Source organism: Pristiophorus japonicus, chromosome 1, assembly GCF_044704955.1.
Source record: "Pristiophorus japonicus isolate sPriJap1 chromosome 1, sPriJap1.hap1, whole genome shotgun sequence".
Classification (NCBI taxonomy): Eukaryota; Metazoa; Chordata; class Chondrichthyes; family Pristiophoridae; genus Pristiophorus; species Pristiophorus japonicus.
In genome coordinates, this window is record NC_091977.1 from 486029458 (window position 1) to 486101546 (window position 72089).

The window sequence follows — 72089 nt, forward strand, 5'->3', positions numbered from 1 at the left end:
TATACCCTGTACACTCAATGTACAGTTACATAAGACCACTGGATGTATCTTCACACTGTATATACTATACCTATACCACCAGAGGGTGCAACTGGTGGAGACTTAGGGGTCACCTGTACACTGCAGACAACCAAGTATAAAAGGGAGCTCGCCATACTGTACTCTCATTCAGGAGCTGCAATAAATGGACTAAGGTCACAACAGTTCCAGTGCAATACCTTACCTCGTGGAGTCATTACTAGAGTGCTTAAAGACACAATAATGCCCACATCCCAGCAACGAGAAAAAATATATAAATGCATGGACCTGTTGAGCCAAATGGCCTGTTTCTGTGCTGTAAATACTATGTAACTCCTTTCCTTTCGCCCTCAACGTTCCTTTAAGAGCTGCACATAGTGTGCGAGTGCATTCACATCACAGCACTTTCACACTGTTTGCCTGCGCTATCCGACAATTAAAGTAACATTGGTGACTTTTAAGTGATTGTATTTGCACAATTTTGCTCAGGGGCAGTTGTTCTTGTGTTGCTCACAAATTTGCACCCTACAAACTGCTTCCCTTTGACATTTTCTGGCATACTAATGGCTCCAAGTAATTCATCGTGCGCGAAATGCTTTTAGATGCTTGGAAATATGATGAGGTGCTATACTTAGCACAATTCTGCCTTTCAGAAGGAATTGTGCAATATGTATAGACACTGAGACACAAATTTGAGCAACCTGTTACTCTATCGCCCTCTTGTGTTTGAAATCACTAACAACAGTTACATGTATTTCAGTGAGAAAGTAGCCAGTCCACACACAACATTAATACTCAAAGATTTACGTCTTCACTGAAGTTGGGGATTGTCCTGATCAGAAAGGGCATTTTATTTTCATCTGTCGCCCTTGTCAAGAATTTTGACAAGAAAGTGAAGTGGGATAACGTGGAGTTCAGTCCTGTCAAGGCGTTCTTTATAGTGAATGGAATGTAGCAGATCCGATTGAAGCATTAAGTTAACATTACACTATCAAAGGGGAATGCAGTGAGGTTATAATTATTCCTGCAGTAATCAGACTTTTCCCAGAGCAGGTGTGGTGGGGGAAGTTGCTGAACATCACCAAATACAAAGGGCCAGAGATTGCGTAGCACCCTGTTTGGGGTGATAACTTTGCAGGGAGCGTAAAAGTATCGCTGGGCAAAAAAGATTTGCAACTGAAGGGAACCTCCGCTTTAGCGCTCCAAGGGGGAAGTGGAGCATTAAATCACGCACTACCACTTCCCTTAGAGCACCAAAGGGAGTGAGAAGGTTGGTATTGGCAGAGCACTGAGCAATGTTCAATGCAGTGCTGCTGTCTTTACAAGTGCAGGGCTGAGCAATTGCGGGGAAAAGGAAATCAGGAGGCACCAGAATGGGGAGTTAAATAAATGTTGCCCGACCTGACCACCACTGCCTTTAATTAACACTCCCCAAGCGGCCAGCTGAGGTGACAACGCCTCCTGCAGCTGCTGTTGTTGATGCCCGGCGATGCTGCAGGGGGCGGTGGTAATGGGGCGCTGCGCACTGGTTGACATCATGACGGCCTATAAAGGCCTGAGAGTCAGAGGAGGCAGCCATAGGAGCAGGAGTTCGAGCAGTCGAGCAGCCTATAAAGGCCCGAGAATCGGAGGAGGCTAGCTGGTGCAGGGGCAGGGGCAGAAGGTAAACAAAGAAGTAAGAAGAAATCGAAGTGGGACATCACAGCCAAGCGGGTAAGTAATTGGCTGGTTGGTGAGTATTTGATCTTTTATTTTTCTTAGCAGTAAGAAACCTTTGGCATTGTTACAAATTAAGTTAATCTAAGGGTTAAGTCATGGCAGGGGAGCCCAGACCCATGTCATGCTCCTCCTGTGCTATGTGGGAAATCAGGGACACTACCAGTGTCCCTGACTACTATGTGTGCGGGAAGTGTATCCAGCTGCAGTACCTGACAGAACGCATTGCGGCACTGGAGCTGCAGAGGGATTCACTCTGGAGCATCCGCGATGCTGAGGATGTCGTGAATACACGTTTAGTGAGTTGGTCACACCGCAGGTAAATGTTGCACAGGCAGATAGGGAATGGGTGACCATCAGGAAGAGCAAGGGAAGGCAGGGGTCCCCTGCGCTCACCTCCCTCCAAAACAGATACACCGTTTTGGGTACTGTTGAGGGAGATGGCTCATCAGGGGAAGGCAGCAGCAGCCAAGTCCATGGCATCAGGGGTGGCTCTGCTGCACAGGAGGGCAGGAAAAAGAGTGGGAGAGCTATAGTGATAGAGGATTCTATTGTAAGGGGAATAGTTAGGCGTTTCTGCGGCTGCCAGCGAGACTCCAGGATGGTATGTTGCCTCCCTGGTGCAAGGGTCAAGGATGTCTCGGAGCGGCTGCAGCGCATTCTGGAGGGGGAGGGTGAACATCCAGCTGTCGTGGTGCATATAGGTACCAACGATATAGGTAAAAAATGGGATGAGATCCTACAAGCTGAATTTAGGGAGCTAGGAGTTAAATTAAAAAATAGGACCTCAAAGGTAGTAATCTCAGGATTTCTACCAGTGTCACGTGCTAGTCAGAGCAGGAATTGCAGGATAGCTCAGATGAATACGTGGCTTGAGGAATGGTGCAAGGGGGAGGGATTCAAATTCCTGCGACATTGGAACTGATTCTGGGAGAGGTGGGACCAGTACAAACCGGACGGTCTGCACCTGGGCAGGACCGGAACCGATGTCCTAGGCGGAGTGTTTGCTAGTGCTGTTGGGGAGGGTTTAAACTAATATGGCAGGGGGATGGGAATCAATGCAGGGAGGCAGAGGGAAGTAAAAAGGGGACAGAAGCAAAAGGTAGCAAGGAGAAAAACAAGAGTGTAGAGCAGAGAAATCAAGGGCAAAAATCAAAAAGGGCTACATTACAACATAATTCTAAAAGCACAAGGAGTGTTAAAAAAACAAGCCTGAAGGCACTGAGTCTCAATGTGAAGAGCATTCAAAATAAGGTGGATGAATTAGCTGCACAGATAGCTGTTATGATGTAATTGGGATTACGGAGCCATGGCTCCAGGGTAACCAAGGCTGGGAACTCAACATCCAGGGGTATTCAATATTGAGGAAGGATAGACAGGAAGGAAGAGGTGGGGTAGCGTTACTGGTTAAAGAGGAGATTAACGCAATGGTAAGGAAGGACATTAGCGTGGATGATGTGGAATCTATATGGGTCGAGCTACAAAACACCAAAGGGCAGACAACGTTAGTGGGAGTTGTTTACAGACCACCAAACAGTAGTAGGGAGGTTGGGGACGACATCAAACAGGAAATTAGGGACGCGTACAATAAGGGTACAGCAGTTATCATGGGTGACTTTAATCTACATATTGATTGGGCTAAACAAACTGGTAGCAATACTGTGGAGGAGGAGTTCCTGGAGTATATAAGGGATGGTTTTCTGGACCAATATGTCGAGGAACCAACTAGAGAGCAGGCCATCCTAGACTGGGTCTTGTGTAACGAGAGAGGATTAATTAGCAATCTGGTCACGCAAGGCACCTTGGGAAAGAGTGACCATAATATGGTAGAATTCTTCATTAAGATGGAGAGTGACACAGTTAATTCAGAGACTAGGGTCCTGAACTTAAAGAAAGGAAACTTTGACGGTATGAGAGGTGAATTGGCTAGGATAGACTGGCGAATGATACTTAAAGGGTTGACGGTGGATAGGCAATGGCAGACATTTAAATATTACATGGATGAACTACAAAATTTGTACATCCCTGTGTGACAAAAGAATAAAAAAGGGAAGGTGGCTTAGCTGTGGCAAACAAGGGAAATTAGGGAAAGTGTTAAATCCAAGGAAGAGGTATATAAATTAGCCAGAAAAAGCAGAAAACCTGAGGACTGGGAGAAATTTAGAATTCAGCAGAGGAGGACAAAGGGTTTAATTAGGAGGGGGAAAATAGAGTATGAGAGTAACCTTGCAGGGAACAAAAAAATTAATTGCAAAAGTTTCTATAGATATGTGAAGAGAAAAAGATTAGTGAAGACTAATGTAGGTCCCTTGCAGTCAGAATCAGGTGAATTCATAATGGGGAACAAGGAAATGGCAGTCCAATTGAACAAGTACTTTGGTTCTGTCTTCACTAAGACACGAATAACCTCCCGAAAATACTAGGGGACCGAGAGTCTAGCGAGAAGGGGGAACTGAGGGAAATCCTTATTAGTCAGGAAAATGTGTTAGGGAAATTGAAGGGACTGAAGGCCGATAAATTCCCAGGGTCTGATAGTCTGCATCCCAGAGTACTTAAGGAAGTGGCCTAGAAATAATAGATGCATTGGTAATCATTTTCCAACATTCCATGGAATCTGGATCAGTTCCTATAGATTGGAGGGTAGCTAATGTAACCCCACAATTTAAAAAAGGAGGGAGAGAGAAAACAGGGAATTATAGACCGGTTAGCCTGACATCGGTGGTGGGGAAAATGCTGGAGTCAATTATTAAAGATGTAATATCAGTGATTTTAGAAAGCAGTGACAGGATCGGTCCAAGTCAGCATGGATTTATGAAAGGGAAATCATGCTTGACAAATCTAGAGTTTTTTGAGGAAGTAACTAGTAGAGTGGATAAGGGAGAACCAGTGGATGTGGTGTATTTGGACTTTCAAAAGTCTTTTGACAAGGTCTCACACAAGAGATTAGATTACAAAATTAAGGCACATGGTATTGGGGGTAATGTATTGACGTGGATAGAGAACTGGTTGGTAGACAGGAAGCAAAGAGTAGGAATAAACGGGTCATTTTCAGAATGGCAGGCAGTGACTAGTGGGGTGCCGCAGGGTTCATTGCTGGGACCGCAGCTACTTACAATATACATTAATGATTTAGACAAAGGAATTTAATGTAATATCTCCAAGTTTGCAGATGACACTTAGCTGGGTGGCAGTGCGAGCTGCGAGGAGGATGCTAAGAGGCTGCAGGGGGACTTGGACATGTTAGGTGAATGGGCAAATGCATGGCAGATGCGGTATAATGTGGATAAATGTGAGGTTATCCAATTTGGCGGCAAAAACAGGAAGGCAGATTATTATCTGATTGGTGACAGATTAGTAAAAGGGGAGATGCAACAAGACCTGTTACATCAGTCATTGAAGGTAGGCATGCAGGTACAGCAGGCAGTAAAGAAAGCAAATGGCATGCAGGCCTTCATAGCGAGGGGATTTGAGTATAGGAACAGGGAGGTCTTGCTGCAGTTGTACAGGGCCATGGTGAAACCACACCTTGAGTATTGTGTGCAGTTTTGGTCTCTTAATCTGAGGAAGGATGTGCTTGCTATTGAGGGAGTGCAGCGAAGGTTCACCAGGCTGATTCCCGGTATGGCAGGACTGACATATGAGGAAAGATTGGATCGGCTAAGCTTATACTCACTGGAACTTAGAAGAATGAGAGGGGATCTCATAGAAACGTATACAATTCTGACGTGACTGGACAGGTTAGATGCAGGAAGAATGTTCCCAAAGTTGGGGAAGTCCAGAACCAGGGGACACAGTCTAAGGATAAGGGGACCGCGATAAGGTGACATTTTTTCATCCAGAGAGTTGTGAACCTGTGGAATTATCTGCCACAGAAAGTTGTTGAGTCCAGTTCATTGGACATATTCAAAAGGGAGTTAGATGTGGCCCTTACGGCTAAAGGGATCAGGGGGTATGGAGGGAAGGCTGGGATGGGGTACTGAGGTGAATGATCAGCCATGATCATATTGAATGGCGGTGCAGGCTCGAAAGGCCGAATGGCCTGCTCCTGCACTTATTTTCTATGTTTCTATGTTTCTATGATCTCCGTAGCGCAAGAGAGCGAGGCAGCAAGTATCAGAAACATTTTCAGCTTAAATGGAAATAGGTTTGTGGAACAAGCTATCAGGGCAAACTGTCGAATTGTTCACTATTTGTGGATTCAACAGACAAATCAGTGCATTTTGGAGAGGGAAGGGTTCGAGGGTGTGCTGAAATGGCGGGTAGGTGGATTGATTTATGAATTGATGATTGTCTTTCTCAATCTCTCAGTGACCTTCGATACAGTTGACCATTCCACCCTCCTCCACTGGCTCTGTACCATACTCTGATCTCATGAGCCACTCTTGCTGCCACTGCAAACTGTCAGCTCATTTCCTTCAGTGGTTTCTCCGTCTTTCTTTGCATGGTCACCTCTTGCATGCCTTCAAGGCTTCATGTCTCCATCCTTTCATAGGCCATTCCTTGGCAAAGCATCGTGTCCACTTTTACGTGTATCCACTGACTCTCTGCTCCATTTCCCTACCAACATCCCTCATTGTATAACCATGCGATCTGATTATCTGCCTGACACCAGAAATTTCTTCAGCTCAGCAATGGTGAGACCGAAGCTATCCTGTTCGGTTCCCACCGGGAACCTTTCTGATTCCATCTCCATCTGATTGTTCACTCAGTCTGAACTCGCAACCTTTGGATCCTATTCAACCCTGAGCTCAGCATTCAGTCCCACATCTACTCCATTGCCATGACCATTCACTTCCCATTGTTGGAACATCAACTGCTAACACTACATCTCCTCCGCCATCTTTGTTAAAACCTCATCAACGCTTTCGTCACCTCATAGAATTACAGTGGCCAAGAGCGTGAACTGGGCAAAAGGATCAATCCCGGGGTACATCGTCAACATCTTCACCGAGGCATACGAAAGCATGGGCCTTACACTAAACATCCGTAAGACAAAGGTCCTCAAACAACCTGACCCCGCCACACAGCACTGCCCCCCGGTCATCAAAATGCATGGCACGGCCCTGGACAACGTGGACCACTTTCCATATCTTGGGGGCCTATAATCAACAAGAGCAGACATTGATGACGAGGTTCAACACCACCCTCAGTGCACCAGCGCAGCCTTCGGCCACCTGAGGAAAAGAGTGTTCGAAGATCAGGCCCTCAAATCTGGCACCAAGGTCTACAGGGCTGTAGTGATACCTGCCCTTTATGGCTCAGCGACGTGGACCATATACAGTAGACACCTCAAATCGCTGGAGGAATACCACCAGCGATGTCTCCGCAAGATCCTGCTAATCTCCTGGGAGGACAGACACACCAACGTTAGCATCCTCGATCAGGCCAACATCCCCAGCATCAAAGCACTGACCACACATGACCAGTTCCGTTGGGCGGGCCACATTGTTCGCATGCCTGACACAAGACTCCCAAAGCAAGCGAGCCCCAGGTGGGCAGAGAAAACGTTTCTTGGACACCCTCAAAGCCTCCTTGACAAAATGCAACATCCCCATCGACACCTGGGAGTCCCTGACCAAAGACCGTCCGAAGTGGAGGAAGAGCATCCGGGAGGGCGCTGAGCACCTCGAGTCTCGTTGCCGAGAGCATGCAGAAAGCAAGTGCATGCAGCGGAATGGAGCATGCGGCAAACCAATCTTCCCACCCACCCTTTCCTTCAACGACTGTCCGTCCCACCTGTGACAGAGACTGTAATTCCCGTATTGGACTGTACAGTCACCTGAGAACTCACTTTTAGAATGGAAGCAAATCTTCCTCGATTTTGAGGGACTGCCTATGATGATGGTGACATTGCAAAAGATCAATCCCAGGGTACATTGCAAAGGATCAATCCCAGGGTACATTGCAAAGGGTCAATCCCAGGGTACATTGGAAAGGGTCAATCCCAAGGTACATTGCAAAGGGTCAATCCCAGGGTACATTGCAAAGGGTCAATCCCAAGGTACATTGCAAAGGGTCAATCCTGGTATACATTGCAAAGGATCAATCCTGGGGTACATTGCAAAGGAGCCAACCCAGGTCTAAGTTCAAATAGGAGGTACGAGTTTTTCTTCCTGTTCTGCTTTTTAATTAATTTATTTTTATTTGATGAGACTCCCTGCTTCCCTTTGGATAAAAACACCACCCTTGAAATTCAGCTGTACAAAGATTATTAATTCCCTGGTCCACTATTTCATTAGACACTTAAAATAAACTGATTAATGACCATTAAAACAGCAGAGTACGGAGTTTCATATGAATGCGGCTGCATGTTAACCTTTGCATTGATGTAAATTTGAAGGGTACTGTGTAATGAATTAGCCAGTCTTACCACCTCCCCCGAACATGAACCTCACAGAGGAACGAGCTAACCAATGAAAAGTTAAAACAAGATTTTATTACTGTCATTATATCACAGACCAATAGAAACCTTAGAGAGACAAAAGGTAGTAACTCACACAGGGTTTCTTATTTAATAAGAACAATAGCTTCTTGGCTGTAATTATACAGCAATAGAAACCGGAGGCAGAGAGAGAGCGAGCAGTTCATAAACATTGAGAACGAAGTTCAATTGGTTTATAGTCGCTATCTGAACTCTTGAGATTAGATTATAGTAAAGGAGGACAACTATGACCATGTGTAGCTCATGTGATGCCTGTCGCACATGACAGTGTGCTTAGGTGTCAGCCGTGGCTCAGTTAATAGCACTCTTGCTTTTGAGTCAGAAGGTTGTAGGCTCAAGTCCCACTTCAGAAGTTTGAGCTGATCATCCAGGATGGCACTTCAGTGCAGTACTGAGGGAGTGCTGCACTGTCATAGGTGCCATCTGATCACATGGAACTATTTTGAAGAAGAGCAAGGCAGTTATCCCCAGTGTTGTTGCCAATATTTATCTCTCAACCAACATCACTAATACAGATTATCTGATCATTATTTCATTGCTGTTTGTGGGACCTTGGCTGCGTGCAAATTGGTTGCCATGTTTCTTACATTACAACACTTCAAAAGTACTTCATTGACTGTAAAGTACTTTGGGACATTCTGAGATCGTGAAAGGTGCTATATAAATGCAATTATTTATTTTCTTTTTGAAGAACCAGCCCAACACTTTGATGTCCCATCCCCCAACCCAATAGCCTAGTGGGTAAATATGCCAACTAATAAAGTCCTTAGCTATACAGGTCATATATTCTAGATTCAACCCTTGCGCAGTGTTGAGTTAGTATCAGAGGAGAAGGAAATGGGTAAAATATCATCTAGCTTGGGCACCGAGGGGAAATTGGATGGTCAGCAGTTTAGAGGGAATAGGGTCGAGAGATCAGGAGGTAGGTCTCATGTACAAGATGAGCTTGGAGAGGGTATGAGGGAAGATAGGAGAGAAACTAGAGAAAGATATGAGTTCAGGGCAAGGGCAGGGGAAACCTTGGAGAAGTTTGGCTTGACAGGCTAGGGGAAGGGAGGGAAGCAGCAGAGGGATCTGAATGGATGATTTCAATCAATTAGCTCCTTGTACTTGGTAATAAATAAGTTAAAAATTACCTCACTAACTGTTGCTGAGGCTGATCTCCACTGATAAACAGTAAATACTTGAGCGAGATTAGAAATAACACAGAATCCAATAAAAGTTTCGAATGATTAATCATTAACTCCATCAGCTGGATAAATATTGCGAGTTGTGCATTGATGATTTATCACAAAACGTTGACAGAGGAAGTCTTCCTGCACCTACGTTTAGGAATAGGATTGGAGGTTGTAGACTGAACGATTCATGGGACACAATGATCTCCATGCTATGTATGTTGTCTGTGGAGAATAGACAACATACACAGAACTGGGACCACCCTCCTTCAGTCACATTTAAAGGACACATCGACTGCTTCCCCTCCTCACCCTGTTCCTGCTGATCGTGATGGCCCGATCATGAATATTGCAGGCTGGACTGGTGAGACAGAGAAGAGAGTTGAATTTTCAAGGCAGGGAATTGTCTCGTGGCTGGTCATGTTCCACGCTGTAACTTCATTGGCAGTGCGAGGTTATGGGGCGGGACCAGCCATGAAGACATTCCAGGCTGTTTTTGGGAGGCAGGGAATGGCTGAGATGGTCAGACAGCTTCCTCGAGCCAGGGTGGGAATGGAAATTGCAAGATGCGACGGGCTGAGGCACGCTGGCGTGAAGCCCCATGATCTGCGGATGGCACATACTTGGGATGTGAGCAGCAGCGCCCAGGACAGCAAGCCTCAATTCCAGGAGACTCCCAGAAAATCCAGAAAGGTAGGTCTCATGGACAAGATGAGCTTGGAGAGGGTATGAGGGAAGATAGGAGAGAATGATCAAATTGTCAAGTTTGGTGAAAGTTGAGTAGGTAGAAAAATAAAGTTGGGTCTAAAGCTATTTCATGAACATGCTAACTGAATTTATTTCGAGCAGGAATTCTTGTATTTAATAACATTTAATCCTTGCTTATGTCATGTGGCGCAATTATTGTTTTGAATTGAAATCCTGCCCCACAAACTCAGAGTTCCCTCATTTGAACTCAAATCTCAAACAAAATAAAATTTTTCCAGAAAGTCTCTTTTTCCACTAAATTTTCTAGAATTTCTCCAGAGTTCGTTTTAAGAAGGGTCAATTAATCAGGTTATTACTTTCCTGTTGTGCCTTTCTGTAATACTCAGTTCATATCATTTACATTGAAGTTTTACACATTAAATTAATTTATAGACTTTAACCTCCACCATGTTAACTAGCCCCTTGAACACTCTGCACTCCACAGGGTCTCCCTTCCACCACTGGCGTAACTTCACTGGAAGTGCGGCGTTTCAGGCCCCAAGGTGACGAACAGGGGCCAGACAATGTGGATTGGCTGCAAGCCACGACAGCAAGGGCACTGCGCATCCGCGATGCGCGCATACAGTTTCTCCTGGGTGGCCACCAGCAGTGCTTGGGAGATCAATTGTCCATTCCGGGAGACTCCCGACCAAAGAGGGAGGACTGGCAACCTTAGATCACACCGTCCCATTGGTTCATGGTCTGAATTGTCAACGTGAGATTTGATAGTATTTTTGATAACCTTTGGGGCTCAGAGAATATTTATGCAGGCTTATTCCTACAGAGATTAAATGGTTGGGTAGAGTACTTGACAGGGTAGATTGCGCATGGGTTGTGGAAGGAACGGGCTTAATGAGTTAATGGGCAATTTCTCTTTCCTTGGTTCCTCACTTATCCCTAGACCAGGTCTGTAAATTTTTCTTATGGACATTTTTCAAATACTATGGAGTAGAGTTTCTGCTGTTTTTTTCGGTGAGATTGGTGTAGCCCATGCTAAAGATCACAGAATTTTAAGTGCAAAATACGTTCACTGCAAATCGAGTTTCCGCGATCTTTTGCGCTAGGCTAAAAAACATTGTGCTAGAAGTCAGCCCCGCCCACAAAACTGGCCACATCTCCAGGATAAATTCATTGGGAGTTTCCGCTAAATGAGCTCACTTGTGGGCCTTCGAGGAGGCTCTAAAAATTAGGCCTGTTTTTTTGGGCGCAAGGACACCAATAGGCACCAAAAGCTTTTTTTTTTGTGTTTTTTTTTCATTTACTAAGAAACTGACTACTGTGTTCCAATGTAACTAGGAAATGATTCTTATTTTTTTTTAAGTAATTGTCACTCATTTAAAATTGTTACTCATAGATGGTGGATTGACACTGTGATTAAAAACGCTTATTTTTTGTGATAAACCCATTTTCAACTGTATTAATCAAACTGCATCAAGTTACCACTCTGAAATACATCAAGGAATATTTTATAAAGCAAATCTTTTTAAAAATTAAGTTTTAAAACGCTGCCCAATTGCGCTGGTTCATGGCAGATTTTGCACTTGGCGATATGCAAATGAGTTTGAGTGGAAACTTGAGGCAAAAAAACACTTAGAAACATAGAAACATAGAAAATAGGTGTAGGAGTAGACCATTCGGCCCTTCAAGCCTGCACCACCATTCAATATGATCATGGCTGATCAGGCACTTCAGTACCCCATGCCTGCTTTCTCACCATACCCATTGATACCTTTAGCTGTAAGGGCCACATCTAACTCCCTTTTGAATACATCTAACGAACTGACCTCAACATCTTTCTGTGGTAGCGAATTCCACAGGCTCACAATTCTCTGAGTGAAGAAGTTTCTCCTCACCTTGGTCCTAAATGGCTTACCCCTTATTCTTAGACTGTGACCCCTGGTTCTGGACTTCCCCAACATTGGGAACATTCTTCCTGCATCTAACCTGTCCAATCCCATCAGAATTTTATATGTTTCTATGAGATCCCCTCTCATTCTTCTAAATTCCCGTGAATATAAGCCTGGTCGATCCAATCTTTCTTCCTATGTCAGTCCTGCCATCCCGGGAATCAGTCTGATGAACCTTCGCTGCACTCACTCAATAGCAAGATTGTCCTTCTTCAGATTAAGAGACCAAAACTGCACACAATACTCAAGGTGTGTTCTCACCAAGGCCCTGTACAACTGCAGTAAGACCTCCCTGCTCCTATACCCAAACCCCCTCGCTATGAAGGCCAGCATGCCATTTGCTTTCTTTACTGCCTGCTGTACCTGTATGCCAACTTTCAATGACTGATGTACCAGACACCCAGGTCTCATTGCACCTCCCCTTTTACTAATCTGTCACCATTCAGATAATAATCTGTCTTCCTGTTTTTGCCACCAAAGTGGATAACCTCACATTTATCCACATTATACTGTATCTGCCATGGTCCTAAATGGCTTACCCCTTATCCTTAGACTGTGACCCCTATTTCTGGACTTCCCCAACATCGGGAACATTTTTCCTGCATCTAACCTGTCCAATCCTCTCAAAATGGATGAATTTTGGGCACAATTTGCGCCCGGATCACCGATTGCGCCCAAAGCGGAAACTCTACCCCCGGACTTTTATTTAGAGACTCCACAGAGGACTGTGCAATGTCCATAGCACTTTTATACATGCACTTGGACTGTGACACTTCTTAATATTATTACTAATGCATACAATTTGTCCTCAGAATGATTGCCAACTGTCCTTTCACAGAGGGAAAAACTGACCTGAACGCTTTGGGCTAGTGACCGAAAAAATGTGCCAGGGTTCCACTCCTTAATACCCATCCAGTGTTGGAAGATGCCTCTGACAATTGGGTGAAGATAGGATCAGGCTCCATCATGATGTCCTCCAGAATTGAATAGCTCGACGGTGCTCACTGACACAAGAACAAAGGCTATTTGAGCAAATTAGTGGAGGGGTGCCAGTTTGTTTGGAACCAAAGCCCAGTAGCAGCCAGCTCCTACAGGGGAGGAGGAACGAAAAGGGGAGAAAGTTGGAAAACAAAACAAAGGAATCGTGAACTTTCCCAATCCCATGGCAACAGCCTCAATCCTTCAACAACGAATGGTACGATTTACACAGGAACTCAGTGCCTTTGCTAAAATCTTTTAGCCATCATTCTCTGCAGGGGAGAAAGATGCCATGGCAACCCAGGTGGCTGAAATAAGTGACCATAAGACGGCTCTGAAGAGAAAAATATAAAACAGCTGTAAAACATTTAGGAGAGTGGAGCATGGGCAGTGTAATGAAAGGAGTGACTTCACGTCTGGGATTTTGGATTACGTAGGATTGTGTGTATTTAAATTCATTGCACATTTCAATTATCTATGAAATACATCTTTAAGCATGTTACATTTCAACTTATAGCTACAGTGCTCCATATATTCAATCCTTTTGAATTGAATTGTGGAAGAAAGCGGTCCATCTGTCAATCATTGGTAAGCTGATCACCTTGATATACTTTATTATTTTGTAATTGAGATAATCATAAATAATCGTATGAAATCAAGCTGTGCAAAATCATAGAGGAATACTTAATATGTTCACATGGAATCCCTTTAATGCCTTCATTACGTAGCAGACAGCGGAATGTTCTATGATCACTCTTCACATAAACCCTTTGACAAAGCCTTCTCTGATCACTTCCTCCTTTCCTTTAACACTCACATTAATCAACCTGCTCTAGATGCCTCGACAGTCACCCTCCACCCCTGGAAAAAAGCTCCCTTTCCAAAACCCTCCACCTGTCTTGATAGAGCTGCTGCAGTCCGGTGTTCTTGTATTCAATACTCTTGCCCACTTCACATTCCACACTATTTCCCAACCCCCATTGCCCGTAAAGTTAAAGACTGCGGACTGGAACACGCCCAGGGTATGATTGGCCTTATCATTCACCACCTAGCTGGATCAACTAAAGCAATATTGCATCTCCCTTTCCTCATCCAAATCCTCCACTACTCCAGAATTATTCAAGCGGGTAAGGACAACCACATGCTTTCTTTCACAACAAATCTTCTCCTTCGACCCCTTTCTCTGATCCCTCTGAATAGAAAACATAGAAAACATAGAAACATAGAAAATAGGTGCAGGAGTAGGCCATTCGGCCCTTCTAGCCTGCACCGCCATTCAATGAGTTCATGGCTGAACATTCAACTTCAGTACCCCATTCCTGCTTTCTCGCCATACCCCTTGATCCCCCTAGTAGTAAGGACCTCATCTAACTCCTTTTTGAATATATTTAGTGAATTGGCCTCAACAACTTGCTGTGGTAGAGAATTCCACAGGTTCACCACTCTCTGGGTGAAGAAGTTCCTCCGCATCTCGGTCCTAAATGGCTTACCCCTTATCCTTAGACTGTGACCTCTGGTTCTGGACTTCCCCAACATTGGGAACATTCTTCCTGCATCTAACCTGTCTAACCCTGTCAGAATTTTAAATGTTTCTATGAGGTCCCCTCTCATTCTTCTGAACTCCAATGAATACAAGCCCAGTTGATCCAGTCTTTCTTGATAGGTCAGTCCCGCCATCCCGGGAATCAGTCTGGTGAACCTTCGCTGCACTCCCTCAATAGCAAGAATGTCCTTCCTCAGGTTAGGAGACCAAAACTGTACACAATACTCCAGGTGTGGCCTCACCAATGCCCTGTACAACTGTAGCAATACCTCCCTGCCTCTGTACTCAAATCCCCTTGCTATGAAGGCCAACATGCCATTTGCTTTCTTAACCGCCTGCTGCACCTGCATGCCAACCTTCAATGACTGATGTACCACGACACCCAGGTCTCTTTGCACCTCCCCTTTTCCTAATCTGTCACCATTCTAATCTGTCTCTCTGTTTTTACCACCAAAGTGGATAACCTCACATTTATCCACATTATACTTCATCTGCCATGCATTTGCCCACTCACCTAACCTATCCAAGTCGCTCTGCAGCCTCACAGCATCCTCCTCGCAGCTCACACTGCCACCCAACTTAGTGTCATCCGCAAATTTGGAGATACTACATTTAATCCCCTCATCTGAATCATTAATGTACAGTGTAAACAGCTGGGGCCCCAGCACAGAACCTTGCGGTACCCCACTAGTCACTGCCTGCCATTCTGAAAAGTACCCATTTACTCCTACTCTTTGCTTCCTGTCTGACAACCAGTTCTCAATCCATGTCAGCACACTACCCCCAATCCCATGTGCTCTAACTTTGCACATCAATCTCTTGTGTGGGACCTTGTCGAACGCCTTCTGAAAGTCCAAATATACCACATCCACTGGTTCTCCCTTGCCCACTCTACTGGAAACATCCTCAAAAAATTCCAGAAGATTTGTCAAGCATGATTTCCCTTTCACAAATCCATGCTGACTTGGACCTATCATGTCACCTCTTTCCAAATGAACTGCTATGACATCCTTAATAATTTATTCCATTATTTTACCCACTACCGATGTCAGGCTGACCGGTCTATAATTCCCTGTTTTCTCTCTCCCTCCTTTTTTAAAAAGTGGGGTTACATTGGCTACCCTCCACTCTATAGGAACTGATCCAGAGTCAATGGAATGTTGGAAAATGACTGTCAATGCATCCGCTATTTCCAAGGCCACCTCCTTAAGCACTCTGGGATGCAGTCCATCAGGCCCTGGGGATTTATCGGCCTTCAATCCCATCAATTTCCCCAACACAATTTCCCGGCTAATAAGGATTTCCCTCAGTTCCTCCTCCTTACTAGACCCCTCGACCCCTTTTATAACCGGAAGGTTGTTTGTGTCCTCCTTCGTGAATACCGAACCAAAGTACTTGTTCAATTGGTCCGCGTTATGACTTCCCCTGATTCTGACTGCAGGGGACCTACGTTTGTCTTTACTAACCTTTTTCTCTTTACATATCTATAGAAACTTTTGCAATCCGTCTTAATGTTCCCTGCAAGCTTCTTCTCATACTCCATTTTCCCTGCCCTAATCAAACCCTTTGTCCTCCTCTGCTGAGTTCTAAATTTCTCCCAGTCCCCAGGTTCTCTGCTATTTCTGGCCAATTTGTATGCCACTTCCTTGGCTTTAATACTATCCCTGATTTCCCTTGATAGCCACGGTTGAGCCACCTTCCCTTTTTTATTTTTATGCCAGACAGAAATGTACAATTGTTGTAGTTCATCCATGCGGTCTCTAAATGTCTGCCATTGCCCATCCACAGTCAACCCCTTAAGTATCATTCGCCAATCCATCCCAGCCAATTCACGCCTCATACCTTCAAAGTTAGCCTTCTTTAAGTTCTGGACCATGGTCTCTGAATTAACAGTTTCATTCTCCATCCTAATGCAGAATTCCACCATATTATGGTCACTCTTCCCCAAGGGGCCTCGCACAACGAGATTGCTAATTAATCCTCTCTCATTACATAACACCCAGTCTAAGATGGCCTCCCCCCTAGTTGGTTCCTCGACATATTGGTCTAAAAAACCATCCCTTATGCACTCCAGGAAATCCTCCTCCACCGTATTGCTTCCAGTTTGGTTAGCCCAATCTATGTGCATATTAAAGTCACCCATGGTAACTGCTGCACCTTTATTGCATGCACCCCTAATTTCCTGTTTGATGCCCTCCCGAACATCACTACTACTGTTTGGAGGTCTGTACACAACTCCCACTAACGTTTTTTGCCCTTTGGTGTTCTGTAGCTCTACCCATATAGATTCCACATCATCCAAACTAATGTCCTTCGTAACTATTGCCTTAATCTCCTCCTTAACCAACAATGCTACCCCACCTCCTTTTCCTTTTATTCTATCCTTCCTGAATGTTGAATACCCCTGGATGTTGAGTTCCCAGCCCTGATCATCCTGGAGCCACGTCTCCGTAATCCCAATCACATCATATTTGTTAACATCTATTTGCACAGTTAATTCATCCACTTTATTGCGGATACTCCTTGCATTAAGACACAAAGCCTTTAGGCTTGTTTTTTTAACACCCTCTGTCCTTTTAGAATTTTGCTGTACAATGGTCCTTTTTGTTCTTTGCCTTGGGTTTCTCTGCCCTCCACTTTTCCTCATCTCCTTTCTGTCTTTTGCTTTTGCCTCCTTTTTGTTTCCCTCTATCTCCCTGCATTGGTTCCCATCCCCCTGCCATATTAGTTTAACTCCTCCCCAACAGCACTAGCAAACACTCCCCTGAGGACATTGGTTCCGATTCTGCCCAGGTGCAAACCTACTAATGTAGGTGCTTATGAATTTCTTCGTCTCAAAGAGCAAAAGCATCCTTTTGGTTGTTTCTGCCATCTCCTCACCTTCTCCTTCCTGTACTTGAGCCATGAGGCACATATCCTACACCCTCAATGCCTTCTCAGCTGAACTCATCCAATGATGCCATTCATGTCTGTGCCAGTTCTTTGCTCGCACAATCCAAAACTAATCCCACTGCCCTGTGCCAAGCTCCTTTCCTCTGTTACTCCTGTGCTTGCCAACTTTCATGATTAACTCCCTTTATCGCCTACTGATTGGTTTCATAATTCTTATCCTTATCTACAGATCCCTCCATGGCCTCACCCTTCCCAATCTCTTCAACCAGATCCAACTTAATGTTTCCTCAGGTGCTCTCCACTCTATCTCAAGTTTCCTTTGAATTGCCCTTTTGTTTGCTTTTCACTTGCAGAATCTGCGGAACTTTTAGCCATTTTGGGCCCACATTCTGAAGCAATCTCTCTGAATCCCTCCACCTTGCTAACTCTCTGCACTCCTTCAAAAGCCTCTTCAGAACCTACCTCTGATTCTGCATTTGAGCACTATCTCTAATTTTATTATGTTAAAATAACTTTATCAATGTAATCTGTTGTTGTACGGTCGTACAATAATATCGCACAGCACAATTTCACTCCTTATCACATATTTTGTTTACATTCAAACCATTTTTCTTCTCAATCGCTAACTCTTTCTTTCACACAGAACATAGGAAACTGGAAGAGCCATTCAGAGCATTAAATCCACTGCCTTCATAGCTTCTGTACAATCTATCATCGTGAACTCTACCCTTGAAGGGAAACTTCTGTACAAATATTCCCTGATCTCGGAAGATAATCAAGCAAAACCCCAGAGTACTCCACTACACAATGCTTGCCTATTGTCTTCCACAGACAAGCCATGACCGAATTGAAAGACAGAGCAGGCTTAAGGGACTGAATGGCCTACTCCTTTTCCTAATTTTCCTATATGTGTATGTCATTCTGGCAGCGAAGACTATTGTTCCCCTGGAGTACTTGATTATATATATATATCCTTTCAATAGCAACCCAACCAGGTATTTACCAAGTTCCTTTTAAAAATAGTCAATTGTCTCCATCTCAATTCCATTTATTTGGAGTCTTCTAAACAACCACTACTCTGTAGAAGAAAAATAAACCCTTGTGAGGGTAAATTCAGCAAGGATCTGGTCCTGGCATGGACCCTCTCTAGATCAGTTGGACATAGTGCTCTTAACACTATAGGGCAGATGATACAACACACTCTCCAATCTAGCAAGACTACACACCAGGGCTACATACTTGCTGAGTATATCCTCTAATCTATACTCTGGTTTGGTTTGTTAATTTTATACTTATCTCCTCTAGTTCTGTGCTGATGGTCTAACTCAATGAAGTGGCTCACATCATCGATACCTCTCGTGTTCTTCTTCAAACTTCCTTTCTTCAATGAAAACAAGTTCAGCTTTATGTGTCTCTGACTCATAATTTAGACCCTATGTCCTGGATTCATCTTTGTCTTTCTTCTCTCCCTCTCTAATTTGCTACCTCCATTCCTCTGGTATTCTCTTTTTCTCTCACTCACCTTTTCCCTCTACCTAACTCTATTTTATCCTCTCTATAATTCTCATTCTCCCTTCTATTCCCTTCCCTCATTCTCCCTCCTTTATTTTCTATCTTTCATTTTCACTTTCTTATTCTCCTTCATCCCTCTCATACTCTCTCATTCTTATCCCCCATTTCTTTTTCATCTCTCATTTTCTCTCTTACACTTCCATTCTCCATGCTTATACCCTGTCTCCCTATCTCACATTCTCCCTCTCCCTTTCACCTTCCCCAATATTCTTTCTTACCCTCTCCCTACTATTCCGTCCTTCTTTCTCCTTGTATCCTCTTTCTCCCTGCCTTAATGATTCTGCCACTGCAATAGGTGTCAGAGACAGTCACGGAGAAGAGTTATGTTAATTGGATGACTCTCCCACTGTTTGGCAGGGTGCCTGTGCAGCTGTTTGAAAACCTTGGCAGTATTCCATAGCAGATCTGACATCTACAGGAACTGAGACAATCTGTTTAAAAAAAATTGCACATCAGCGTTTTCCAGTGGATAATATGTTTGTTTTTAAGAATGTTTATTACTCCATTCTACAATCTTTCTTGTTTTAGATCTCCTTACCTTTGTCAAGTTTCGTTACAACATATTACCTCAGTAACCCAGACAGTCTTGCTATTGGTGCTGAGATCACTATAAATGTAATGAGACAAACTGAATTAATGGACTACAGGGAAATCAAGGGTTACGGGGAGCGGGCAGGAAAGTGGAGTTGAGGCCAAGATCAGATCAGCCATGAGCTTATTGAATGGTGGAGCAGGCTCGAGGGGCCAAATGGCCTACTCCTGCTCCTATTCCTTATGTTCTTATGTTTTTATGGTTACAATGCAACAGTTAACTTGTGATGGCATCTATGACCATTGACTTGTGTTTAGGTTTCTTTGATCTAGAAAATCATCTGTGCAGCACCTGTTTTACGATCCCCATCGCTCCCTCCTGATCGGATTATCCGCCCTCCTAACTCTCCAGATCATCCCCCTTCCCCCTTGCCGAACCACCCAATCGCCTTTAACCACTCTTACATGAATAACATAGAATATACAATACAAAAAGAGGCCATTCGGCCCAACCAGTCCATGAAGGAGTTTATGCTCCATTTAAGCCACTTCCCATCCTTCCAAATCTATCAGCATAACCCTCTATTCCTTTCGCCCTCATATGCTTAGCCAGCCTCCCTTCAAATGCATATATACTATTCACCTAAACTAGTCCTCGTGGTAGTGAGTTCGACATTCTCACCACTCTCTGGTAAAAATAATTCTTCTGAATTTACTGTTGGATTCCTTGGTGACAATCTTATATTGATGGCTTCTAGTTTTAATCCTCCCCACAAGTGGAAACACTCTTTCTGTGTCTTCTTTAACAAAACCTTTCATAATTTTAAAGACCTCTATTAGGTCACCCCTCAGCCATCTCTTTTCAAGAGCCTTTCCCGATAGATATAACCTCGCATTTCTCGTATCATCCTTGTAAATCTTTTTTATACCCTCTCTAGTGCCTTTATATCCTTTTTATAATATGATGACCAGAACTGTACACAGTACTCCAAATGTGGTCTAACTAAAGTTCCATACAAGTTTAGCATATCTTCTCTACTTTCCAATTCTATCACTCTAGAAATAAACCCTAGTGTTTGGTTTGCCTTTTTATGGTCTTGTTAACCTATCGCTACTTTTAGTGATTTATGTATTTGTACTCCTGGATCACTTTGCTCCTCTGTCCAATTTAGATTCTTATTTTCCAAGTAATTTGTGGCCTCCTTAATTTTTTTCCTTAAATTTAATACCTCACACTTATCTGTGTTGAACTTAAGTTGCAAATTATATGCCCAGTCTGCAAGTTTATTAATGGCTTCTTGTAATTTGTTGCAATCCTCCTCAGTATTGACTATTCCCCCACAATTTGGTGTCATCCACAAATTTAGAAATAGTGTCATTGATTCCAAAGTCTAAATTGTTAATATAAATTGTGAACAACAGTGGTCCCAGCATTGATCCTTTGTGGAACAACACTCCCAACCTTCTGCCACTCTGAATAGCTACCCTTCACCCCTACTCTCTGCTTTCCGTCTTGCAGTCAGGTAGCATTCCACTTCGCTGGCGAGCTGCCTTGGGACGCTTATTAGGTGTCCGCAGCTCACTGGCTCAGTCATACTGAGGCCTGAGGCCCAATATAGGGTACGGCTGGGGCTTTACCATTTAGGCACGCTCGAAGGTCTAAGCCTTTGTACCAGAACAAATCTAACGTTGGATTCATTCTTCAGGGAGGAGTAGCAATGAAGCAAGACTTCTGCCCACCCCGTGACCCTGCCCCAACCACAAGCCATTGCACTCGGCTGGAGCTCATTCAATATGCATGACTTGGAGTGAATGGTGAGAGCGGGAGAGTCCGTGATGAGAACGGGAGAATCCGTGAGTTCCGGGGAGTCACAGTTCAGGCGGTCGGCGAGTAGGTAGGCCCTGAGATCGGTGAGTCGGGAGTTCGGAGGCCGGGTGTTCGGAGGCGGGAGGTCGGTGGGGTGAGCTGGTAAGTAGCTCTCTTTTCTCTAATTTCTCTATTTCTTTTTAAGTAGGTCAGGAGTTCGGAGGCCGAGAGGTCGGGAGTTCAGAGGCCGAGAGGTCGGTGAGGGAGTTGGTGAGTGGTTCTCTTTTCTCTATTTCTTTTTAAGTAGATTTTAAACTAGATAAGTCTAACTAGAGGGTTGGCAGTGCAGCTCAGACCCATGGAGGGCACATTCTGTGGCATGTGGGAAGTCCTGGATGCTTCGCGCAGCCTAGACAACCCTGTGTGCAGGAGGTGTCTCCAGCTTCAACTGCTCGAGTTCCGCGTTTCGGAGCTGGAGCAGCGGGTGGAGTCAATAAGATGCATCCAAGAGGCTGAGAATTACGTGGATAGCACATTTCAGGAGGTGGTTACTGTTATGTATTTACCCCTTGCAACTACCTTACCCCTTGTATTACACTACCACCAGAGGGCCTACCTGTTGGAGTCCCAAGGGATCCTAGCATCCCTTGGGAGCACGGTATATAAGCAGGCCAACCACGAGGTACCTGCACTCTGGAGTCTCATTAAAGGAGCTAAGGTCACACTTGCTCATTGTGCACAGTACTCAGTTTCATCCTTTATTATGAACGCATCAATTGGCGACGAGGTAACGAACAACCGCGCAAAAATACAAATAACAGTTGTATCCTGGAGAAGTTCTCAGAAGGGGACGATTAGGAGGCCTTCGTGGAGAGACTTGACCAATACTTCGTGGCCAACGAGCTGGAAGGGGACGAGAACGCTGCCAAATGACGGGCGATCCCCCTAACTGTCTGTGGGGCAACAACCTATGGCCTCATGAAGAATCTCCTGGCTCTGGTAAAACCAACAGCTAAATCCTATGAAGAATTGTGTACGCTGGTCCGGGAGCACCGAAATTCTAAGGAAAGCGTTTTGATGGCGAGATATCGGTTCTAAACATGTCAACGGTTGGAGGGCCAGGAAGTGGCAAGCTATGTCGCCGAACTTAGGCGCTTCGCAGGACATTGTGAACTTGAGAAATTCCTAGAACAAATGCTTAGACATTTTTTTGTACTGGGGATTGGCCATGAGGTAATCCTTTGCAAACTGTTGACTGTTGAAACTCCGAATCTAAGTAAAGCCATAACGATAGCCCAGGCATTTATGTCCACCAGCGACAACACCCAACAGATCTCGCAGAGTAAAGAAGTTTCGGCCAGTATTGTGCACAAAGTAACATCATTTTCGAGCAGGAATATACATGGCAGAACGTACACGCTGGCTGCTGCTGCTCGACCTCAGATGACCCAGAGTCCGCCATCAATCGTTAATGTGAGGCAGTTAACACCTTGTTGGTGCTGCGGAGGTGATCATCGGGCCCATCAATGCCGCTTCAAGCACGATGTGCGCAACGGTTGCAGAACAATGGGACACCTCCAGCGAATGTGCAGGCGAGCTGCAAACCCTGCAACCCCTGCAAATCACCATGTTGTAGAGGAAGATAAATCCACTGTGGATCAGGCTGAATTGGAGACTCGTACCAAGGAGGCAGAAGTGTCATGTATCTTACATTATTATATATAACTATATCCTAACATGCTATACATGACTGTAATAAGATATGACCTGTAACCACCAGCATACCTTACCACCAGGGGTGCAATTGCAAGAGACAGGTATATAAGCACAGGTCACAGGCAAGTGCAGCATTCCAGAGCTGTGAAATAAAAGAGGCAGGTCCAGAGTGACCTTGACTTCACTACATGCCTCGTGTGAATCTGTACTGAGGGGACAGGACTTTACAAGAAGTGTACGAGGTACACACATTCACCACGAAAAGTCCACCAATAATGTTGAAAGTTGAACTGAATGGAATTCCAGTATCTATGGAACTGGACATGGGTGTGAGTCAGTCTATAATGAGTAAAAAGGCCTTCGATAGGCTGTGGGGCAACATGGCACACAGGCCCAAGCTCAGCCCCATTCACACCAAACTAAGGACTTACACCAAGGAACTAATCGCTGTAATTGGCAGTGCAGAAGTCAAAGTCTCCTATAACAGAGCAGTACACGAACTCAGGCTGTGGATTGTGCCAGGGGGTGGCCCCACATTGTTTGGCTGAAGCTGGCTGGGAAAAATCCGCTGGAACTTGGACAACATCTGAGCGCTTTTGTCCGTCGATGACGCCTCATGTGCCCAGGTTCTGAGCAGGTTTCCATCGTTGTTCGAGCCAGACATTGGAAGCTTCTCGGGGGCGAAAGTGCAGATCCATTTGGTTCCCGGTATGCGACCCATCCACCACAAGGCACGATACATGATGATTGAGAGAGTGGAAATTAAGCTGGACAGGCTGCAGGGAGAAGGCATTATCGCGCCAGTGGAATTCAACGAGTGGGTCAGTCCGATTGTCCCTGTACTTAAAGAGGACGGCACGGTCAGAATTTGTGGGGACTATAAAGTAACGATTAACCGTTTTTTGCTACAGGACCAGTACCCGCTACCCAAGGCAGATGACCTATTTGCAAACCTGGCTGGAGGGAAGACGTTCACCAAGCTGGATCTGACCTCGGCCTACATGACGCAGGAGCTGGAGGAGTCTTCGAAAGGCCTCACCTGCATCATCACACACAAAGGTCTGTTCATCTATAACAAATGTCCATTTGGGATTCGGTCGGCTGCGGCAATCTTCCAACGGAACATGGAAAACCTGCTAATGTCAATTCCTCGCACCGTGGTTTTCCAGGACGACATACTGGTTATATGTCGGGACACCATTGAGCACTTGAAGAATCTGGAAGAGGTTCTTCGTCGGTTGGATCACGTGGGACTCAGGTTGAAACGCTCGAAATGTGTTTTCCTGGCACAGGACGACGAGTTCTTGGAAGAAGAATCACAGCAGACGGCATCACACCCATCGATATCAAGACGGAAGCCATCAAGAACGTGCCGAGACCACAGAACGTGACGGAGCTGTGGTCATTCCTAGGACTCCTTAACTATTTTGGTAATATCCTACCTGGGTTAAGCACCCTGCTAGAACCCTTGCATGCGCTACTGCGCAAGGGAGACGACTGGGTATGGGGGAATTCGCAAGAAGCTGCCTTTAAGAAAGCCAGGAATCTGTTCTGTTCTAACAAATTGCTTATCCTGTATAACCCGTGTAAACGATTAGTGCTGGTTGTGATGCATCATCATACGGGGTCGGGTGTGTGTTACAATAGGCTAACGAATCAGGGATTTTGCAACCGGTCGCTTATACATCCAGGAGTTTGTCCAAGGCCAAAAGGGCCTACAGCATGATTGAAAAAGAGGCACTGGCATGGGTTTATGGGGTAAAGAAAATGCACCAGTACTTATTTGGCCTCAAGTTTGATCTTGAAACTGACCACAAGCCGCTCATATCGCTGTTCTCTGAGAGCAAAGGGATTAACACCAATGCCTCTGCCCGCATTCAAAGATAGGCGCTCATGCTGTCGGCATACAACTATGTAATCTGCCGGACCGGGCACAGGGAACTGCGCTGATGCTCTCGGTCGGCTGCCATTGCCCACCACCAGGGTGGAAATGGCACATCCTGCGGACTTGCTCATGGTAATGGATACATTCGAAAACAAAAAGTCCCCCGTTACGGCCCTCCAGATCAGGACCTGGACCAGTCAGGATCCTTCACTGTCCTTGGTAATGTAAGGGGTGGTCCCAGAGGTCAGGTTCATCTCTGACCTACTTGAGCGGTTCGAATCACTCCCACTCCCTTGGGTTCTAGACTCTGGGTTTATTTGGGGGATGTAATAAAGTGCAAAGGACAACTGGTTTGGTGCAAAAGAACTTTGACTTTATTACAGGCAAGAAAATACAATGTCAAACTTATAATCACTGTAATAAAGAACAATATATTACACATTCAAAGGGGGTTACGTAGAAATTACACCTCCCACCTCCCAATACCTAATACTGGCTAGGTTAGACTCCAGGGCAGGCAGGGACTATGCTTATCAATCCTTTCTGGTCAGTTAGCAGTAGTTCACGATTTCAGGGTTCATTGAATTCTGTAGGTTCTGCTTGCCGTACCCTGAACGTCGGAGAAGACTTCTTACTGCGCAATCTTCAGTTGGGTTGAGTCCGCTGATGCATTAAGGTGCATTTTGGATCTATGGGGTAAGAAACATAGAAACATAGAAAATAGGTGCATGAGTAGGTCATTCAGCCCTTCGAGCCTGCACCACCATTCAATAAGATCATGGCTGATCATTCCCTCACTACCCCTTTCCTGCTTTCTCTCCATACCCTTTGATCCCTGTAGTCGTAAGGGCCATATCTAACTCCCTCTTGAATATATCCAATGAACTGGCATCAACAACTCTCTGCGGAAGAGAATTCCACAGGTTAACAACTCTTTGAGTGAAGACGTTTCTCCTCATCTCAGTCCTAAATGGCCTACCCCTTATCCTAAGACTGTGTCCCCTGGTTCTGGACTTCCCAAACATCGGGAACAATCTACCCGCATCTAATCTGTCCTGTCCCATCAGAATATTGTATGTTTCTATGAGATCCCCTCTCATCCGTCTAAACTCCAATGTATAAAGGCCCAGTTGATCCAGTCTCTCCTCATATGTCAGTCCAGCCATCCCGGGAATCAGTCTGGTGAACCTTCGCTGCACTCCCTCAATAGCAAGAACATCCTTCCTCATATTAGGAGACCAAAACTGAATACAATATTCCAGATGAAGCCTCACCAAGGCCTGTACAACTGCAGTAAGACCTCCCTGCTCCTATACTCAAATCCCCTAGCTATGAAGGCCAACATACCATTTGCCTTCTTCACCACCTGCTGTACATGTATGCTAACTTTCAATGACTGATGAACCATGACACCCAGGTCTCGTTGCACCTCCCCTTTTCCTAATCTGCCACCAATCAGATAATATTCTGTCTTCGCGTTTTTGCCCCCAAAGTGGATAACCTCACATTTATCCACATTATACTGCATCTGCCATGCACTTGCCCAGTCACCTAACCTGTCCAAGTCACCCTGCAGCCTCTTAGCATCCCCCTCACAGCTCACACCGCCACCCAGTTTAGTGTCATCTGCAAACTTGGAGATATTACGCTCAATTCCTTCATCCAAATCATTGATGTATATTGTAAAGAGCTGGGGTCCCAGCACTGAACCCTGCGGCACCCCACTAGTCACTGCCTGCCATTCTGAAAAGGATCCGTTTATCCCGACTCGCTGCTTCCTGTCTGCCAACCCGTTCTCTATCTATGCCAGTACCCGGTTTTCTTCGTTAGATATAGGTTCAAAGTCTCTTTAGGTAATGTTTTCACCTGTTGGTAGTCAGGCCTTAGATTGTAGAGTGGAAACTTTCGATTCTTCAGTTTCTTCCGACTGGAGTTTTGTTTTGGGTTTGGTCGTTCGCGGTGGTTTTTCGTTGGTACCACGTTGTCTGTGGTCGATTGCTGCCGCGATGGTGATGTTCTTCCTTCCTTCAGGACTTCAGGACTTTGAGGCTGGAGAAGTTAGTTTGCAAATGTGGCGTTGGTTTCTCTCCCTTCTTGATGACATCAGCGTGGTATAGCACGAGCAATATGACATACAGTGTCTCCTGAGGTAGTAGCAACCTAGTAGCTACCTAGCAACCCTAACCTCTGTTAAAAACAGGGGCCAGTTATATGGTTTGAGCTGTTCTAATCTTCGCGCCAAATCAGCTCAGAATTCTTTGTTTAAATTTGGCGGGCTTGACTTCTCATTGTAATATTTTGGTGGGCTCGTTAAAAGTTAATATGTCTCGGGTGGGTTGCATTTCTAAATCTATTTCCTGATGGAAATATTATCTTGCTAATCACAATGTTCTTTTGTGCTTGGTTTTTCGCATACAGGCTGTAGTGGGCCCTTTATTATTATTCATGTTGAAGATGGCTTTTCTCAATTTGGTTTGATGGCTGGCCATCTCTGAGTTATTGTTGTAATGTAAATGTCTCTTGTGGAGAAGGATTTTCGAATGTCCATTCCTCCACACAAGTTAACTTAGTCCCAACACCCAGACAGTTCCAATAATCAAGTGGGCTTCTTTAGTTCTTTAGGCCCGCCCACAGATTTGAATTTATCTTTTAAAAGTCCAAAATTCGATTAAAGTTCATGTTTCTTCCATAAGCACTTTAGGATTTCAAACTTTCCGGTACATAATCCCAAATTAAATTTCCTTTCGAATGAGCCCAAACACTAGGGTGCGGGGTTCTCGTGAATTTTGCATTCTTCAGTAAAAAACTGTGTCCTCCATGGGAGCTGGTCCAGTGTCCCAGCAGAGATGCAGGAGGCAATTAAACGGTTCCACAGGCGCAAAGATGAAATGTCCCTGCAGGCGGACTGTCTGTTGTGGGGCACTCGTGTGCCTTTCTTGGGCACTCTTGCCCAAGAAAGGCAGAGATACGTTCATTTGTGAACTGCATAGCACCCACCCAGACATTGTTATGATGAAAGCCATAGCCAGATCCCATGTGTGGTGGCCCGGCATCGACTCAGATTTAGAGTCATGCATGCGCCAATGTAACACTTGCTCTCAGCTGAGCAATTTGAGCAATGCACCCAGAGAGGCATCACTGAGTTTGTGGTCGTGACCCTTTAAACCGTGGTCAAGGATCCACGTGGACGATGCTGGTGCGTTTCTAGGGAAAATGTTCTTGGTTGTCGTGGATGCTTACTTAAAATGGATTGAATGTGCAATAATGTCTGTAAGCACGTCCATGGCCACTATTGAAAGCCTACGAGCCATGTTTTCCATGCACGGCCTGCCTGGTGTCCCAGTCAGTGACAATGGGCCGTGTTTCACCAGTGCTGAATTCAAGGAATTCATGACCCGCAATGGGATCAAGCACATCACATCTGCCCCGTTCAAACCCGCATCCAATGGCCAGGCAGAACGGGCAGTTCAGACCATCAAGCAAAGCTTGAAATGCGTGTTGAAAGGCCCCCTGCAGACCCAGCTATCCCAAATACTGCTCAGCTACCGCACCAGACCCCACTCAATCATCGGGGTTCCCCCAGCTGGGCTGCTCATGAAAAGGGTGCTCAAAACAAGGTTCTTTCTTGTCCACCCTGATCTCCATGATCACGTGGAGGGCAGGCGGCATCAACAAATTTGTCACGCGATATTGAGGTCAAGGACTCTGTGTTTGTACTCAATTATGGACATGTCCCCAAAGAGGGGAGTAGGATGAAGTATAATGTGGATAAATGTGAGGTTATCCACTTTGGTGGCAAAAACACGAAGACAGAATATTATCTGAATGGTGGCATATTAGGAAAAGGGGAGGGGCAACGAGACCTGGGTGTCATGGTACATCAGTCATTGAAGGTTCGCATGCAGGTGCAGCAGGTGGTGAAGAAGGCAAATGGCATGTTGGCCTTCATAGCTAGGGGATTTGAGTATAGGAGCAGGAAGGTCTTGCTGCAGGGCCTTGGTGAGGCCTCACCTGGAATATTATGTTCAGTTTTGGTCTCCTAATATGAGGAAGGACATTCTTGCTATTGAGGGAGTGCAGCGAAGGTTCACCAGACTGATTCCCGGGAGGCCCGGACTGACATATGAGGAGAGACTGAATCGACTGGGCCTGTATTCACTGGAGTTTAGAAGAATGAGAGGGGATCTCATAGAAACATATAAAATTCTGATGGGATTGGACAGGTTAGATGCAGGAAGAATGTTCCCCATGTTGGGGAAGTCCAGAACCAGGGGTCACAGTCTAAGGATAAGGGGTAAGCCATTTAGGACCGAGATGAGGAGAAACTTCTTCACTCACAGAGTTGTTAACCTGTGGAATTCTCTTCCGCAGAGAGTTGTTGATGCCAGTCGTTAGTTATATTCAAGAGAGAGTTGGATATGACCCTTACGGCTAAATAGATCAAGGGGTATGGAGAGGAAGCAGGAAAGGGGTACTGAGGGAATGATCAGCCATGATCTTATTGAATGGTGGTGCAGGCTCGAAGGGCCGAATGGCCTACTCCAGCACCTATTTTCTATGTTTCTATGTTTCTGTGTTTCAGGTCAAATTGGCCAATGGACTAACGTGCAGAAAACATTTGGACCAACTCAAATTGCCAACAGCTACGAACAACCTGAAGAAGGCACCACCAACTTTGACCCTCCAACACACACACAAGTGACAACTGACATCATGGTTGACCACGAAGTTGAACTCACCATCCCCAGCAGCCCGGCAAGGCCGGCTGTCCAGCGGCCCAGTGAAGAACTAACCAACTCACCCACATCTGCATTTGTACCGAAATGATCGACAAGTGTCGAAATGTCGACCTCCGATAAACGACTCAGACACCTTCAGCTCCGGCAGAAGTTTCTTTCATTTACTTGCAAGCAAGGGAAAAGTCACGCTCAGTCAATGGCTAAGTGAACACCTTCGAAATGGTACAATTTCACGAGATATTTATACAGTAAAACCCAAGTTATGGCCTCTCCCTGTGTATTGGCTCTGTCTCGCAGTCAGTGAATACAGATAAAGAGTTAATTATTACATGGTTTCCAGATATTTTCTTTTGTCAGGGTTATTAGTTGGCCAGCCGGCCATCACTCGATGAGAGTGTGGTAATGAGCATTGCATTGTCAGGATTGTCCAGTTTCCTGGTCAGTTATCTTTTTGCATCAAATGGATGAGGTCTGTACAAGAGATAATGGCTGGTGGTTTGAGTACTTCGAAAAGGGTGGGGTGGAGTGGAACTGGTGTTGTTTAGACAATAGGAGAGCAGCATGGCGGGGGGAGGGGGGGCGGTGGGGGGGTACTTGTCTCAGCAGGACTTGCCTCCTAGCTGTCTGGTGGCTATCAGCCCTTTCAAGCCAGGTTTAGCTATTTATGCAAACTGACTGCTTGTTGCAGAAATTCCTGGAAGGACCAGGACTCCATTTTGTTATATATTAAAAAGGGCACAAAAATACAGTGTAGTACAGCTTAGATAAAAAATACATTTCCACATTCCCCCATTTTGTCCTTCACAAGGACAACTTAATCCATTCTGATCTTGTACAGTCTCTCTATTTCCATTTCCACACAAGAGCCTTCAGTAGTTGTTGCTACCATAACTCTAGCCGTGGTCTCGGTAGGTAACATGGTTTTTCCCACCCTGGCACAGCAACACTTAACCAAGACAAATAATAGATACAGGGCGAAGACTATCAGCAGGAATATGATCAAACCCTGTACCACAGATCTCCCTAGGGATCCCAACCATCCCAATACCCAACTCCACAAGCTGATATCATCCTGGCCAACTGTCTGTTTATACTCTATTACCTTTTTCCTAATGTATTCAGCTAGACTGCCGACTTCTTCTGATTTATCCATGATATACGTACAGCATTCTCCACCTATTAATGCGCATGTCCCTCCTTCCTTGGCTAGGAGATAATCTAAGGCCATACGATTTTGGAGAGCCACTTTTCGAATAGCTACCATTTCATCATTCACCCCTTCAAAGGCTTGGGAAGTTGCGTTGGTTACTGATTCGACTAAGTTAGCCAGTTCCCGTAACTGCCATTCGGTTGATGCTATTCCATAGGGTGGCACTATTACCTTGAATATTCCATTTAGCCATGTCAAATCCCGTTTAAATCTATGACTTCCATAGGCATCCCTTAGAGTCTTTATTGATCTGATAAAGGGTACCACATATCCTAAGTAACAGGACCCTGTCCAGTTGGCTGGTAACCATGGGTAGGCTTTATGGCCACAAATAAAGTAGGTGCAATTATAGGACGTCAGCTCCTGGTCCTTTCGCGCCATCCATACTCGAGTGGTCTCACCTTCCCACCCTTCACTTGGGGCTTTGTTGTGGACCATTGTCCAGCCAACGGTTGCTATCTTTCTTCCATCAGTGGGATTAGTTGTGGCTTGCCATTTAGTCATTTGGGAACACTTGCTGCATCCTATTTCTGGTCCTTTAGTCTCATTACTCACTAGGCATATTATACCTTCAGGATTTCCTATTCCGGGAGTAATGCTTAGGAAGGGTGGCTGACGGTTATTATTATAATTTGGCTGGTACCATCCCTGGAAGGCTGTAAGTTTATACCCTGCCAACCTCCATTCTGTTAGATCCTTCGTTTCTGACACCTTGGTTAAGTTTGTCCTATTTTGCACTATCAACCATTCTACCATTTCTGATTCGTTAAAGGGACAGATCTCAGGGGAATACCCCCTTTGGAGTGGACAGGTACATGGGAACATATCCAACAACTCGCCAAGTTTCTTTCTTGAGCATACTTATGACTCAGTGCCATAAATACGTTTACTTGCAGTTCCCTTCGGTGGCGGGTCTGTAACCCTGGTGTAATGAATAATACAAAGTAAAACCCTGTCAAGCCCAGCACCATCAATCCCCATAGTCCATACAGTTCCTTATTCAGTCTTCCTTTTTCTGTTTCTCTGGTTCCTTCTACCCTTCCTCCTGGTCGGGTGTCCTTTTGCAATGGGATGCATGGATCCATGTTGGTCTTTCCTTTACCTTGATTGCAGTATTAGTCACCAGCAAGACCTGGTATGGTCCTTCAAATCTTGGCAGTAGACTGCTTTTTCTTTTAAAGATTTTGATGTAAATGAATTTCCCGGGCTCCAGGTTATGACACTTCCCTTCCGCTGGCTTGACTTGAGCTTCCTTTACCTGTGAATGAAAGCTGGAAATACATTTGGTTAGTGCAATACAATAATTCAACATATTTTCCTCCATTTTGTGGATGTCCATTTGTTTTGCAGTAAAAGGTAGTTGTTGGGGATGTCCCATAACTATCTCATGCAGTGACAGGCCTGTTGTTCTGTTGGTTGCAGATCGCATTACCATCAAAGCTAAGGGCAGCAGTTCTGTCCATTTCAGTCCAGTGTCATTGCATAATTTTGCCAGCTTATTTTTAAGCATTATATCTTTCAACAAGTCCAGCTGATTGTGGATGATAACTGTAATGAAAACGTTGATTAATCTGCAAAGCTTTACACATTTCTCTTATAACAGTTCCCGTGAAATGTGACCCGTTATCACTAGAAAGCTTAGCAGGGATTCTGAAGCGCGGTACGATTTCTTTTAACAAACATTTAGCAACAGTAGTGGCATCGGCCTTTTTACATGGAAAGGCTTCAATCCATTTAGAGAACACATCTACAATAACTAATACATACTTGAATCCCATACACATAGGTAATTCAATAAAATCTATTTGTAGAAGTACAAAAGGCCCCACTGGATTTGGGTGGGAGGCAGATTCTATTTTTTCCGTCTTACCCGGATTCATTATCTGACAGGTAACACAATTTTCACAGATTTGTTTTGCAATTGCCGAAATACCTGGTGCATACCAAGTTGCCAAAATATAATCTGCCATCCCCCCTTTGCCTGCATGTGTGAATGTATGAACATATCGGGCAATCCATGGAAATAAGGATCTGGGTGCCACCACGCGGCCGTCGTGGTGAATCCATATTCCTTCTGGATTTTTATAACATTGATCCTTCGTCCAGGTCACCACCTCCTCCGTACTGGCCTGTGTCTGAAAGGTCAGCACATCATTAATAGTGGGTGGCGGGTCTGAGCAATTATTTTTCCTTAGTGGGAACAATGACACCTGCATCCCCCCTTTTGACAGAGCTGCTGACTTAGCTGCATTATCAGCTCTGGCATTCCCAAGTGCCACCTCATTCGACTGGCCTGTATGTGCTTGGCATTTGATAATGGCATGTTTCAAGGGGCATTGAATGGCTTGCAGGAGATTTTCCACTTGTTCTGCATTTTTGATAGTGGTTCCTGAAGAAGTCAGGTACCCGCGAATCTTCCAAATTTGTCCATAGTCATGTGATACCCCAAAAGCATACCTGGAGTCAGTGTAGATATTAACTGTTTGTCCTTCAGCCAGAATACAGGCTCGAGTTAATGCAAACAATTTGGCTTGTTGGGCTGAAAAGGAGTCTGGAAGAGAGGCTGTTTCGACAACATTAAACTTGGTTACATTTGCATAAGCCGCTCTAGGTTGGCCCCTATAATTTCGTAGGGCTGATCCATCAACATAGTACACTAGATCAGGGTTACACATTGGTACATCTGTTAGATTGATATGAGGTTTAGTCACTAATTCGGTTACCATTTCACATGAATGGGGTTCGCTGTCTTCTTCCGTGGGGAGTAGAGTGGCTGGATTTAAGGTAGTACATCTTTTGATGATAAGGTTCGGATTTGATAACAGTTCGACTTCATACTTCGTGGTTCTTGCAGAAGTTAGGTGTGGGGTGGCACATTTAGTAAGTAAAATCTCGACAGAGTGTGGGATATATAAAACGGTTTGATGATTTAGAGTTATTGTCTGAGCCTGTTGTACAGCGTAATAAGCTGCTGCCAACGAAGGAAGACATCCTGGTAGTCCGCGTGCCATTGGGTCTAGTTGGATACTGAAATACGCTATCGGTCGCTGCCTGTCCCCATGTAACTGAGTCAAAACAGATTGTGCAAAACCTAACTTGTGATGAACAAATAAGTTGAATGGCTTAGTGTAATCTGGTAATCCCAAGGCTGGTGCTGAAGTGAGGGACTGCTTGAGATTCTGGAAAGCATTCCGGGATACTTCATTCCAAATCCTTCTTTAAGCATTGTGAGAATATAGTAGATTCATTCACAGTCGTAGGTCTTGGACAAACCTTCGTTTGTCACTATTGGGCTTCTGAACCGGAAGAATCGGTGTGTTACACGGTCTTCTCATTTATGCTTATAGTGATTCACAGATCACAGAATGTAAAGTACTTGTTTTATAATTTTATTAAAAGGCTTCCAAACCCAAGATTTTTCCAATACACCCAAAATGTTGATCAAGGAGATCACCTGAAATACCTCAAAATCCCAATTCAAATATTGTACTGTCACTCTTTATCTAAAAAACAAATTATCTTACTGAGCTAGAAGCTTTTGCATCAAGATTTTACACCAAGGACAATGGGAGTGTACTCCCCCAGCCTGCAGCCTCGACAGACCCACAAAGGCTTTTTATTTAAAAGGCATTACAACTTCCCTTCCCCATTCTTTATCTTAGTCCTAGACTAAATTTATGTCTTTCATACCAATGTAATCAATGATTGCGTGTCTTCTTTCGACAAGTAAGTGAGCGTGTCAAATAAATTCTCTTTTTTTTAAACCGGGGTCATGTCTCAACAAACCTATCCTTTGTGTATTTCCTAGCTCCGTAACTTCTCATCCGATTAAATCGACACCTGCGTTTCTAACTTAAAATGTCTTAAACTTCCCACATACAGGACAACACTATGAAGGGTTAAAAAAAAAACTTCACTCTATTTGAAAAAGTGGGTGGAGCTAAAACAAACAGGCAGTTAACTCCACAACCTTTCCAAACAGGTTCCAAACAGTATTCAAAAAGGAGTTAGATGTAGTCCTTACTACGAGGGGGATCAAGGGGTATGGCAAGAAAGCAGGAATGGGGTACTGAAGTTGCATGTTCAGCCATGAACTCATTGAATGGCGGTGCAGGCTAGAAGGGCTGAATGGCCTACTCCTGCACCTATTTTCAATGTTTCTATCTTTCTATGTTTTCAGACACATGAGAAAAAAAAACACAGAAGCACTCTCATTCAAAGACAAGACATTCACAAAAGTCTCTCTCCATTCAATAAAGCTTTTTTTGTTGGCCAGCTTTATTTTTTTTTGAATCCATAAGTCACTATCAGGTTCTCTTTTTTTTTACATATTGATTTACTTCCTCTGTTAATTTTACATGGGCTTGAAGAATCGGAATCCAGGCCTTTTCTATTACTTTCCTTTTTTTTTACCTCTTCTACCTGGGTCTCTGTTTATAAGACACTCCTCTAGACATGTTGTTCTCTCTAAATTAAATGAACCATCGGGTGGAAATGGCCTGTTTTCACCCTTAGTCGACCTTATCCATTTTTTTTTGGTGGTCAATTGAAGACTGACCACAATTCTGGAGCATAACATAGGCTGGTGTGCCCTTTTGTGGTGTTTTAACTTGCTCCGGCACCCATTCTGGATGATTAAGACTTTCCACAGTTTCTGATCTCACAATCCTTTCGGCCAACCGAGTTCTCTACACCCACTTCTCCTGGCCGTTACATGGCCTGAAAAGGCTCTTAATTCGGGCTCAGTCTGGGTGTGTGAGATATGTTGGCACGAACCAACCGTAGTTGATCAATCAGTTACTGTTTCTTTTCTCAATCAATCTTTGTTTTTTCCGAATCACAATTTTCCCGAGTGACTCTTCCCGTTTCTCTAATTGCAATGTCGCACAAAGGTATTGCTCACAACAGTATAACAAGGACAACTAGGACAAACAACATTCACGCGAGTACACAAATCATAACCTTAAACTCTACCTAAACAAATAATCAATCTCAGTCTGCGTTGTATGCCACTACAGACCGAGTCCTTAACTTATCCTAATAAAACTTATAAAACTTATAAAACTTATGGTCCCATTACCTTAACTCTTATCACCTTCGATCGATTAGCGCTTTTCTTTTCTAATCTTATCACATAAGAACCGTTTTCCTAATTAACTCTTATCACATAAGAACCTTCGATCGATTAGTGCTTTTTATCCCCTAATCTTATCACATAAGAACCTTTTTTTTTCTAATCTTATCATATAAGAACCTTCGATCGACTAGCGCTGTTTTTACCTTACGTACTGAAACCTTCCCCGGGCTGTGTCAAGATATTTCCAGAACCAGATCTCTTCGGCCTGCGAGCTGAGAAAGAAATGATCATAAAAAATAACTTTAGCTTTTAAATGTCGAGTCTCGTAGATTGCAGTACCTCCCCTGTGGACAACAGATTACATATGCGATTCAACAGTGAAGAAACTTCTTGTGAGCAAAAGGCTCACCTTGTTTTGGCCACTGAAGCCGTTCATGGAGAGGCACTAGGCCTGTATACGTTTTACTCACAGGGCAGAGAGTATGCATCTCGGTGGAACCTCCAAAAAGTAACTCGAAATCTCAACCTCCGATAAACGACTCAGACACCGTCAGCTCCGGCAGAAGTTTCTTTAATTTACTTGCTAGCAAGGGAAAGGTCATGCTCAATCAATGGCTAAGTGAACACCTTCGAAATGGTACAATTTCACGAGATATTTATACAGTAAAACCCAAGTTATGGCCTCTCCCTGTGTATTGGCTCTGTCTCGCAGTCAGTGAATACAGATAAAGAGTTAATTACTACATCCTTGTCTTGACATGGTTTCCAGATATTTCCTTTTGTCAAGGTTATTAGTTGGCCAGCCAGCCATCACTCGATGAGAGTGTGGTAATGAGCTATTACCTGCATTGCATTGTCAGGATTATCCAGTTTCCTGGTCAGTTATCTTTTTGCATCAAATGGATGAGGTCTGGACAAGAGATAATGGCTGGTGGTTTGAGTACTTCGAAAAGGGTAGGGTGGAGTGGAACTGGTGTTGTATAGACAATAGGAGAGCACCATGGTGGGGGGGGGGGGGTACTTGTCTCAGCAGGACTTGCCTCCTAGCTGTCTGGTGGCTATCAGCCATTTCAAGCCAGGTTTAGCTGTTTATGCAAGCCGACTGCTTGTTGCAGAAATTACTGGAAGGACCAGGACTCCATTTTGTTTTATATCAAAAAGGGCACAACAATACAGTGTAGTACAGCTTAGATAAAAATACATTTCCACACAAGGGAGCAAAAAGCTCCAGATCGTCTCACCTTGTAAATAAGTGTACTATTGACTTTACGGGGGAGTAATGTGATGTATTTAACCCCTTGCAACCTGTATTACACTACCACCAGAGGCCCTACCTTTTGGAGTCCCAAGGTATCCCAGCATCCCTTGGGAGCACAGTATATAAGCAGGCCACCCGCGAGAACCTGCACTCTGGAGTCTCATTAAAGGAGCTAAGGTCACACTTGCTCATTGTACACAGAACTCAGTTTAATCCTTTATTATGAATGCATCAGTAACTCCGCAACTTAAAGGCGTGCAGGTGGAGGGAAAGTGGGTGACCACCAGACCTAGTAAGTGAGCTAGGCAGGTAGCGCAAGAGGCCCCCCCATGAGTCCATCTCGCTTTCAATTCTGAGTATCGGTGAGGACGATGGTGCCTCTGGGGAGTGCAGCCAGAGCCAATTCCAAGGCACCACGGGTGGCTCAGCTGCACAGAGGGGATGGACGAAGAACAAAAAAGCCCTAGTGATAGGGGATTCTATAGTTCGGGGAACAGACAGACGTTTCACCGGCCGTAGACATGACTCCCGATAGGTTTTGAGCCTCCCTGGTGCCAGGGTCAAGGATGCTACAAAGCAGATGCAGGGCATCCTGGGGGCGGAGGGTAAGCAGCTAGAGGTCGTGGTCAATATCGGGACCAATGACATAGGTAAAATGAGGGACGAGGTCCTACAGGAAGAATTTAGGGAGCTAAGAAGAAAATTAAAAGGTAGGACCTCAAAGATAGTAATCTCCGGATTACTACCGGTGCCATTGCTAATGAGTATAAGAATAGAAGGATAGAGAGGATGAACACGTGGCTGGAAAATTGGTGTAGGAGTGAGGGCTTTAAATTCTTGAGGCATTGGGACTGCCTCTGGGGGAGATGGGACCTGTACAAATTGGACGGGTTGCACCTCAACAGCGTCAGGAACAATATCCTCGCGGGGAGTTTTGCTAGTGCTATTGGGGAGAGTTTAAACTAGCTTGGCAGGGGGATGGGAACCTGAGAACAAATTCAAAAGGGAAGGAAGTAAAGCAGAAGTTGGATAGCAAGAATCTAGAAAGCGAATCTGTAAGACAGAGGAAACAGGGCTTAGTATGGAGTAAGCAAGGAGGTCTTCCTGTGCTGAATGGTATATACTTTAATGCAAGGAGTATAACAAATGAGGCGGATGAGCTAAGAGCACAGGTAGACACTTGGGGGTATGACATTACAGCCATTACAGAAACATGGCTGAAAGAGGGGCAGGTTTGGCAGATCAATATTCCTGGCTACAGAATCTTTAGACAAGATAGAGGGGGGGGCGGTGAAAAGGGGTGGGGGGGGTCGGGGGTTGCGGCACTGATTAAAGAAACTATTACAGCGGTGAGGAGGAATGATATGTTAGAGGGATCATCAACTGAGACCATATGGGTCGAATTGAAAAATAAAAAAGGGGTGCTCACACTGCTGGCAGTGTATTATAGACCCCCAAACAATGGGAGGGAGATAGAGGAGCAAATATTTTGGCAAATTGCTATGAAGTCTAAAAATCATAGGGTAGTAATAATAGGGGATTTTCACTATCCAAATATTGATTGGGACAAATTTAGTGTGAAGGGTATAGAAGGTGCGGAATTCTTGAAATGCATTCAGGAGAACTTTTTTAGTCAGTATGTAGCAAGACCAACACGAGAGGGGACGGTTTTAGATTTAGTTTTGGGGAATGAAGCTGGGCAGATTGAAGGGGTATTAGTGGGGGAGTATTTGAGTGCCAGTGACCATAATTCAGTCAGATTCAAGTTGGTTATGGATAAGGACAAGAATAGGCCTGGAAAAAAGTTCCGAATTGGGGAAAAGCTAATTTTGCTAAGTTAAGGAGTGATTTGGCCATAGTGAACAGAAAACAGCTACTTGTGGGTAAATTGGTGTCGAAACAGTGGGAGACATTCAAGGAGGAGATCAGAAAGGTTCAGGCCAAACATGTGCCCTTAAAGAAAAAGGCTGGGAAAAATAATTCTAGAGTCCCCTGGATGTCCAGGGACTTACAGGAGAGGATTAAGAAAAAAGGCGACGCTTATGTCATATACCAACAGCTAAATACTTTAGAATCTTTAAAATAATATAGAAAGTTAAGAGGCAAAATTAAAAAGGATATTAGGAATGCTAAGAGAGAGCATGAGAAATTCTTGGCCAGTAAAACTAAGGAAAGCCCTAAGATGTTCTATGAATATATTAAGAGTAAGAGGGTAACTAAAGAAAGGGTAGGGCCTATTAAAGACCATGAGAGTAATCTTTGTGTGGAGGCGGAAGATGTTGGTAGGCTTCTTAATGAATACTTTGCATCTGTTTTCACAAAGGAAAGAGATAATGCAGATACTGCTATAGAGGAGGTGTGTGGTATTTTGGATAAAATAAATATAGTGAGAGAGGAAGTATTAAGGGGTTTCGCAGCTTTGAAAGGGGATAAGTCCCCAGGCCCGGATGAAATGCATCTCAGGTTGTTGAGCGAAGTAAAAGAGGAAATAGTAGAGGCCTTGACCATCATTTTCCAGTCTGCTTTGGATATGGGCGTGGTGCCGGAGGATTGGTGGACTGCTAATGTAGTACCCTTGTTTAAGAAGGGAAAAAGGGATAGGCCGAGTAATTACAGGCCTGTCAGCCTAACGTCAGTGGTGGGAAAATTATTGGAAAAAATCCTGAAAGACAGGATAAATTTGCATTTGGATAGACCAGGATTAATTAGGGGCAGTCAGCACCGATTTATAAAGGGAAGTTCGTATTTGATTAACCTGATTGAATTTTTTGAGGAGGTAACCAAGAGGTTAGATGAGGGTAGTGCATATGATGTAGTATATATGGACTTTAGCAAGGCTTTTGATAAGGTCCAGCATGGTAGACTGGTCATGAAGGTTAAAGCCCATGTGATCCAGGGCAAAGTGTCAAGTTGGATCCAAAATTGATTTGGAGGTAGGAAGCAAAGGGTAATGATTGATGGATGTTTTTGTGACTGGAAGAATGTGTAGAGTTGCAAAATTTGTGGGAACCACCCCCCCCTGTGTTTGGACTCATTGGAAAGGAAATTTAATTTGGAACTATCTACCAGAAAGTTTGAGATGCTAAAGTGCACATAGAAGAAATTACGAACTTTAATCGAATTTGGAATTTTACAAGGCAGATTGTGGGCAGGGCTAAGAACTAAAGGAATTTTCCTTCAAAGAAGCCAGTTTGAGTATTGAAACTGTCTGGGGTAATGAAGCTAAAGCAAATTGTCTGGAGAATTGTGGATACTCAAAAACCCTTCTCCCCAGGAGACATTAACATAGCAACAATTAACCCAGAGATAGCTAACCATCATCCTGACCTGGAAAACCATTCCAGCACATACATAATAACAATGGCACATCCAGCCTGCATGAAAAACCTAAGCCTAGACAGACATTGCAAATACCAGAGCTAATATTTCCTTCAAAGAAAACAGATTTTAAAAATTGACACATCCGCAACAGGTTAACATTTAATGGGCCCGCCAAAATATGACAAAGAAATATCAAGCCCGCCAAAATTAAACAAAGAATCGGGACTGATTTTGCGTGAAGATTGGAACAGCTCCCAAAGTATAATTGGGGCCCTGTTTTAACGAAGGCTTGCAATGCTTAGCAGAAGGTATGCACACAGCAGCATAGCATCTTAGAGCATCAAGAAGGGAGAGAGGCCACCGCAGCAGTTTTAACTAGTTTCTCCAGCCTCGACGTCCTGCTATCGAAAAGGAAGGAAGAACATCACCATCGCGGCAGCAACCGACCAAAGTCAACGTGGTACCACCAAAATCACCACGATCGTCCAACTTCGAAACAAAACTCCGCAAGGAGGAAACTGACAAATCGAAAGTTTCCACTCTACAACCTAGGCCTGACTACCAATAGGTGAAAACATTCCCTAAAGAGACTTTGAAACCTATTTCTAACGAAAGAAAGTAATTACCCCATAAATCCAAAACGTGCCCTACCGCATCAGCGGACACCACCCAACTGAAGATTGCGCAGTAAGAAGTCTTCTACAACGTTCGGGGTACGGCAAGCAGAACCTACAGAATCCAGCGAACCCCAAAATCGCGAACCATCGCCAACTACCAGTAAAGAATTGGTGAGCATTATCCCTGTTTGTCCTGGAGTTTAACCTACTCAGTGTTAGGCATTGGGAGGTGGGAGATGTATTATTCACTGTAACCCCTTTGAATGTGTGATGTACTGTTCTTTACTTGAGTGATTATAAGTTTGACATTGTATTTTCTTGTCTTTAATAAAATCGAAGATTTTTTGCAGCAAACCAGTTGTCTCTTGCACTTTATCACATCCCCAAATAAATCCAGAGTCTAGAACCCAGGGAGTGGGAGCGATTCCTCAGATGGTCAGGGGTAATCCTGACCCCTACACACCAGCTCCTACAGATGTTTCCAGTGAGGATCCGCAGGGCTCAGTACTGGGTCCCTTGCTTTTTGTGATATATATCAACGATTTAGATTTGAATATAGGGAGTATGATTAAGAAGTTTGCAGACGACACTAAAATTGGCTGTGTGGTTGATAATGAAGAGGAAAGTCATGGGCTGCAGGAGGATATCAATCTTCTGGTCAGGTGGGCAGAGCAGTGGCAAATGGAATTTAATTCAGAGAAGTGTGAGGTGATGCACTTTGGGAGGGCTAATAAGGAAAAGGTATACACATTAAGCGGTAAGCCACTTAATAGTGTAGATGAACAAAGGGATCTTGGAGTGCTTGTCCACAGATCCCTGAAAGTAGCAAGCCAGATGAATAAGGTGGTTAAGAAGGCATAGGGAATGCTTGCCTTTATTGGCCAAGGCATAGAATATAAGAGCAGGGAGGTTATGCTTAAATTGTATAATACTTTGGTTAGGCCATAGCTGGAGTACTGCGTGCAGTTCTGGTCGCCGTATTATAGGAAGGACGTGATTGCACTAGAGAGGGTGCAGAGGAAATTTGCGAGGATGCTGCCTGGAATGGAGAATCTTAGTTATGAAGACAGATAGTATAGGCTGGGCTTGTTCTCATTGGAACAGAGGAGGTCGAGGTGTACAAAATATTGAGGGGCTGGACATAGTTGATAGTAAGGGTCTATTCCCATTGGTGGAGGGGGCTGTTACGAGGGGATATCATTTTAAGGTGGTTGTTGGAAGGTTTAGAGGGGATTTGAGGGTGTGCTTCTTTACATAGAGGATTGTGGGGATCTGGAACATGCTGCCTGGAAGAGTGGTGGATGCAGAGACCCTCACCACTTTTAAGAAATGGTTGGATGGGCACTTAAAGTGCCATAACCAGCAGGGTTACGGACCTACAGTTCGTAATTGGGATTAGACTAGATGATCTTTAGTTGGTCGGTGCAGATATAATGGTAAGTACTGCAGGGAATCTAATATGGCCAGGGTGGATCTCCTGGACTAGTTTTGATTGCCTGGATGAGTCGGAGAGGAATTTTCCCAGATTTTTTCTCCCTAAATTGGCCTGGGTTTTTATCTGGTTTTTGCCTCTCCCAGGAGATCACATAGCTCCGGTTGGGGTAAAGTGTAGATGTTTTTAGTATAAGAGGTGTTGCATGGTGTGGGGCAGAATGGTTGGGCTGGCTGCTCTTTGCCTTTTCGTCATTGTTCATGAGTTTGTATGTAACCTTTAAGGGCTACTAATGAAGAGCCGTGTGGCTCCTTGTCGGCCCGCGCAGACACGATAGGCCGAAATGGCCTTCTTCTGCGCTGTAAATTTCTATGTTTCTATGTTTCTAAAATGGAGATCCAGGCTTACAAAGATAAGTGAGTAGGGCCAATTACGAAAGGGGCAGATGCCTTGTTAGGCCTTCTCCCTCCATTGCCTAACCTCAATTACGGCCTACTAGCACCTTCCACATGGCGGTTCCAACCCCAGAAGGTGGACAGAAGGGAAATGGGCCAGGGACCACTTCTCCGTACTTCCCTACTGAACAGGATGGAGAAATCATGCCCAGCGTCAGTGTCAGTGGAAGTGGGGGAAGGAATTTGAAGTTAGGGTGCTGAGGTAATAATATGTCCAGTGTGTGCGGGGATGGGGGTGTGGGGGAGGGGGGCAAGGGGCAGAGACCCAGCATATTCGAGTTTCACTCTAATTTCCTTGCCCACTCATATTATACCAGTTTTATGCTAATTTGGCAGGAGACACAGAGCTATAGAGGTCAAAATTCAGTTCCGCCGTTTATTGAGGCAGCATCATCGCCTGAGTGCTGATTTTACCGCTCAAACTGCCAAATTCAGGTTTTATGCTTAAAGATGAGAGAGCAGCGCTGAAAAGTGGATTTGCACACTCATCCTCGGGCGGGAGCTCAGGAGGCCTATTGAATTTCGCATCGGTCGGCTGCCGCCATGCTAGCTAAGAAACGGGAAGAAAAGGGAAGAAAAAAAACCTCAAACATCTCCAACCGACACACAAATTTCCCCACTGTTACAACCAATGAAAAAATGAAGAAATAAATAATGAAAAAGCTTACCTTGCTCTCTGGGCGATTCCACCCGAGATCCGTTGTTTACTCATCACTTTTTAAGGCTGTAAGAACGCTTGCTGGAAAGGCCGACATTCAAACTAAATATTGCAACAGAGACGTCAAGGAGGTGTTGCACGCTGGTTGACGTCACCACGCGGGTGGCATTAGCCGACATTGCATTAGCTCTTGGCGCCTCTACCAAAGATCCCACTGAATTTCTGTGCAGGTGTGGATGCCGCTTACCGTCGAAGGTAGGCCTTTGCCGTCCGTTAGTCACCTCCCACCGACGGTAACGGTTGGCGGTAGAAATTGAATTTTGACCCTACAGTGTTTTTCTTACCCACTGTAGGGAGATAAATAGTTACATAAATATTTCTTTGTGTGGGGAAGCATTTATTGACTGTTTAGAGAAATGAGACTATCTAGTGAATGCAGAGAATATAAATATTAAATAATTTGCATCTTTCCTTCTTTACCAAATATCATTGCAACCATGTCAACAAGTAATCTACTGAAATATACATAGGATTACATAGAATTACATAGGATATATGGCACAGAAACAGGCCATTCGGCCCAACCAGTCCATGCCAATGTATATGCTCCACTCGAGCCTCCTCCCGTCTTTCCTCATCTAAATCTATCAGCATAAACCTCTATACCCTTCTCTCCTTAAATGCATCTATAGATGCATCTATACTATTCGCTTCAACCACTCCCTGGGGTCAAGTTTCGGCCTGAGTTGCTCCTATTTTTTTGGAGCAACTGGTTTAGAATGGAGTATCTTAGAAATTGCAATTCTCGGCATTTAGTTTGCTCCAGTTCTAGTCAGTTAGAACAGTTCCAGTTTGGAACAGATTTTTCTTTTCAAAAGGGGGCGTGTTCGGCCACTTACGCCTGTTTTGAAAGTTTAGTCAGTGAAAACTTACTCCAAACTAACTTAGAATGGAGTAAGTGTAGATTTTTGTACGCTCAGGAAAACCTTGCCCACACTTAGAAAATCAGGCGTAGGTTACAAATCAGGTGTAGGGAACAAGGGGGCGGGGTGTTAACAAACACTAAACACTTCACTTTTACAAATAAAGAGTCATCATCAATAATAAATGATAAATAAACCAATAAATCAATCCAAATAAATTAAAAAATTAAAATAAAAAAAAAAATCACTCAATAAATAAAAAATTATTTCTACTCACCTGCAGCACCAGGGAGAAGAGGAGAAGAGGGGAAGAGAAGATGATGGGGTGGGGGGGGAAGAGAGAAGAAGATGGGGGGGGAGAGAAGAAGATGGGGGGGGAGAGAAGAAGATGGGTGTGGGGAGGGGGTGGAGAGAAGATGATGATGCCAGGCTGCTCCCGCTGCCGCCGACTCTTCGGGCGGGGCCCGTCCCCAGCGAGAGGCCGGGCGGGCGGGCCCTGCCGCCGAGGTAAGATGCGCAGGCCACTCGGCCGGGGATAGGGTCGTCGCCCCGGAGACAGGACGCCGGCAGCTACTGCGCACGCGCGCAGCCTCCACTGCTCACGAGCGTAGCTGCCGGCACTGTTTTCGGTGCAGTGCTGTAGCTCCGCCCCCAGCAACTCCTGCTGCGCAGCGCTGAGGTGGAATTGGACCTACAGCTATCGGAGAATCGCGAGGTAAGTTTTCGTCGCAATTTTTGTTCTATAAATTAGGCGGGCCTCTCCGATGTGCGCCGTTCTAGCGGGCGGCTGAAACTTGACCCCCCTGTGGTAGTGAGTTCCACATTCTCACCACACTTCGGGTAAAGAAGTTTCTTCTGAATTTCCGATTTGATTTCTTGGTGAGCATCTTATTTTGATGACTTCTAGTTATGCTCTTTCCCACAAGTGGAAATATTGACGTGGAAATCCCGGCCTCCCCGGGTCCGTACGAAGCTTCTACGGACCTGGGAAGGCATCGGAAAAGCCGGTTTTCAGCGCGCAACACGCATGCGCTGAAAACCGTTTTTTCCGATCTGTCAAGCTTCTGGCTTGACAGAACTCGCGCATATCGGGAGCGAGGACATTTGCAAAGGCAAGATTGCGGGATTTACGCATATCTTGCCCAGCAAATGTCCTCAAGACTCTTGTGCCTGATAAAAGGCGTAAGAGTTTAAAAACATATCAAAAACATGATTAAAATAAAATTTTAAAAAACTATTTATGTTAAAACTCTGCCCACTCAGGTAATTTTATTTTAAACCATAATTAAAACTTTTTTTAAAAATCGGCAAATTTTTTTTCTTTAAAAAACATTTCTACCAACTTTAATTTCTATAGTGTATTTGTGAGGTTTTTTTGAATGTCTTATGTAGTTTTTGGGTGTTTGGGAGTATTTCTCATTCATAGTAATATGAGTTTCCGACTTACAAAACTCCTATTACTATGAATGAGAAAATACTTTACCGTGATTGGGTGTCCAGGCCCACGTGACTCCTGCGGACGTCCCAAGGTGAACGCGCTCCGTTGCACAAGAAGAGGAGGCCTCGAGTCCGGGATCTCTGGCGGGCATTAGACCAAAAGTTAGGTGCGCATCTTATTTCTTATTTTTAGTCGAACTCCCGCGGGTAAAAGAAACAGAGATTTCTGGGCCATTCTCCCTGTATCCATTCTATCAAATCCATTCATAATTTTAAAGACCTCTATTACATAGAAATATAGGTCACCCCTCAGCCTTCTTTTTTCATCCTTTCCTGATATGTATGCCCTCGCATTTCTGGTATCATCCTTGTAAATTGGGATTTTTATTCAGAACCTCTTTTCGAATTTGAATAATATTAGATTCATTTCAGAGCATGCTACTGTATATATTAACAGTGATTGTTTACAGGTTCTCAGTGTAAATATAAATTTAAAAAAGACAGATGCTGTAGCCATTTAGAATTCCTGACTTTCTAGTTTTCCCCTTCAGCTGCATTTGCATCGAACTTACTTACCAAACATGCCGAATGGATTTGCAGCAGATCAGATAGTGCATGTTAGGCACTGGTTTCACTATCAAAGTTACCTCAGAAAAAGCTGAACGGTTCATACATAGCACGGTTTTGTTTTGCATTCAAAATGAATTCAAATTAGCTTTACTGTTTCTATTAATGACTTCTCTGGGCAGTTTTATTGATAAAGATCAGTGCAGGAGAGGGCAGGCTTGCAAGCAACAAGTCCTGGCATGCTCTATGAACGGTCAGAGTCTTTTTTAATTATTCAAATATTTAAACATTCTCATACAGACACATCTTACAAATTGGCACATCTCTCAATGAAGAATGGAGGCTCTGGGAGCCCCATGAACTGCAGGCTGAAGCTTGTTATGCCGGAATGAAAAATATTGTTGCAAAAATATTGTTGTCAAACATAGAAATTGCTACATATAATCATTCTGGTGAATTTAAATCAATTTTCTTATAAATCTCATCATATTTTTATTTCTTTATTATATTACAATTTTATTTGATGTAGTATATCTTCAGAATTGTGCAGAACCCATGATGGCAGCCAAATATATTTTTAATTTCTTTTTGAGTGATTTGTTTGGTTTGCCTTCTTGGTTTACTGGTAGTTAATTCTGGCTTTATTTCTGTTTGCTATTTGCTGATTCAGTACTGTAATTTGTTATGGTTTTTATAAATAAGGGCTAAGAGTTTCTGCTTTGGATGCACAAATTGCGTTCAAAATTGTGCTAGTTTTCCGATGTGTTATTTTTGCTCAAGTTTCCGCTCAAACTCATATGCCTTTCGCGGAACATAAGATCTTCCATGAACCAAAGGAATCAGGCAGCATTTTAGAACGGCATTTAAAACAAATTGGCATCAAAAATATTCCTTGATATATTTAAGAGCGGTAATCTGCTGCAGGTTCATTAATACAGTTGAAAATGGGTTTATAGCAAAAAATAAGCATTTTTAAGCAGTCTTGTCCACCACCTGTGATCAACCCAATTTTGAATAACTTGAAAATGACTTTAAAAAAAAACTATACAGAATCATTTACCAGTAGTCAGTTTCTTAGATCCCAAAACTGGTGACCTTACCGCCCACTGCCACCTGCTGCCGCCGACTGCCGCTGAGTTTTGCTGCCGTTTTCCTCTCGTCGCCATTTTCTACTTGGGCTGGAGTGGGCGGGAGGGGAGTACCAGCGGGAACCGTCTGCTGACGTCCTCTGGTGGCCAAGTAGCGTAAGTGGCCTCCCGCCCACCGTGCTGCCAGATTGGTGCGGGTCAGGAGTTGGCGGGAGTTGGCGCCAGCAGGGGGAAGGATTGCTGCATGGAGGCTGTTCTAACCCCGACGGTAGGTGCGAAGAAGGGAAAAAAAGGTTAATGAAAATATATTTTTAAATGTTTTTGCAGCGACTTACCTGGATGGGGTCTACTGAAGGTTTTCTGGTGTTTTTTTTAATTGTTTCCTCTGATTTTTATTTGTAGGTCTTCCACCCTCTCTGGGCCCGACTCCATCCTCGGCGGCACTTGGGCGACAAGAGCCTTTGCCGCCGAGATTGAGAGCTCCTGCTTGCTGCTGCCGAGATTGACAGCGTAAGCCGCTGTTTGGCCACCGGGCGGTACCGCCACCTCTTTTAGAGGAATCTTCCAGACAAAGTATCGCACGGTCTCTCGGCGGCCATCGGCGGTCCTTTGGGCAGCACTTTGCCTTTAACAATTTCAGCCCCTAAGTGAATTAAAAAAATATTTAAAAGCTTTTAAAAGGTGCCTATTTTTCCCAATCAGATGCAAGCAATGTTCCCTGTAAGCTACACTTTGTTCTGCGCAGCCTGTTTCTTTTAATGTGCGGTCCCTTTAAATTTCTGCACATGCGCGGTATTTACAATATAAAAGCCAGTGAGCGGCCTGTGTGGGACCTTTCCCATTCATGGGAACATTGGATGCAAGTGTAATAATGCAATTTGAATATAAATAATTTTAATGCTGGAAGTGCAATGACTAAATTGCGCTGCAGTCAGGTTCATTTTCTTTTGCACCAGTTTGGCGGAATAGATCGGCCCTCTGTTGTTGAACCCATTTGATCATCATAAGCAGTCCCTGGAATTGAGGATGACTTGCTTCCACGCCAAAAAGTTCACAGATGTTTCAATGAAGGACCCGAACTAAATCTTGAAGATGCCTGTGCATGGATTTTTTTATCGTGTGGTGGCTGTTGCACACCAGCCACCACATGGACTTGACAGAGCCAGGTCTTGGTCCAGTGGCAAGGATTATCCAAAATGACTGGAGACCGGCTCTGCTGCACGGACCTAGTGCGCACACATATCGCAGTGTGGGCTGGCCCGTGCTGCCCCTGGGCCCCAGGCCCCGAACTCATGCTTCCCCTGGGGCCCGATCACGTCCCTCCACAGTCTCTCTTGATATTCGTTCCATTAAAGGTTCTATAAAGGGAGAGTGAAATGTCCTGGCAGCGAAGTTTAAAATTTCCCCCAACATTTTTGCATTCATATGGATTATTTTTCTTTTTGGTGCTGTAAGCTGAACAGTTTTGGTTAATGTGGGTAGAATGGGTGGACTATGCCATGCCAAGCCAGAGTAGTTCACAATAAAGATGTCAGCCTTGGCTCAGTGGTAGCATAGAAACATAGAAACATAGAAACATAGAAAATAGGTGCAGGAGCAGGCCATTCAGCCCTTCGAGTCTGCACCACCATTCAATATGACCATGGCTGATCATGCATCTTTAGTACCCCATTTCTGCTTTCTCTCCATACCCCTTGATTCCTTTAGCCGTAAGGGCCACATCTAACTCCTTTTTGAATATATCTAACGAACTGGCCTCAACAACTCTCAGTGGTAGAAAATGCAGGAATGGGGTACTAAAGTTGCATGATCAGCCATGATCATATTGAATGGTGGTTGTTGTAGGAGGTAGGCACCTTTAGAATATACCAGAACACTAGGCATTAGGCACCTGCTAGATATATCTAAACGCATATAAGTTTAAAGTGGCCACACATAAAATGGCTGCCCAGGCATGATGGGAAATCAGGTAGTCAAGCTGTGAACTGTTGAATGTTCAATGACCGAGCAATAACCCTGTGAGGCCCACTATAGGAATGCCTTGGATGCAGGATAAGAATAATGAGGAGAGAACCCATCTCTGGTAAACAAGGTCATAAACCAATTAATTCCCCAGGAAGAAAGAGATAAGAAGGGAACCCATCTCCTGTAAACAAGGTTATAAACCAATTATTTCTCCAAGAAGAAAGAAATAGGGAGAGAACCTATCCCCTGGAACAAAGTCATCAATCAGCCCGAACTGACAATAACCGAACATATGGTTCCTGAGGCACCAGGGGAATTCTATTAGGTTAAAAGAACCTATATATAATCTATAATCGTTGTGATTGGCTTGTGTCCAACCGTGATGGGCTGTGTAACTGTAGTAAACTGTTTGTAACTGTTGTGAAACATATAAAAGTGCATGTAACCCTTTGTTCTGTGGCGTGAAGCCTGGATACAGTCCTGAGACTTCCTCCCCGCTAAGCGTTAATAAAGGCCGCGACGGCATTGGAACCGACTCTGAGTGTTGAGTGATTCTTCTGAGAAAACACTAACGCTAACAGTGGTGCAGGCTCGAAGGGCCAAATGGCCTTCTCCTGCATCTATTTTCTATGTTTCTATGTTTCTATATTTCTCTCCATACCCCTTGATACCTTTAGCCGTAAGGGCCACATCTAACTCCCTTTTGAATATATCTAACGAACTGGCCTCAACAACCTTCTGTGGTAGTGAATTCCACAGGCTCACAATTCTCTGAGTGAGGAAGTTTCTCCTCATCTCGGTCCTAAGTGGCTTACCCCTTATCCTTAGCCTGTGACCCCTGGTTCTGGACTTCCCCAACATTGGGAACATTCTTCCTGCATCTAACCTGTCCAATCCCGTCAGAATATTATATGTTTCTATGAGATCCCCTCTCATTCTTCTAAATTCCAGTGAATATAAGCCTAGTCAATCCAGTCTTTCTTCATATGTCAGTCCTGCCATCCCAGGAATCAGTCTGGTGAACTTTCGCTGCACTCCATCAATAGCAAGAATGTCCTTCCTCAGATTAGGAGACCAAAACTGTACACAATATTTAAGGTGTGGCCTCACCAAGACCCTGTACAACTGCAGTAAGACCTCCCTGCTCCTATACTCAAATCCCCTAGCTATGAAGGCCAACATGCCATTTGCCTTCTTCACCGCCTGCTGTACCTGCATGCCAACTTTCAATGACTGATGTAGCATGACACCCAGGTCTCATTGCACTTCCCCGTTTCCTAATCTGCCACCATTCAGATAATATTCTGCCTTCCTGTTTTTGCCACCAAAGTGGATAACCTCACATTTATCTACATTATGCTGCATCTGCCATGCATTTGCCCACTCACCTAACCTGTCCAAGTCACCCTGCAGCCTTTTAGCATCCTCCTCACAGCTCACACTGCCACCCAACTTAGTGTCATCTGCAAACTTGGCGATATTACATTAAATTCCTTTGTCTAAATCATTAATGTATATTGTAAATAGCTGGGGTCCCAGCACTGAACTTTGCGATACCCCACTAGTCACTGCCTGCCATTTATTCCCACTCTTTACTTCCTGTCTGCCAACCAGTTCTCTATCCATGTCAATACATTAACCCCAATACCATGTGCTTTGATTTTGCACACTAATCTCTTGTGTGGGGCCTTGTCAAAAGCCCTTTGAAAGTCCAAATACACCACATCCACTGGTTCTCCCTTGTCCACTCTACTAGTTACATCCTCAAAAAATTCTAGAAGATTTGTCAAGCATGATTTCCCTTTCATAAATCCATGCTGACTTGGACCGATCCTGTCATTGCTTTCCAAATGCGCTGCTGTTACCTTTTTAAAAATTGATTTCAACATTTTCTCCACTACCGATGTCAGGCTAATCGGTCTATAATTCCCTGTTTTCTCTCTCCCTCCTTTTTTTAAAAATGGGGTTACATTAGCTACCCTCCAATCCATAGGAACTGATCCAGAATCTAGAGAATGTTGGAAAATGACCACCAATGTATCCACTATTTCTAGGGCCACTTCCGTAAGTACTCTGGGATGCAGCCTATCAGTCCCATCAATTTCCCGAACACAATTTCCTGACTAATAAGGATTTCCTTCAGTTGCTCCTTCTCGCTAGACCCTTGGTCCCCTAGTATTTCCGGAAGGTTATTTGTGTCTTCCTTAGTGAAGGCAGAACACTCTCGCCTCTTGAGTCAGAAGGTTGTGGGTTCAATCCCCATTCCAGAGACTTAAGCGCAAAACCCAAGCTGCCACATCAGCACATTTTTGAGGATTGCTGCACTGTTGGAGGTGCTGTCTTTCAGATGTGATGTTAAGCCGAGCTCCTGTTTACCTTTTCAGGCAGACCTAAAAGATGCCATGGCACTATTTGAAGAAGAGCAGGGAAGTTCTCTGTGTTCTGGCCAATATTTATCCCTCAACCAAGATCAATAAAACAGATTATCTGAGCAATACAGTCTGTATTGAGAGCTTTCTGTGAGCAAATTGGCTGCCGTATTACCATACATTACACCAGTGACTACACATCATTGGCTGTAAAATGCTTTGGGACATCCTGAGGTCATGAAAGGCAGTAAATGCAAGTCCTTTCTTTATCCTTGCCAAATGTAGCTGGCTCCGACTGCCAGTGAATTGACTTTGAGTTCTTTCCTGCCCTTCAAATGTTCTCATGGACTTGTCCCACCCTATCCCAGTGATTTCCTCCAGGCACATGTCCCTCCTTGCATGCTGCGCTTCTCCAGCACATTGTACCCCACATTCTCCAGTCCATCATTGGCAGTGGCACCTTCAGCTTTTGTGCCCCCCGCTCTGGAACTTCACCACTCAATGCCTCTGCTTTGTCAATTGACTCTCTGCTTTTAAAGACCCAAAATACACTTTCCTTCAACCATGCTTTCACCCTGTCCCCAATACTTTCCTTTTCTCTAATGTTTGTGGCCTCCTGTCCATTCTTTTATGATCATTGTAATGTAAAATGCTCTGAGATGTCCTTCTGCACGTGAGCAGCACCCTCGATATGTAATTTATCGATTGACCAGACAATCTGCCTTTGGTGATGTTTATTGAAGGAGGAATGTCAGCCAGGATACAGAGAGATCAGTCTTGGTCTTCTTTGACTAGTGCTATAGGATCTTTACTGTTCCTTCTGAACAAACAGGTCGGGCCTTGGTTTAAGGTCTCATCCAACGAATGGCACCTCCAACTGTAGAATGATAAAGCACAAAAGAAGCCATTTGGCCCATTATGCCTTTGCTGCCTCTTTGAAAGAGCTATCCAATTAGTCTCATTCCCCTGCTCTTTCCCCACAACCATGCAAATATTTCCTTTACAAGTATTTATCTCATTCCCTTTTGAAATTTATTATTGAATCTGTTTTCACCACCCTTTCAGGCAGTGTATCCCAGATTACCATAACTCGCTGTGTACATTTTGTTTCTTCATGTTGCTTCTGGGTTTTTTTGCCAATTACCTAAATCTGTATCCTCTGGTTGCTGACCCTTCTGCCACAGTTTCTCCTTATTTACATTTTTCTGCTTGAAATTATTCCCAGAGTACTGCACTGGAGTGTTGCCTAGCACTCAGGGCTAATTTTTTAACTTCATACCTTTGACAGGAAGCCTCACCAAAAACATATCAAATTCAAGCACACCTGGCACACGACCTTCCATCATTTGAAATAGTACGAAACTGTGTACACTGCATGGACAAGTTATGCTTTCCCATTCGGCAAGGCTATCCACCTAGAGCATAAGGTCAGAAAACTACCCTCTATATGCTGGAGGGCAGCTTACACCACAACCTTCTGACTCTTGAATCAGGAGTCCTACCAAATCAAGCTGACATACAGATGAGTCTTGTTGTGTAGGCATGCCTGTTCACTGTGTGATGTCTGTAACACTGTCTTGCAACATTGAATGTACCCTTGTACTGTACACACCTTACCGGTACACTAGAGGGTGCTGTTGCTGGAGACCCAGGGGTTGCCTGCACACGGCAGGTAACCCAGTATAAAAAGGAACACACAGCTTGCTGTCAGCACTCAGGAGCTGCTAATAAAAGACTGCAGATCTGCACAGTCAAAGTACCATACCCTGCTTCGTGGAGTCATTACTAAAGGTGCCTACATACACTACAACTGGCGATGGGAATACGGGATCACGAACTACATGCTCAATATGTCTAACCTCAGCAACTTTCAGCAATTTACAGAGGGGGAAGATTGGGATGCTTTTGTGGAAAGATTGGAACACTTCTTCATAGCCAACGACCTGGACGGGGACACACTGGGCACACTACCGAACAAACGCAGGGCCATCCTGCTTAGCAGTTGTGGGCCCACCATCTATGGTCTCATCAGGGACTTACTAGCTCTGGAGAAAACAACCACCAAGAGCTATGAGGAACTTGTAACAATCATACAGGAACAACTAAAACCGAAAGAAAGCATCCTCACAGCCAGGCACCGGTTCTACACTTACTGGCGACCTGAGGGCCAAAAAATTGGCAAGTATGCTGCACACTTAAGAAGACTAGCTGCACCGTGTGAGTTTAGCGACCACCTTAATGAAGCACTGAGGGACATATTTGTCATCGGAATCAGCCACGAAGGCCTCCTACACAAATTGCTCTCGGCTGACATCACGGTCACCCTGCAGAAAGCAATTCAAGTGAGCCAGGCCTACATGGTTTCGGCCGGCGACTCCAGGCGAATACTGACCCAGGACTCTAAACCGGCGAGCGCAGTGCACCGCATGGACACTTCTAAAGGCAGAAATGCTGCCCCAAGTCCCGCAACCGAGTCCGCCACATGGGGCAAGCCGGATGGCCCCGTGCTGGCGCTGTGGAAGAAACCACAGGGCCCGCCAGTGCCGTTACAAAGACTATGCATGCAAAGGCTGCAAAGAAAAAGGACACCTTCAGAGAATGTGCAGAAAAGGCTGTACTCACTGTGTCTCTGATGAGTTGGCTAATCACCGGGGCTCCGACATAGATGAAGATGAAGCTGCTCTAACCCTGGGAGAAGAGTATGGAATCTTTACCTGCTCCAATGGAAGTTCTCCGTGGATGATGGAAGTGGACATCGACGGGGTCCCAGTCTCCATGGAGATCGACACAGGGGCGAGTCAGTCTGTGATGAACCAAAAGACCTTTGAAAAAATTTGGAGGAATCCTGCCACTCGACCAAAACTGTCTCCTGTCCAGGCAAAGCTGCTCACCTATACCAAAGGTAAAATCCAAATCGTTGGCAGTGTAGACGTCTCGGTCTCCCAGGGCGGCGTGTTGCACAAACTCCCCCTATGGATTGTATCCGGCGATGGTCCCACGCTGCTGGCCAGGAATTGGATGAACCGGGTCCACATCAGGTGAAGTGGTGCTGTGGAAGAAAAGAGCACTACAGCCTGCCTGCAGCAAGACCACAGAATGACTGCAGCACCACACGCATGTGGAAGAAAAGAGCACCACAGCCTGCCTGCAACAAGACCACAAAATGGCTGCAGCACCACAAGAACGTGGAATAAAAGAGCACCACAAAATGGCTGCAGCACACCAAGCAGCAGACCTGCATTCAAAATGCGAGTCAACATGAAGGAGTATCATGTGACATCGAGCGGCCAATCGGTTTTGAAAGCTCCCTTAAAGGAGACCGGTAATCAAAAAATGTTAAAGAGGAAATTCCAATTATTTGAGTACACGGACTTTAAAGCTAAAGATGCAATTAAAGGGTGCAAGTATGAAAATGTATGCAATGTAACCATGGATTGTGATGCTGGTTTAACTAATGTGACTAATGAGATGAATGCAGGTGTCAGTAAGGTTAAGAACAAGTTTATTATGCTTAACAATAATGATAGAGATTGTGAAATGCCTAATGTAACCATGTCTGTTGAAACCATGACCCCCAAAAGTGATGCAAGTGCTAGAATGTATAATGCAGGCTCGACTATGTGTGATCAGAGCCAAGATGTCATGTATACCGGTAGGACACTGTCCTAATGCCAATGGAATCCCCCTGTGGGAGACCCCTAGGTCCAGCAGGCTACCTGACCATGTAGCCTAGACCTTTGGAACGAATGTGATGCCCCTTGCAGGACACACACACATGCAGTGGGAGCAGACCCACTACAGGGACAGTGGTCAATGGGCAGCCCAACCACCACCAATGGCAACCGGCACCAGACCAGCCCTACAGCCCCTGGCCACCAGGGCCAACACCAGAAGCATGAGACCAATACCCTCCAGCTTCCCTGGCAAACCCTGGGATGACCTGACCCTCATCCCCATTGGTGGACAAGGAGCCCACCCAGTCTTGTGGCCCTGCCCACCACCCCACAACTACCCACATCACAGTGTATACACACCACCCACTGCTGCCGTGGCTACCTCCCCGAGGGATCCCACAACAGTGACACCCACTTGGTTTGTGTGTGAGGGAGAGGAAACGTACGAGGCCAGCCTCAAGCACAGGGGTCACACCTGGCAACCACACAACCCTCACCACAACCTCCCATAGCCCACCACTGATCACCTCCCCTGGTCATGACCACTAGAATATGAAAAATGCTCAGGGGGGAGTATTGTTGTGTAGGCATGCCTGTTCACTGTGTGATGTCTGTAACACTGTCTTGCCACATTGAATGTACCCTTGTACTGTACACACCTTACCAGTACACTAGAGGGTGCTGTTGCTGGAGACCCAGGGGTTGCCTGCACATGGCAGGTAACCCAGTATAAAAAGAAAAACACAGCTTGTTGTCAGCACTCAGGAGCTGCTAATTAAAAGGCTGCAGGTCTGCACATTCAAAGCACTATACCCTGCCTCGTGGAGTCATTACTAAAGGTGCCTACATACACCACAAGCCTGAACCTAGATTATAATTATTGGCAGTCTATTTAACATGCAAGGTCCTCATCTGACCTTACAAGCCAATTTCCAGCAAGAATCATGGGACATAACTCTAGCTGATTCTTTCACTCACTATATCTGAGTTGTCGATGCCAATTATAACACCCCAATTGCCACCCAGGTGGTAATGAACCAATTCAGGGTAGGTCTTGAACTAGGAGCCTTCTTGGCATAGTACAATGCCACACAATGGATACACTCACGAAGAGCTTAGGGAAGCTCTAATATGCTCTAACCGACGACATTACCAAGTCCCAGACTTGAGTGCTTCCTAGGTCTGCACACCCTGAATGCACATTTATACATCTGCAGGGACTAATTTGCTTTTTCTTCCTGCACTTCTGTGTCTGTTATTGAGCGCAAAGCTGCTGTGATTACGTAATGCTATTGATGCTTAGCATTTGATGAATAGGAAATCCACCAGTGCCTTTGATGGAAGTGTGTTACATCTGTGACTGAAGTGGGCGTAGGACAGGAGCAGCCAAGAATCCTTCACATTGAGTTACAGCACAAACATCTACATAACAATGTCAGTCTCTGGGGTCACCAGCGAGGTTAATCTCTGCCAGATGAATTGCAGTTCTTTCGGTCAAAGGGAAATTTAACGCCAGTAAGAACTGAAGGATTGTTTGGAATAGAAAAAGGCTATTAAACCCAAAAGGCCCTACCCATTTCAGAGATTAACCCTATTTTGGCACAATATTTCACAATCTCTTTACTGTCCAAAAATACATCTAATTATCGCAAACCGATTTATACTGCCTACTTCAACTGCCCACCCTGGTACCTCATTCCTTAAAGGTCTCCATCCAACTTCCCTCTGTGAGCTTGTTCTGCCATTCAGTTATGTCATGGCTGATCTGTAGCTCAACTCCATTTATCCGCCTTTGCTCCATATCCCTTGATACCTGTACCTAACAAAAATCTAGCAATCTCGGTCTTCAAAATTTCAATTGATCCAGCATCCCCAACCTTTTGGGAGAGCAAGTTTCAGATTTTCACTAGCTTGTTTGAAAAAGTACTTCCTGATTACATTCCTAACTCCTATAAGCTATAGAATTATCACGCTCATGAAGGGCTCTTTTCCACTCATGAAAAACAGATGAAATCACAGAATACAATTCTCAAAACACTGGTAAAAATCATATGTAATGAAAATGGAACTTAGTTTTCTTAAGCCAGTGGCAAGATAATGCCATTGAAACAGAGAAGCATAGTAATTTACAGCGCAGAGAGAGGCCATTTCGGCCCAACGTGTCTGCGCCGGCCGACAAAGAGTCACACGGCCTTCAGTTAGCAGCCCTAAAGGTTAAATATAAACCTATGAACAATGGCGGAAAGGTAAACAGCATCCGGCTCAACCAGTCTGCCCCACACAAGCGCGATACCCCACGCATCGCAACATTTTACACTCCACCCCACCCGAAGCCATACGATCTCCTGGGAGAGGCAAAAAAACAGATAAAAACCGAGGCCAATTAGGAACAAATCTGGAAAAATTCCTATCTGACCCATCCAGGCGATCGAAACTAGTCCAGAAGATCACTCTGGCTGTATTAGATGCTCTGAAGTACTTACCATCGTGCCTGTGCCAACCAACAAGAGGTTATCCAGTCAAATCCCACTTACCAGCTCTAGGTCCGCAACCCTGCAGGTTACGACACTTCAAGTGCACATCCAAGCACCTTTTAAATGTGGTGAGGGTTTCTGCTTCCATCACCCTTCCAGACCCCCACAACCCTCTGCGTGAAGAAGCGTTTCCCTCAAATCCCCTCAAAACCTTCCACCAACCACCCTAAACCTATGCCCCCTTATAATTGACCCTTCCAGCAAGGGAAATAGGCCCTTACTATCCACTATATGCAGGTCCCTCAAGATTTTATACACCTCAATAGGGCCTCCCCTAAGAGTCCTCTGTTCCAAGGAGAACAAACCCAACGTATCCAATCTGTCCTCATAGCTAGGATTCTCCATTCCAGGCAGCATCCTCATAAATCTCCTCTGAACCCTCTCCAGTGCAATCACCTCTGTCCTATAATACGGCGACCAGAACTGCACACAGTATTCCAGCTGTGGCCTAACAAGTGTATTATACAATTTAAGCATAACCTCCCTGCTCTTGTATTTTATGCCTCAGCTAATAAAGGCAAGCATTCCGTATGCCTTCTTAACCACCTTATCCACCTGGCCTGCTACTTTCAGGGATCTGTGGACAAGTCCCTTTGCTCATCTACACTTCTAAGTGGCCTATCGGTTAAGGTGTATACCCTTTCATTATTAGTCCTCCCCATTACCTCACTCTTCTCCGAATTAAATTCCATTTGCCACTGTCCTGCCCACCTGACCAGTCGATTGATATCATCCTGCAGTCCATGACTTTCCTCTTTATTATTAACCACACAGCCAATTTTAGTGTCATCTGCAAACTTCTTAATCATACTCCCTATATCCAAATCTAGATCATTGATGTATACCACAAAAAGCAAGGGACCCAGTACTGAGCTCTGCTGAACCCCACTGGAACAAAAACTTCTATCTACCATTAACCTTTGCTTCCTATCTCTAAGCCAATTTTGGATCCAACTTGCCACTTTGCCCTGGATCCCATAAACCTTCATGACCAGTCTGTCCTGTGGGACCTTATCAAAAGTTTTGCTAAAGTTCATATACACTACATTGTATGCACTACCCTCATCGACCCTCCTGGTTACCTCCTCGAAAAATTCAATCAGGACATAGACAGGCTAAGTGAGTGGGCAAAAATTTAGCAAATGGAGTATAATGTCAGAAAGTGTGAGGTCATGCACTTTGGCAGAAAAAAAAAATCAAAGAGCAAGTTATTACTTAAATGGAGAAAGATTGCAAAGTGCCGCAGTACAGCGGGACCTGGGGGTACTTGTTCATGAAACACAAAAGGATAGTATGCAGGTACAGCAAGTGATCAGGAAGGCCAATGGTATCTTGGCCTTTATTGCAAAAGGGATGGAGTATAAAAGCAGGGAAGTCTTGCTACAGCTATATAAGGTATTGGTGAGACCGCACCTGGAATTTACTGCGTGCAATTTTGGTTTCCATATCTACGAAAGGATATACTTGCTTTGGAGGCAGTTCAGAGAAGGTTCACTAGGTTGATTCCGGGGATGAGGGGGTTGACTTATGAGGAAAGGTTGAGTAGGTTGGGCCTCTACTCATTGGAATTCAGAAGAATGAGAGGTGATCTTATCGAAATGTATAAGATTATGAGGGGGCTTGACAGGGTGGATGCAGAGAGGATGTTTCCACTGATGGGGAGACTAGAACTAGAGGAAATGATCTTAGAATAAGGGGCCGCCCATTTAAAACTGAGATGAGGAGGAATTTCTTCTCTGAGGGTTGTAAATCTGTGGAATTCTCTGCCCCAGAGAACTGTAGAGGCTGGGTCATTGAATATATTTAAGACGGAGATAGACAGATTTTTGAGCGATAAGGGAGTGAAGGGTTATGAGGAGTTGGCAGGGAAGTGGAGCTGAGCCCAAGATCAGATCAGCATGATCTTATTGAATGGCGGAGCAGGCTCGAGGGGCTGTATGGCCTACTCCTGTTCCTATTTCTTATGTTCTTATGTTCTTATTAGTCAAACACGATCTTCCCTTAACAAATCCGTGCTGATTGTCCCTCACTTTCTAAATGTAGATTTATCCTGTCCTTCAGGATTTTTTCCAAAAATTTTCCCACCACTGAGGTTAGGCTGACAGGCCTGTAATTACTCAGCCTATCCCTTTCTCCCTTCTTAAACAAGGGTACCACATTAGCAGTCCTCCAGTCCTCCGGCACCATGTCTGAATCCAAAGAGGACTGGAAAATGATGGTCAAAGCCTCTGCTATTTTCTCTTTTGCTTCACTCAACAGCCTGGGATGCTTTTCATCTGGGCCTGGGGACTTATCCACTTTCAAAGCTGCTAAACCCCTTAATACCTCCTCTCTCACTTTGTTTATTTCATCCAGAGTTTCACACTCCTCCTCGATAACAGTATCTACATTGCCCCTTTCCTTTGTGAAAACAGATGCAAAGTATTCATTAAGAAGCATACCCACATCTTCCGCCTCCACACACAGATTGCCCTCAAGGTCTCTAATAGGCCCTACCCTTTCTTTAGTTATCCTCTTGCTCTTAATATATTTATAGATCATCTTTGAGTTTTCCTTGATTTTATTTGCCAAGAATTTTTCATGCTCTCTCTTAGCATTCCTAATATCCTTTTTAATATCACCTCTAAACTTCCTATATTCCACCAGAGATTCTGCAGCATTTAGCCGTCGGTATATGACATAAGCTTCCCTTTTTTTATTTATCCTCTCCTGTTGGTCCCTAGCCATCCAGGGGCTCTAGAATTGTTATTCCCACCCTTTTTCTTTAAGGGCACATATATGGCCTGAGCCTTCCGGCTATCCTCCTTGAATGCCTCCCACTGTCCCTACACTGGAAAAGCAGATGGAATTGTGGAATGCAATTCCTCAAATCACTAAAAGAACCTCATAATAACAATTCCTCATAATAAAAACAGAATCTGACTTATTCGGACAGCGATAATCAGTGACCATAAATTCACAAGTCTGTCTCCCATTCCTGTAACTCTCTGGATTTTTATTTCAAACAGCATGAAGAGTTGTCAGCCTAGATTGATGACCATTTACAGACTACATCTATGCAATTTGGCTAATAATTACACAACCACGCTCCCGGGATTAGTTTAAGTCCCAATGACGTTGCACTCACGCAGGTGGGATATCTGTGGTTAGTGGAGTAGGGCTTATACACATTCTTTAAATCAGTTGGGGAAAAAAAAGCTATCTGTTGACCTCTTTTACTGAAAGAACTCTTTCTGACTCCTTAATTACTGCCAGCAATCTGTTAAAATGCTATATTAATAAAGTAACTGCTTTGTTTGAACTCTGCTTTCCATGAATGGTGTGTTTGTGTGTGGGAAAGGCCCCCATGATTATGTTCTGCTCCAGGGATTGACCCGAGGTGGGTCTCACTTTATTTAGGGTGCGTTCACATTGTAGCTCCAGTGTCAGTTTGACATCTCATCCAAAAGGCAGCATCTCTGACAGTGCAGTACACCATCAGTACTGCACTGCAACATCTGCCTAGATTTTTAAGCTCAATGGTCTCTAGAGTGGGACTTGAACATACAATCTTCTAATTCGGAGATGAGAGTGTTACCACTGAGCTAAGGCCGACATCTATTAATCAGTGAAGACTGAAGTGGACTCGGCTGTAATCCATGGACAGTAATCTGCTGATACTGAGTGGCTGAAATGCTTCTGGGGTGGACATCTGGCATAGGACGACAGAAGGGTGGGATTATAACTGATGGGAGCTGGTGACAATAGCGGTTAATTTTTCATCTTCACTTCATGGGTGTCTATCTGCTAGGACAGATCGCCCACCCATTGTATAACTCGCTCGTTTTTCATTCACCCTAGGTGGTAATCTGGCGGGGTGGGAAATCTGCTTGCCAAATTACCACCCAGGCAGCGAATGTGAAAATCTGCCCTGGGTCTTCACTCAGAATCCTTCTTTCTGGAAATTCATGCAGGAGCCTGGTTGGGATAGAACTCTCACTGGGTCCAAACATGACCCCAAACATCAGAGAGAGCTGGGCTGAGCAGGGGAGGAAACTTGCATGCCTGCAATTTCCTTAGTCCCATCTGTTCTAATGTTCAGCGACCTAGATACGGGGGTAATCCAGTATTAGAGCGACAGAGGTCAGGGAGAGGATTGCTTTTGTTGATAAGATCAAATGTGGCTTCTCTAGACTGGGTGTATATAGCAACAAAAGGGATAAGGTTGAAACAATATGGATTTTTAAAAAATCATTGAGAATGTGGGCATCACTGGTAAGGCTGGCATTTTTGCCCATCTATAGTTGCCCCCCCTTCTTTACAACTGAATGGTTTGCTAGGCCACTTCAGAAGGCAGTTAGGAGTCACATATAGGACAGTCTGCGGAAAGACATATATTTCCTTCCCTAAAGGACATCAGTGAAACCAGCTGGGGATTACAACAATACAAGACAGCTTCATGGTCACATTTATTGATATAGTATGAAAGGTTTTGATAGAGCATATAGGGAGAAACTCTTTCCACTGGCAGGAAGGTTGATAATCAGAGGACACAGATTTAAGATCATTGGCAAAAGAACCAGGAGGGGGGAGAGAAGCGAGTTGTTATGATCTGAAATGTGCTGCCTGAAAGGCTGGTGGAAGTAGATTCAATAGTAACTTTCAAAAAGGAATTGAATATATACTTGAAAAGGAAAAATTTGCACGGCTATGGGGAAAGTGCAAGGGAGCAAGACTAATTGGATAGCTCTTTCAAAGAGCTAGCTCAGGCACAATGGGTCGAATGGCTTCCCTCTGTGTTGTAAGATTCTATGGGCTAGAACCTCCACTTTTGTGCTTATTGCCCAAAAATGTGCGTTATTTCTGGCATGGGTGTTAAAAAAGGGTTTTCAGATCACCGGCTTCTTGTCCATTCTCAAAACATCTAGTCTCATTTTTGAAAATAGGCGTTGTTGCGAGCGATATCAAATGGGTGGCAGCGTTAATTTTTTTTGACCTTCTGCCGTAAAGTGTGGCCGTCCTTAGCAATGGCATGGCAACGCTCGATTCCCTCGATTCAGGAGGTCAAGGATCATCATGACATGCGCAGAAGAGGAGACAGAGTGAGAGGGAGCTCAGAGGCACTGAAAGCATGTGTGGTTGTGGTGTGTGCTTGTCTGGCTGTTGTGGGAGGGACAGCGGAGATTCACCAGTAGCAAAAAGCCTACTAAGCACCAAGAACATAGTTGGCACCGAGTTTTTGGCCCACAAATAAGATATAACATGGAAGGGATGGAAGAGGCCCTGGAGCTGATAGCCAGGAACACTGCTGCCACAGGTCACCCAGTGGTCCCCGAGTGCGGCACTCCACCCCTAGGCTCTGCACCACCACTGCGAACGGCACATGAGAGCAAAGACCAAGATCCTGCTTCTGCATCAGAGAATGTTGCACCCTCGGCACCCTCCGCTCCAGGACCCGTGCAACCACCGCATCTGCCTTCATCCCCCCCAATGAGGCACCGTTTGAGGAGCTCCTCGGCAGGCGCCGTGGAGCAAGGAGGGGAAGGGGTAGAGGTGGGGAGAAGAAGGAGAGGGGGGAAGGAAAGTGAGGTGCATGTGTGCAGGTGATGGCTGTGTTATATCTCCATCCGGGTGTATGCAATTTGTTGCAATGTATGGGGGCTGGGGACCACACTCCTGCTTTGCCTTTGTATTCTGTGTTGCTGGACATGTTGAACATGTGATTTACGTCAATGGTGGAAAAAGTGGGGTGTGGGTGGGGGTTGGGTGTTATTGGCTGTGATACTTATGATTTCAGACCAATGTTGGTAATAAATTTTTGTTATTGAACATAACTGGTTGCGCATTGTTTCAGATAACTGGGCCATTGCACACTGGTGATTCCTTATCTTGAAAGGGTTAAATACAACTTAACATCAATCAATGTAAACTTTAACTGGCACCAAGGTGATGGGCACCATTGATGTCTGAGCTGCACGCACACAGCAGTGTGTCAACATTGTCACTCACATCAGCGCTCTTTCAGTCAAATCTTTCTGATATCAGCTCCTCCCATAAGAGTGGGATTTAACAAATGCCAGCCATACTGCTGGCGTTCATTCCGGTTAGTTCCACTTTTTGTGGGCGGTTTTTTGAGCGAGCGATATTGTGGGTGATATGTGTGTGAGGTAGTGAAATTGACGGTGGGTGATCTCCATGGCTGCTAGTTTGGGTAAATATGCTCTTTACAAAAAACAGTGGGCGGGCGTTCATATTGAATCTCGGCGTTAATTCCGTGCGGAAAGTAACGCTGGTGTTATTATGGGCGTTTCACCCATTTTGCTGATACCGCCCCAAAAAAGTAGGTGAGCAGTAATATTTTTTCCTGGCGTTAAGCACATGGGGAAAGTAACGCTCGGCGATAGGTTTCCTAAAAATGCCCGTCAGTTTCCATTTTGTGCTATGAACGTTAAGTGGGCGTTAAGCATGCAAAAAAAGTGGAGGTTCTAGCCCTATGATTCAAGCTTTCTTTCAAATGCTTAAACTGCCATTAATGAGATTGGAACTCATGTTTTCTGTATTACTAGAATAGTAACATAATCATTACACTATCTGAGCAAAGAGAAGTGTGGCAAATTATTCATTTGTAGCTGCTATAGACCAGCTGGTCACAGTGAGCAGCCGGATAGGAAGCAGTGCTGTTACGTTGGGATTAACTTATCTCTTTGGTATTTCAAATAATCAATATAGTGAGTATATTGTGTTTAATCGGAGTTTAGGATGGAATATAATGCACTAGTTATACAGCAAAAACATACAACCGTGACAAGTAGCTGGTACTGGACCAGATTGGACAGACAGCTGGCGTGCATGAACAGCTCTTCGGCTTACGACCTTTCTTCCTCTCTTTCTCTCTTCTAGAACCGCCAAGAGTGTTAGACACGCTCGGGATCTCTTCACTCCACCGTCTGTGCTAAGGGCTTTTATTCTCTTTTTAGGGGTGGACCTGGGGTAGAATATGGACAGGACCATTTAACCTATAGAGGTTCTGCTTAAAACAAGGTGCCCAATGGTAGGTCAAGTTCTTTGTTTAAACCATGGAAAATGGGTTAATCCCTTATGTTATTTACCACCTGTCATGTGTCCTCACAGCCATGCTGAAAACTGTTTTTCTCTTATCTTATCCGGTCCTTTCCTTCCAAAGCTATAGGGATAGAAATTGCGTAGCACCCCGTTTGGAGCAATAACTTCCACTTTAGTGCTCCAAGAGGGAAGCTGAGCGCCAAATCAAGGGGTACCACTTCTCTTAGAGCGATAAAGTGAGTGAGAGGGGCTGTATTGGAAGAGTGCTGAGCAATGTTCAGTGCATCGCTGCTGTCTTTAGAGGCTCCTTCCCTCGCTTAAATGGAAGGGCCAATGATGAATTAAATGAATATCCAGGCTGTCTCTGTTGGGCCATGGCACCTGCGCTACATGCACAACAGCCCCAAGCTCTCTAAGAGAGAGCAGGGCTGAGGAATCACGGCGGCAAAAGAAATCAGGAGGCATCAGAATGGGGAGATAAATAAATTTTGCCCTACCTGACCGCCACTGCCTTTAAATATCGCTCCCCAAGCGGCCAGCTGAGGTGACATGCCTTATGCAGCTGCCGTTGTTGATGCCCAGCAATGCAGGGGGCGGGAGCAAATATTACATCTGGGGTGGTTACGGGACGCTGCGCACTGGTTGACATCACGATCTATGGGGCGCAAGAAAGCAAGGTGGTAAGTGTTAGCGCCAATGTAAAATCGCCGGAGAAGTTTGTGAGCCTCAGTGATTTCCCAGGCACCCTGTTACGGCTCCCCACAGACGCTAATAGGAGGCGCAAACTGGGCCAATTTCTCCCCCATTATCTCTTATCACATTCTGTCTTGTTCTCTCTAGCTAGGCGTCAGCAACTCCACATACCAAGTTCGGCTTTCGACTCCTTCAGTCAGAGGCCCCTTTGTTCAGAGCAGTTCGTGCAGCCAGCTGTGTTCAATTCATTATCAGACTATTGTACCATGAAATGAATCATTAAACTCGGAAAGATATTCTCTATTCTATTCTAAGACTCTGGTTAACTTACGCATCTTAGCAATCAATTTTGTTAAATAAATTCCTAAAACATAACATTATAATATGGCTATTAGCAATAATGGAAGAAACATAGGTTGGGCCTTAATTGCAAATATTAAAGATTGATTAAACAATGTCAAAATCCTAACTTACAAACAGCAGACAGCTAACCTGGAAGGCAAGGCCATAGATGTTATGCATCTACCCATCTAATCTAATACTCTTCTCAAGACAGTTTGAGGCTGAAATTGTCCTGTTTTGCAACTCCTGTTAGCACCTCCGGGGATGCTAATGGGCTGCGAAACTGTTGTTTGCCTGAAGGGAGGGGGGGTGGGGAGGGCCGCTGCTGGCTCCCACGAAATTGCGCTGCGCCTTGCCAGTAGTTCCCCGTGCGCAGTGACCACCTGCGGTAGTAATTGGTCAGTGCCCCACAAGGCTGCCAGGAGCGGTGTCAGCATCAGCCTCGCGGGTCACAAACCGGGTCGGCATCCGCTCACAGGGCGGAAGTTAAAGGGGAGGTCATAAACGGCAGTAATTTATTTTCCTGCCAACTCACCAGTCGGCCCCTTCTTTGTTTCTTTGGCGTGGTCCGGGCCACCTTTGTGCAGCCCGGCACTCCGTTTGCATGCCAGGCTGTGGCTTCGGCACCACACTGCCCAGTGGAGGCCAACAGAGGCCCGGCAGAGTGCGTAACGGACCTTCCCTTTAATCGAAGGGGAGGGGCATTGAAACGTGTCAGCGCGATGCGGAGCAGCCGTATAGCGCTGGCGAACATGCCTGAGTACTGCCCCAACAGGAAGTTGATTGTTCCACTTCCTGTGAGGGGTGGTAACCTCAATTTTGTGGCCGGGATGGGACTTCCACGCCGGGTGCAGCAAGTCCCGTCCTGAGTCGGTTACCGCCCCGAGTCTGGGGGAATTTCAACCCAAGCTCTAATACAAGTTGCCAGGAAAATGAAACTTAAGCAGTTCCAATAAAACACAACTTATACATTAACCACTTACTTGTCTCGAGCTCCACTGCAATCATTTAAACACAGTATTATTTGCGGCACAGTCTTATTCGCATAACCATACACGTTTAGGTAACCTTAATTTCTAACAATTGGGAATTTCAACATCCCACATGTTAAGTGGACAGATCAGCACAACCTGAAGGAAGGGTTGAGAATACAAACAAATTCAATTTGTCAATCAGATTGGCTTCCTCATACATCATGCGGGCCATGCTATGAGAGAAGAGATGTTTTGGATCTAATGTTTTGGATATAATGTTGTGATTCCCCAGAGCTGGTCAGTAACCTGAGGGTAGTATGAGTGAGCACCTGAGATTCAGTGAGTATTTGATGTGATTTTATCAAAACTGAGGCCAAAAACAACAATTTGGTGTTTGAAAAATTTAGAAAAAGGGCATTTTGGGTCTATAGGAGACTTCGGCAATGTTAATTGGGAAAATAAATTTAAAAATAGAACTGAGAATGTATTTATGGCTATTTTACAGAATAAGGAAAGAAGTCATGTTCCATTTGGATAAAGGCACAGCCATACCTAAGCTACAGTTAGTAAGATTAGAAGGAACATTAAGTAAAACAACCAAAAGAGACATGAATGCAAGAGACAAGGCTAAAGTGTTTGCAAGCATCTTCAGCCAAAGGTGGTAAGTAGACCTTCCTACTTGACCTCATTTCAAGGTCCTCTCATCGTAGATGTCCAGCCAATTCAGCTGACTCCATGTGACATCAACAAGTGGCTGAGTGCATTAGACATGGCAAAGGTTACAGGCTTAAGGTTTTTAAAATTAAAATTGAAAGACTGCACAAGTGGCAAGATGTGGTACAAATAAAGAGCATGAATAGGGCCAACTCTTTTTTCACCCAGGGTGATCTCTTTTCCTGAGCACAAAGCAGAGGCCCATTTGCATTTACCCGCAGACTTCCAGAGGTTACCCTGGGACTCTGTGTGTGGATAGCAGCCAGAAGGCCCTGGAGCTGATGGCCATTTCTGCTGTTGCAAACTTCTGAGGTCTGCTGCGGTGATTGACGTTCCCTCCCTGGACACAGGCTCTTGCCAAGGGTTGGGTTTTCACAGGGGGAAATGTCGGGCCTAAGATAATGACCTGAATCCACCCTGACTTGGAATCAGAGGGATTGGGGAGTGGAGAAGAAAATCAACCCCAAGGGATCTTCTTCTGCCTCCAACTGATATTTGAGAATTTGATCATGGAAAATCTGGGAACTCAGCACAAATCTACCCACAATATAGCTCAAAGTATCCACCTCACTCAAAGGTTGTTTTACAATTGCCATAAAATAAAAGTACAAGACCCATCTACAAAGAAAGAGGGCTCCCCATGTCCTGGCCAACATTCTTCCCTCTAACAACCACACAAAGAGAACAAATTAGATAACCTCGGAAAACAGGCGTGAGACTGTGGCACACGATTAACCATGTTCACAGCAATTCAGACAATATTTCAAAGTCATGATTTTAATGATTGCTGCATGCAACCAGCACTGTTCAGTGGCTGCACGCATCAGGATATGGGCAGTGGCTAGCACTCTTTAAAGACAACCTGCACCTCTTAAAGGGGAGGTGCATTGTGGCCGCTAGAAGTGTTGGGAATCATTGTCTAGCTATTGAAATGTCTGAAGCTGGGAGAGAATGGGCCCCAAGGTTCTCTGATGCTGCACTGGAAGCCCTGATGCAGGAGGAGAGGAGGATAGATATTTTCTATTTGCAGGAGACAGGAAGGCTTTATGATTTGATTGTGCATTTGGTGGTGGTTTTTATGCCTGCAGTCAAATGAGGGAGGTAACAATAAGTGTTGACAGAAAGAGGATGATGTGATGGTAATAGAAATGGGAAAGGTTAGGAGAGTGGCAGTGATGGGGAATGGGGAGGTGTATTTGAAGTTAATGGAAGCACTTCTCAATGAGCTGATCTCAATGAGCTAGCAGAAAGGGGCCACCGAGGTTGCCTTCTCTTTTCCTCCTCCTCCTCCTCTTCCTCACCCTCATTCTTCGCTTCTTGCTCCTCGCCATCAGTTTGTCGCCTGGCACATGATGATAAGGCTTGCTCCCACAAAAAGGCAAGGTTGTGGAGCATGCAACAGACGATCTTTGAAATACCACTGCGGTTCTCAAATGGTTAAAGGACACATCCGTAAAGTTGAATAGACCTTTGATTTTATTTTGTATGGGTAAGTGGGAGATAAAATACTGAGAACATTCTGCACTTTCTGACCTGCATGTTAGTGTCGTGCAATACAGACACAACTCCTTTAAAGAACTGAACTGCTTGATCATTGTGGGAGTCGCTTCCCTCTCTCCAGGGAAAATAGGCTGGGCCAGCACAGGATGATCAGCGGACTGAAGGCACTGGACTTTGACCGCCCCAGAATAAGCTCCAGCACCTTCTCTAGATTCTGCCCAAGAAGGAATGCGACTCACTACTCTAAGCTCCGACTAGGATGCAAGTTGCAAAACTACACTGAACTCACTCGAGAGTAAGTGACACTCTTATTCATGCATGTATAATTTAATACGGCTAAGACCTTGTTTAATTTACATTGTTTCCTGCTTAGCTTGTACATTCTCTGGGCTCCTATTTCCTGATTGATTATTTTTTAACCATAATGTCGCATGCAGCTTTCAAAATCTTCCTATGTATGGCCCAAAAATAAAGGCCACCCTGAGAACAATAGTTGGGAATCTCTGCAATTATTTTGACAACTATATATACTTGTTGCTTCATACCTCATGATTATTGGCAGTTAATTTATATTGGTTCTGTGCAGGTTTTTGCTTCCGCCTTGAAGGACTCACATCCACTGAGAGGTGTAAAGTCCCGGACAGGTATGTAGCGGGAGCTATTCCTTTAGAAAATAAAGCAATAATATTTCCCTGCCTATGGAAATTCAGACACCCACTGCTTATGATTTTATAACTGAATGGTTGTTAAGTTATGCGTGGAACATGCGTGGAACATGGTCAAATTTCCAATCTGCGCTTCGACTTGTTGAGGATAGTGTAATAATTGCAGTCATTATCATCATCATCATAAGCAGTCCCTCAGAATTGAGGAAGACTTGCTTCCACTCCTAAAGTAAGTTCTTTGTTGGCTGAACAGTCCAATACGAGAGCCAAAGACTTTGTCACAGGTGGGACAGATAGTCGTTGAGGGAAGGGGAGGGTGGGACAGATTTGCCGCACGCTCTTTCCGCTGCCTGCGCTTGATTTTTGCATGCTCTCGGCGTTGAGACTCGAGGTGCTCAGCACCCTCCCGATGCACTTCCTCCACTTAGGGTGGTCTTTGGCCAGGGACTCCTAGGTGCACTTTATCAGGGAAGCTTTGAGGGTGTCCTTGTAACGTTTTCGCTGCCCACCTTTGGCTCGTTTGCCGTGAAGGAGCTCTGAGTAGAGCACTTGCTTTGGGAGTCTCGTGTCTGGCATGCGAACTATGTGGCCTGCCCAGCGGAGTTGATCGAGTGTGGTCAGTGCTTCAATGCTGGGGATGTTAGCCTGGATGAGGACGCTGATGTTTGTGTGTCTGACCTCCCAGGGTATTTGTAGGATCTTGCGGAGACATCGTTGGTGATATTTTTCCAGCGACTTGAGGTGTCTACTGTACATGGTCCATGTCTCTGTGAAGTGAATTGCAGTGAAGGTTGTCACTGCTTCTAGAGCTCATCCCTCATGACAGGCCCAAAGACAGTGCTCACAAAGCCCTGGGAGCAGCATCCTTGGCTGCAAGGGGTTGGAGGCGGAATGTGAAGAAATGAAATCAGTGGGAAAAATTAATCAACTTACTGACAAGCTCTTACCTGCTAGAAAATGCAAGAAAACAACTGAGGTTCACACGTTGTCACAGTGGGTTGTTCAGTGGATCATTTAAGTAGCACATTGTTGTGTTTCTCAGGCCATTCCAAAGTGCTCCATTGATCCAATGAATAATAGTAGAATGATAATGGTGATGATGATTGTGTTGGTAATGGTGGTAACAGTGATGATGGTGATTATAATAGTGATGAATGTAATGTATGCACCTGGTAGTATGCTCACAGGTTTGTAGAGCTGTTGACTGAGAGGCGGGCACCGGAGGGACTGGAGTGCATCATCACCCCCGGCAACCAAATTTTAATTTGATTTTAAATGTCTAAAGTTTAATTTGTTTAAGTTGTTGGTTTTAATGCTCCCCCCCCCCCACCTTTTAGCCAGAGGGCACTTGTATAATTTGTGTTTTAGTGCCCTCAAAAAGAAAAACAAGGGGGCACTTGTTTGAAAATGTTTGGTGTGTCTCCCCCCCTTTAATCAGGAGGCACTTGATTTAATTGGTTACAACCAAAATAGCTGTAGAGCTGTTGATGAGAGGTGGGCACCAGAGGGACTGGAGTGCATCATCACCCCCAGCAACCAAATTTTAATTTGATTTTAAATGTATAAAGTTTAATTTGTTTAAGTTGTTGGTTTTAATGCCACCTCCCCACCCCCCTTTTAGCCAGGGGGCACTTGTATAATTTGTGTTTTAGTGCCCTCAAAATTATTTTTTTTTAAACCCAAAAAACAAGGGGTCACTTGAAAAGTTTTTGGAATGTGCCTCCCCCTTTAATCAGGGGGCACTTGGTTACTGATTACTAATTAAAATAGTTATAGAGCTGTTGACGCCTCATAACTTGAGCCTTCTCCGGGAAATCCCATCCGTGCCTTTCATTTCTGCGTGGAGGGGATACCTGTACGGGCTACTCTTGCACACTCTCCACCTTGCCATCCTTGTCTGCCATCCG